This window comes from Cricetulus griseus, chromosome 6, assembly GCF_003668045.3.
Source record: "Cricetulus griseus strain 17A/GY chromosome 6, alternate assembly CriGri-PICRH-1.0, whole genome shotgun sequence".
NCBI classification, from domain to species: Eukaryota; Metazoa; Chordata; class Mammalia; order Rodentia; family Cricetidae; genus Cricetulus; species Cricetulus griseus.
The window spans coordinates 135577483-135649149 of NC_048599.1; the positions used below are offsets into that span (position 1 = coordinate 135577483).

Below are 71667 nucleotides of genomic sequence, written 5' to 3' on the forward strand. Positions count from 1 at the left end.
ACACCAAACCAATAGCCAACATCAAACTAAATAGAGAGAAACTCAAAGTGTTTCCTCTAAAATCAGGAACAAGACAAGGCTGTCCACTCTCTCCATATCTCAATATTGTACTTGAAGTTCTGGCTAGAGCAATAAGACAAGAAAAAGGGATCAAAGGGATACAAATTGGAAAGGATGAAGTCAAACTTTCACTATTTGCAGATGACATGATAGTCTACATTAGTGACCCGAAAAACTCTACCAGGGAACTCCTACAGCTGATAAACACCTTCAGCAAGGTAGCAGGATACAAAATTAACTCAAAAAAATCAGTAGCCCTACTATATACAGATGATAAATCCAATGAGAAAGAAATCAGGGAAACATCACCTTTCACAATATCCACAAGCAACATAAAATATCTTGGGATAACACTAACCAAAAAAGTGAAAGACCTGTACAATAAGAACTTTGAGACTTTAAAGAAAGAAACTAAAGAGGATACCAGAAAATGGAAAGCTCTCCCATGCTCTTGGAAAGGTAGAATTAACATAGTAAAAATGGCAGTCCTGCCAAAAGCAATCTACAGATTCAATGCAATCCGCGTCAAAATCCCAACACAGTTTTTCACAGACATTGAAAGAACAATACTCAACTTTATATGGAAAAATAAAATAAAAAAACAGGATAGCCAAAACAACTCTTTACAATAAAAGATCTTATGGAGGCATCACCATTCCTGACTTCAAGCTCTACTATAGAGCCATAGTTCTGAAAACAGCTTGGTATTTACACAAAAACAGACAGATAGACCAATGGAATCTAATTGAAAACCCTGATATTGACCCACGCACCTACGAATACCTTATTTTTGACAAAGGTGCTAAATCTATACAATGGAAAAAAGATAGCATCTTCAACAAATGGTGCTGGTACAATTGGATTCGGACATGCAGAAAATTGCAGATAGATCCATACCTGTCACCATGCACAAAACTTAAGTGCAAATGGATCAAAGATCTCAGCATAAATCCAGCCACACTGAATCTTCTAGAAGAGAAAGTGGGAATTACCCTTGAACAAATTGGCACAGGAGACCGTTTCCTGAACATTACACCAGTAGCACAGACATTGAGGTCTGCAATTAATAAATGGGACCTCCTGAAACTGAGAAGCTTCTGCAAGGCAAAGGAAACAGTCAGTAGGACAAAACGACCACCCACAGAATGGGAAAAGATCTTCACCGATCCCACATCTGACAGAGGACTGATTTCCAAAATATATAAGGAGCTCAAGAAGCTAGCCACCAAAACACCAAACAATGAAATTAAAAAGTGGGGTGCAGAACTAAATAGAGAATTCTCAACAGAGGAATCTGAAATGGCTGAAAGACACTTAAGAAAGTGCTCAAAATCATTGGCCATCAGAGAAATGCTACTCAAAACAACTCTGAGATACTACCTTACACCTGTCAGAATGGCTAAAATAAAAAATACCAATGACAATCTATGCTGGAGAGGATGTGGAGAAAAAGGAACACTCCTCCATTGCTGGTGGGAGTGCGAACTTGTAAGACCACTCTGGAAATCAGTATGGCGGTTGCTCAGAAAAATGGGAATCAGTCTACCTCAAGATCCAGCCATTCCTCTCTTGGGTATATACCCAAATAGTGCATGTTCATACAACAAGGACATATGTTCAACCATGTTCATAGCAGCATTGTTTGTAATAGCCAGAACCTGGAAGCAACCTAGATGCCCCTCAACTGAAGAATGGATTGATAAAATGTGGTACATTTATACAATGGAGCACTACTCAGCAGAAAAAAGCAATGAAAACTTGAAATTCGCAGGCAAATGGATGGAACCAGAAGAAACCATCCTGAGTGAGGTAACCCAGTCACAAAAAGACAAACATGGTATGTACTCACTCATATATGAATTTTAGACATAGAGCAAAGGATTACCAGCCTATAATCCTCTTCACCAAAGAAACTAGGAAACACGAAGGACTCTAATTGATAAATGGTCCCCAGGAATGGAAGTGGCATGAACTCCTGAACTAATTGGGAGCATGAGGGTAGGGGGTGGGAGCTGCTACAATAAGAGCAAGAGAAGAGGAATAGAGGAGAGGAAATGGAGGGGCAGAAATATTGAGTTGAGGGAAGAATAGAGGAGAGAGAGCAGGATGAGAGATACCATATCAGAGGGAGCCACTATAGGTCCGAGAAGAGATCTGGAACCAGGGAGATCTCCAGAGACCTACAAGGATGACACGATCTGACAATCCAGGCAATGGTGGAGAGGATAACCTAAAAGCCCTTCCCCTAAAATGAGATTGATGACTTCTCTTTATGCCATCCTAGAGCCCTCATCCAGTGGCTGATGGAAGCAGAGATAGACATCCACAGAAATACACTGAGCTGAAATCTGGAATTTATTTGAAGAGAGGGAGGAATGAAGAGCGAAGGGGTCTGTACCAGGTTGGAGAAACCCACAGGAACAATTGATCTGAACAAGGGAGAGCACATCGACCCCAGATGCTGTTGGGGAGGCCAGTACAAGACTGATCCAGACCACTGAACGTGGATGTCAATAAGGAGGCCTCTGCACTCCAGGGAGCCTCTGGTGGTGGATTAGTATTTTTCCCTGGTGCAAGAAGGGACTTTGAGAGCCCATCCCACGTGAAGGGTTACACTCTGGCCCTGGACACATGGGGAAGGGCCCTGGCCCAGCACAGGAAGATTTGGTGGACTTTGCAAAGCCCCTGTTGAGGGCCCTACCCTGCCTGGGGAGTGGTGGGTGGATGGGGTGGGGGGTAGGCTGGGGGTGAGGGAGAAGGGATGGGGGTGAGGGAGAAGGGACTTACATGTGAAACAAGCTTGCTCCCTAACTAGAACTAATAAATAAATTTTAAAAAAGAAGAAACACAAAAAAATAAATAAAATAAAATGTATTTTCCAAATAACAAAGGAAATCAGATCTGAGGAAAGGAAAAGGTAGATATAGATAGATTCTATGGCAAACATATTGGAGGAAAGAATAGATTGACAGGAATAAGAAAGCCTATGAAACAGGTTAAATGGATTTGCACTCAGGTTGCTGAATGAGAGAAATTCACGGGGAAACTGGAATATTAGGGTGAACCTCTTTTCTAAACACCCTTGAATAGCCCACCATTCAGCAGTCTTAGGCTTGAATATGGTCACCATGCCCCCAGTGTAAGAAGGCAAAATAGCATCAGCATTTTTGTAGTATTAGACTATTTCAGAGACTGCAAGAAAAAGTTATAAGGACCTGTGATTCAGAGGTTAGAACAGGAGAAATGACACCATGCTGCATTCTTTGTCCATATGTTTTTTTTCTTGTGCACAAGTGCACATACATTAATTCTCGACATGCTACAGACAGACAAGGAATTCATTCTTCTGCAAATCTTGCAACATGACTTTATGAAATTGCTTTCAGAGATTGACCAAGCAGAAATACATTATCCTTGAGCCTCCTTCTCTGGTCTCTAGCTTAAATTCAAGAGACAAATACTGTACACGGTCAAATAGGATATCTGGACACTTCCTGAGTCTGGTGCTGCTTCATTCTTTTTTCCTCCTTCACCATGGCACCACCCTCACCTCCTGTATCAGACATCAAAGATAGTTCAGGGGGATGAGTTGTCTCTCTCCCACTCATATCCAGTGCCTACAGACCTTCTGGACTGTTTATAAGCACAGTCCAGGACTAGATTATGTTTTCAGTACCACTGGCCATTCTTTCTATGCATTGCTGTGCTTACAGAACTCAGGATCTTTGTAGCCTGCCCTACTGTGCTTTGACCTTCATTGTTGAAAACCTGTCCTGGTCAAACTTGGAGCCATCCTGCTCTTAATCCTTGCTCTGCCCAAGAAAAATATTGTCTCAGTGAATTCTTTGGACTCTTCCTCCTATGTCACTCAGATGTTGTGCATGTACCCAAAGGTATGTGATGGAGGGCATGTACTTGGACAAAATACAAACTCTCGGGCTATATCCAGAACAGTCTGTGAGGCAGGCAGTGAACTACTGCGGGGGTGTGGGCTCTCCAGGAATTTTCAGTTCTGTTCTGTCTGCGCCCACCTCTTCCTGAGTGGACTTCCTTCTGTGGCCACAGTTCCCTGGGGTCACAAGTATCATATGAAAAAGAGGAGGATGAAATGAAATGAGATGTTACTAAGCAACCTTTCTGTGCTTTCCAGCTCCATGTTACTTGAAGGGATTGTATCCACTTAGACATTACTTGGAGTTAAATGCTGCCCCTGCCCAACACTGCAATGTAAGATCTTGCTGGCAAACTTTAGTGTTGATGTAAGATGCAAAGCATAATTTATTTCAGCAACATTTCTTGGAGAATTGTTATGCCGCAGTCAAGAATATTGCAAAGCCAAACAGAAGAAATCTTCCATAAGAAAGTAAAATTGCTACGACTTCAAAGAAGAAAAGGGGTTGCCTTTGGTTGGGGAAATGAAGTATGACCTCCAAACATTTCAGATTTAGGATGTTAAGAAGACATATCAGGCATTGCAAGACAAAGCAAACAAGAAAGGAGCCAGGCCAGCTCTCATAAGAAGCACAGTGTAGGAGTCTCTTCCATATTTCCCGGCTCTGGGTATCCTACACCAGGCCGTAGCTGATGACCTGGTGCAGCCATGCAGGGCTCAGGGCTTGGTGCACAGATGAGAGAAGTTGCTGCTGAGCCAGCGCCCCCTCCCTCCTACCGGCATCCCTGCAGTTAGCACTGAGGAGCCACAGGCACTGCGGCCATCCCCCAAGGCCCAGCCAGAGCTCTGTCCTGCTGCAAGGAACTCAGAGAAGAGCATTAGAGAGAATGGCTGTACCTCCGGGGATGGTGGCAGCCACCAGCACCAGCAGGACCATGGAGTAGCTTGTAGGGAGGATCCTCAGTCCCAACCTTGAGTCAACCGACCCAACCTGCAGCATAGAGCCTCTACTACTGTATTGCTGCATGAGGGCAGCAGGCACAATGGTCATACCACGTGAGCCAGCAGCAGCCTGGAGCGCTAGTGAATCCTAACCTTATAATGATATTTGCATATAAAACTGTTTGAACAAAAAAATACATATATGTATGTATTGGTGTGACACACTCACTGCAGTTTGGAATGCCACTTCAACAAACAATGATGCAAAGAAGGGGGAAGAATGGAAGAACAGAGCAGCGTGTGTGTGTGTGTGTGTGTGTGTGTGTGTGTGTGTGTGTGTGTGTGTGTGTGTGTGTGTGTGAAAGACAGACAGAACTAGAGATGCAGAAGTGACAGGTGTTGGGAGCATGGTTGCTGTGGATCAGGGAGCATGGAATTGCCAAGCAGGACAGGCAGGATGGTGAGCTGCAGCCTGGAGCCCTCACAGACTCTTCCCCTGAACATACTGCCCAGCCCTGTGATCAACTCGGCTCTGAGCAATGGCAGGATATCAGAGATGGAGATGATTCATTTTCTGGATTGGGCCTTCTCAAGAAAACCTCCATGGTCCATGCTGCCACCAGAGGCCAGGTTTCTATGCATGGTCCATGCTACAGCACAGGCTGTGCTGTTGTTCGCGGTCTGGGCTGTCACAGTAGGCTGTATTGATGCCTGTGTTGCTACCCACGGCCATGTTAGTGTCTATAGTCCAAGATACCACCTGGTGCCATGTTGATGTCCATGGTTCCTGTTACTGTCAGAGGCCATGTCAGCCTCTGTGGCCTGTGCTACTGGGGGAGGCCATGTTGATGTCAGCGGTCTGTTCTGCTGCCAGAGGTCTTGTTACACTGTTCATGGTCCATGCTGCCACCAGGGGACCATGTTGATATTTGTGATTTGTGTTCCTGCTGGAGGCCATATTGATGTCCTTGGTCTGTGTTGCCACCTGAGGCCATATTAATGTCCCTCATCAGTGATGCCACTGGGGACCATTCTGACATCCATGGTTTGTGTTACTGCAGGGAGCCATGTTGATGTCAGTGATCCCTGCTATGTCAAGAGGCCTTGTTGAATCCATAGTGGGTGCTCCCACAAAAACCTTGTTGCTGTTCATGATCAGTGCTAGGATTGTGTTAATGTCTGTGGTACATGCTGCCTCTGGAGGCCAGAATGAGATCCATGGTCCATGTTGACGTTGGAGACTGTGTGGATGTCTGTGGTCCATGCAGACATGGAAAACCATGTGGAAGTCCATGATCCATGCTGCCACTGGCTGTTATAAACAAGGAAGCATCTGTTGCAGTGGTATTGATGACCACAGACTCATAATTAAGAGTAAAAGACATCAAAATCTTCTGCAACAACCTCTCTCCCCTCCCAAAGAAAACAGAAAGAGCCTATACAGGAAACCAATGAGGAGAGTCCTTTAAAATTATGATAAAGATGCTGAGGCATGTTTCTTCACAGTTATTGGCTTCTAGTGAAGGGATGGGAAAGGACTCAGTTATCTTTAAGGGGCTGGACACTGAGAGTTTGACCATGCTCCAGTAAGTATATGGGCAACACAAATGGTATTTGGTGTGTTGGGGGATGGGACACAATTGTGGGAGGATAGACTAAGTGGAAAGGGAATCGAGTGTGATTGGGATGCATTGTATGAAATTCCCAAATAATCAATAAAAAAAATATATTGTGGGGGGAAGAAGAAGAGATAACAGGCCAGGTGGTGGTGACACACACCTCTGATCCTAGTACTCAGGAGACAGATCTCTGTGAGTTCATGGCCAGCCTGATCTACAGAGCAAGTTCCAGGTCATCCAGGGCTACACAGAGAAACTCTGTCTTGAAAAAAAAATTGAAGACATAATAGTTGGGCTGTGAAAACATTGAAATCCAACACAGGTGTGGATAGTAGAAAAAAAGAGAGAATCTGCTTTTGCAGGGCAGATCCTGAGGTAAAGCTGTGCATGTGTGGTGATGAAAAGTTACTCCAGGGAACAAAAGTTGGAGCTGGGGAATTAAAGAAGGAAAATGAGGGAATCAACACAGGGAGGAATTCTTGAGTTCAGTGTTTGTGACTCCATCTTACTCCTGATGAGACCTTCTGAGGAGCAACGTAGAGCACATCACAGAATTGTGCTGGTGAGGGATAGAATAGAGTTGTTATTCCTGACCTGCTCCCACATACACAGGTCAAGGGTTTTTTTCATAGAACAGCTCTCTCTCAGATCTATGTTTGTGCATGTGTGAGCACGAAGCAGAGCCTGCAACTGTCCTTCCCCAGACATCCTAGAGAACAGGAAGAGATGACCAATGTGACTGAGATAGCAAGCTTCTGTGGTAGGTAGTTTGAATATAATTGGCCCCCCATAAGCTCATAGGGAGTAACACTATTAGGAGATGTGACTTTGTTGGAGTAGGTGTGGCTTTGTTGAAGGAAGTGTATCACAGGTGGGTAGTTCGGGTCTCCTTTGCTCAAGCTACACCTAATTAAGTTCACTTCCTGTTGCCTGTAGATCAAAGATAAAGAATTCCAAGTTCCTTCTCCATCACCAAGTCTGCCTGCACACTGCCAAGTACCACCACAATGATATTGGACTGAACCTCTGAACTCTAAGCCACCCCAATTAAATGTTTTCCTTTATAAGAATTGACATGATCATGGTGTCTATACACAGCAACAGAAATCCTAAGACACTGTCATATAAAACCTTCCTGAAGCCTGTTGCACAGAAATAACAGGACTAAGAGGTAAGATGTAAGATGTAAGGCAGGATTCAAGGACTATTCCAAACAGAATCACCGGTGGTGATGTTACAGGAGATAATGCCAAGACAAGTCTTGGAACATATTTCACCTGGCCAAGAACTTTGAGCTCAGCAATGGGTTTGCAGCATCACAAAACCTAATTTACTGCTTTGCATATTGGAGTCTGAAGGAAGAGAGATTATCATACTCATGTTTGTATTCAGGATTTCACAATCTATTGTAATCCGTGTGTCTTTTAGCTAAAGTAACCCTTTGTCTCAGTCACTATTCTACAGCACCTCTTATGAAAGAAAATATGTAATTGGGATTTCAGAAGTTAGTCCATTATCAGTCATCATGGCAGGGATTGAGGTGGTAGGCAGACAGATATGGTGCTGGAGACAAGGCTGAGAGTTATACATCCTGATCCATAGTCAGAGAGAAAGACTCTGGGCCTGGTATGGATTTTTGAAACCTCAAAGCCCACTCCCAGTGACATACTTCCTCCAAAAAGGCTACACCTCTTTGTAATACTTTCAAACAGTTCCACTCTCTGGTTATGAAGCATTCAAACATGAGTCTATAGGGGCCATTATTATTCAAACCACCACACCCTCACACAACAAACAACTGACTTAAAACTATCCCACAAACACTCCTATAATTTCAGAAAACACACGAAAAACTCAGAGCTGATTCTTCAATTTCCAATCACTTTATAAAGTTAAATAAAGATAGTACAACTAGTTTGAAATTCAAATTGATGTGAATGACTCTGAAATTTGGATTCATTTTTTTTTATTCACTTTGGTTAACAATCACCATAAGAAAAGTGTATGCTGTGTGTCAAATTATTAACTGATAATTTCTGAATCTATCATGATCATCAAGACACATAAAATGATCTTTTATGTTGCCTTATTCTTGACACTTACCTTTCATCATATTTACAATAAACATACATAAAGTTAAGAAGGAAGAATCTTGCATTGACTCTTTGGAATTGACTTTTCTGCACCAAGAGCTGCTGTGAGAACAGGGAAGGAGAGTTGTATGTAAGACGACTGTGACTTGACTGTACTTGGTAGTTGAACAGTTAGTGGGACAAGACCAAGAAAGGATAAACATAATTCTTGGGCTTCACACTAGAATGATGGCACTTCAGAAATGGATATCTGGAGAGGAGGTGACACAGTGGTCTTTTAAGATGGCTTTCTGTGTTTTCAAGTAAAAGACTCTCCAACTCTTTGATTCTTTGTCCTGGACTCAGCCACATATGGCCCATGCTGGATTTTAATCCTCAGGCTCTAAGTAGAAGTTGGTGTTATGAGCTTCACCCCTCTGCTGTGTGAGAATGATTGCCTGTCTTGCTGTGGAAGAGGTGGCTATGAACCAGCCAGGATAGGAGACCGACTGAAAGGCAGAAGTGGAGCCCTCTTTGCTGTGGTAGAAGAGAAAGGCTTTCTGTACTTTGTTGTCACTGTACATTTCCATGATGTCTACATTCTAGGATAAGAAAGAAGCTTGTTAACAGGGAGGACCAGGGGAGGGGGTGGTAGTAACTGAGCACAGTGAGTGCACATCATGGGAATGACCACTATGCCCAATAGGAGGGACATGGCTTAGGGTTACAGGCAAATGAAAAGGTAGAAAGCTATCAAAACAGGCACCCACTAGTTTCCAAATACCCTGGCTTTTTCCCAGAGTCCCGTGGTGCAAGGGGTTACTGATTCTTTGAGACATTGTGTTCCCTGAAAGAGAATGGGTTAGAAATAGAAGGCTTCTGGCAGGCATTCATCTACAGTTTTGTGCCAACCAGCCTGAGTACCCACCTCTGAATGAATTTATGCATTAAAATTTCCATCATTAGCCAGGGATGAGACTTTTAACTATGTATCTTTTCTTTTAGCACACAGATATGAATATGTACTATGAAAACTCCAGATTAGCAACCCTTTGCCTAAGTGTGACATATTAGCATCTCTGGGGATGTCTAGGAGGGAGCTACTCAGGACTAAGGATGGAGAAGCCACTGTTCCTTCACTTTTCAGAAACATTTCCATGATGAGTTTGATGTTCTGGTTTTCACATTTAAATCCTGTTCTCTGTGGCTTTAAAAAAATGCTGTATCTACTCAGTGGCATTGTAACTTATTTGGGGACCAGCTAGGTAAGGGTTCCTTCCTTATTCTGAAGAGTGAAAACTTACAGGGATATCATTTTTATTCTGTAACCTGATAAGTTACCTTAAATAAAAGTCTATCTGGTATACCTCCCTCACCAGCAGCAGTTACTCACCTTAAGCTGCAAAGTCGGTGTGCCCCCATTTTCAGCACAGAAGAGGCAGAGACTTTGACTCTCGATTCCCAGGATAACTAGATTACCTTTTTCAGTATCTTGGAATTCTGTGTCTCTACATGCTATCAAGCTAAGGCTGACTGGAAATACAAGGAAAATGTGGTGGGTATCAGGCTCCAAAAAATATATAGTCTTTTGATCCACTCTATGAACCCTCCAAATCATCATCATCATCATTTCCCCCAACAAAGCTCCCCACATTAGCCACATAATAGTAATTACTGGTTGCTCTACGAGACCAATTTCCTTTTTCTTCTTGATACCAAAGCCTCAATTGCCACCTGTGCACATTGTTTCTTAAAAATAAAAAAATTAAAATATATTTTACTACCTACTACCATTGAAGCTAAATATAGTCATGCACTTACTGTGGCCCATGATATATGAGTGGAAACATCCTGTAGTGTTTCTAAAATTGTTCCTTAAGAGACTAGACTTACCTGGAAATACTTCATTTGTCACATCTTGTTACCTACATCAAACACTTAAGTGATAGCTTAGGTAAACTTAAGGCTGGTGAAGCAGAAAGGTACAATCCTTGGCCCCTGGTGGCATCATGGAACCCAGCCTGTCCTGGCCCACTGGTTTTACATATGGAAGAAATAAACCACTATCTTATTTAAGTTTTCATTGTGTGAGTTTTCAATCAGTCTTGAGTAAATTTAATTATCTAATAATTTAGGAAGAAATTCCCAAGAGTCTGGACATTCTGTATCTATTTTATGGCAGAGGACAGGAAACAAATCCATTCAACAGCTATTTATTAACTACTCACCTAAGTCAAAGCACTATGTGGACATTGGAGATTTAACTTAGGGCAAGAAATGAAATACTCCACTCTAAGTCTCATATATTGAAGGCTTGGACATTACCTGGAGGCACTATTGAGACATAATCAGATCATGAGAGTCCTGACTTCATCAATGGATTAATCCATGAAGGAGTTCACAATTGAATTAGTTCAAAATTGGATGCAGGAACTAATTGGTCACTGGTGATGTTCCTTTAAAGCAAGAAGGTCAGAACCTCCCCCTGCAACTTCCTGTCTACCATGAGGAGGGCAGCTCTTTTCCACCATACCATGTGTTTGTCTTGACACAGACCTAAAAAGGGAATGCGGCCAGCAGAAGGCTCTGAAAACTCTGAACTTACTAGCCCAAATCAACCTCTAAGTACTAGCTATGGTGACGGTGAGGATAAGCTGCCATACTAATGAAAAGCTGACCAACACAAATGGTCTAGTAAGAGAATTGCGAATGAAGAGGAAGTTTTAGTATTGAGACAGGGATATGATATGAGAGGTCTCTCTGTGGTGGACAAGGTTAAGAGGGAAATTATATAAAACATGGAAGTTTTAAAGAAGTGAGACAAGACTGACGTGGATTTCCTTTTGATGGGAAGAAGGAATGTTTTATCACTATTAGAAAAGAAGATGCCAAGAGAAAAGAGTGGGTAAGTTTGACAGTGGCAAGATGGGAGAGTTTGAATCTATGGCTATGAGTAGATGCTAGTCAGAATTTAAAGGAATGCCATTCTAAAAAGAAACTTAGTGACTGTGGGACACAAGTCTTTCCTATTTGAAGACACTTTAGTGAGGGGTATTGTTGGCCCCTTTCACTTTCATTTCTATGTATATGTTTTCCTTTGTAACAGGAGGACAATCTTTTTCTCCTTGCCTTTCCTCTGAACATCAGATTGGTGAGCAGGTAAAGAATGGCAGAAGACTTATGCAGGCTCATGTCCACTCGCAGTAAACCTAATGGCTCTTCAAGAGTAACAGTACCCTCCCATGTCACTTACCAGGCTTGACATTGTTCCTAGCAGGCACTGCTGTTAAAGAATTTCCTGTTAGGACCCACACCATCTGTTGGGAGTCATGGATTTTGTAGGTTCTGGGATATAGCTGTCCTGCCAGATAACAGAAAAACACAAGACACAGCTGTGGGTATAACTGGCTTTAAGGTTTGGGCCCCATTCTATTAACATTGAAATGTGAATTTCTGTGATAGATACTATTTTGAGAAAAAATGGCCATGAAAACAAAGGAAGAGAAATGGGGCAAGACTGATTTATAGATCAAGGCACAGGAAAGAACTGAATACATGCTTGGTTGCAAGAGACGTTCGGCGTCTGCCAATTCTTCTGGGGTTATCTTTACCTGATTTATAAAGTCTCTGTATATCAACAACAACCAAAACTACTAAAACCATTCATCAGTATGTGTATAATTTCTTTCTTTATCATCTTAATCTAAATGAACAAGCAATCCTTTTTTAACATAATCCTTTATTGATTCTTTGAAATTTCACATCATGCACCCCAATCCCACTCTCCTCCCAGCCCCTTCATATTTGCCCCTCACCCCTCCAGCATGTCCCCCGAAGTTAATTCAAAACAAAACAAAAACTCACTTCACTCTGCCATCTTTCCAACACCTTTATTCATCCTAGTGGCATTGGGAGCTGCAGTGTCTCTCACTTTTGTCTAATCAGCCCCACCCACAAAATGTTCATTACAATCAGTCATTGGTCTGGTTCAAGACTTCCAACTTCTGGCACACCATCATCACTGGGGCCTCATTGAAACTCCTCTCAAACATCCTGTTGTTGCCCCAGTCATGGAGTTCCTGTGGTTATCGTTCCATGGGGCTAGTCCCACACGGATGCCCAGGGTCTAGATCACATCTTGTGGCCATGTTGGTGTCTGAGAACCATGTCCCAATTAGTGTCAGGCCTATCTGGGTGGTCTGCATAGTTATATGGGACTATGGTGTCATCTAGACCCAGGTTACTTCAGTGGGTCATGTCTGGGTCCATGGCCCAACAGCAGCCAGGGTCTGGCCTGATTTTCCATGGCTTGTGTTAATCACAGGGGGTCATAGGAACTATGTGTTTGGAGATCCAAGGGCAGTGCTAAGCCAGCTCTACCCTCTCAGTGGCCCTGGGATAGCTGAACCTTCCCCTTGCTGGACACTGTAACAGGAGAGTTGACCCCACCCACCATGGAAGAGATGATTCCTCCCCATCCCCACAGACAAGGGAGTGTTTGCCCCAATAGCATGGGCCTTGAAGAGCTGGCCCTGCCCCACACCTGAGGGTGTGGGGTCCCAGTGGTCAGGCACAACCAGCTCAGCTATCACCCAGACCCACAACCTGGGCCTTATGTTGGCCCACCCTAACATCTGCCCCACCTATGACTTGCTGGAGTGAGTGAAGGAACAAAGCAACTCTAAATATAACTATTAAGACAAGAACTAAGAGCCTTGAGGTTTCAGTATGTAGGTTTCTGAGTATTTCAGCCAGAGTAAATAGATTTCTGGTTAAGAAAGTGAAACAGGCCCCTTCAACTCTGTTGTGAAACATTGTTTATGATTTAATAAAGCTTGCCTGGTGATCAAAATGCAAAGCTAGCCACACTAGCCATAGAGGCTAGGCAGTGGTGGTACACACCTTTAATTCCAGGACTCAGGGATCAGAGACAAATGGATCTCTGTGAGTCCAAAACCACCCAGGGCTACATGAGAGTGAATCAGTCTAAAAGAGAAACAGAGCTCATGCCTTTAAATCCTAGCACTAGAGAGATATATAAGGAAGAAGCAAAGGGTCTCATGTGAAATTTAGTGTCCAGTCACAGGGAAAGCGAGATCTCTATTTCTGCCTTAGTAGAGGTAAGAACTACCAGTTGACTGCTTTGCTTTTCTGATCTTCAGCTTGAATCCAATCTCTGTATTTTTATTATTCATACTACCAAATTGGTACCCAACATAAAGGTATGAATTCATGAAAAAGCTACTTGCCTGTGGCTTTGAAGCCACCGGTCCCAGGCCAGAGCTGCACATGGAGCTCCCACTGGAGTTCCTGCCTGGCTGACTAGGTTTTGTTTTGTTTTCTCCCCAAGTCTCTGAGTGGGTCTAGGATTTATCTGTTGCAGCCTCCCTGCAGGAAACTCTGCAGGCTTGTGGGCTCCAACACTGCAGGAGTTAGCTGCTTTCACACATTCCCCAGTGTAGGTGCACGGTTCTTTGGTTTCTTTTCTCCTAGTGGGTTGTGTGCTTTCCCTGGACCCCCTGGTCCCCCATCTTAGGATGCTGCCAAACAAGGTAGCTGCTCTGAAACCTGCTCAGGCTTCTACTGTTCTATGCAACAGCAGACAGCTTTATACTTCACCATCATCTGAATCATCACCGACAGCAGATTAGGTGAGACAAATGTGAATTCTTAAAGAAAGGGATTAGCCAAAAAAAGTTTTTTCCCACATTAAAAAGTGGGGTGTTAGTGGTGCACACCTTTAATTCCAGCACTTGGGAGGCAGAGGCAGGTGGATCTCTGTGAGTTCAAGACTAGCCTGGTCTACTAGAGCTAGTTCCAGGACAGCTTCCAAAGCCAAAGAGAAACCCTGTCTCGAAAACCCAAAAAAAAAAAAAAAAAAAAAACTGGGAAACACTATTACAATTGGAGAGAATTAGAGGTCTCTTGTATGATTACACAGTGGATGGTTTAAAATTGGAACAAGTAAATGAAGGGATAATCAACTTAACTGGGATTGACATGCTGTTAATTATCATTTTGACAATCTTGGTTGTCAGTTTGATAATTTTTGGTTTATCTCTAAAAAAGCTGGTTAATATGAGTGCCAACAGTGCAGGCCTTAGAAAAAACTTATTAAAGCATGTCATAGAGATATTCAAACCCAGACAGAGAAACTTAAAGGAGAACCAATCTCAGCATTGCATTTTAAGGTTAGAGTGGAACAGTCTAAAGTCTTTAGAAAGCCAACCTTAATATATCCAGTAACCTCATAGGAAGTGCCAAATGATAGAGGTTCTTTAAGAGTTAATTGGATGCCTGTGACAATGATAGATTTAGGGAAATTCAAGGAAGCAGCAATCTCATATGCCATGCATTCACCATTTGTGGAGCAGATGTTAAACATGTGGTCAGTTTGTATTAGCATTATCTAAACTGGATAGATTTGGTTAAAGCTGTTAAAGAGCCTGGTCCAAAATTGCAATGAACTACCTGGTTCAGAGAAGAGGCTAAGACTATTGCACAATGGGCTAAAGCTGGAGGCATGGATATCTCCCAATATAAACTTCTTGGAGAAGGAAATGATGCTACTTTAGAAAAGCAATGTCTATATGATGACCACACTTTGGCTTTATTCCATGCAGCAGCTTTCAATGCTTAGAACAGAATTGGGGAAGTAGGAAAGAATAAAGAATCATTTATTAAAGTTATACAGGGCCCAAAGAAAACTTCACGGATTTCTTACAAATATTGGCTTCAGCAGTAAATAGAATGCTACCAGATTCAGAAGCTAGACAAATAATAACTGAATCTCTTGCTTTTGAAAATGCTAATGCACAATGCAAAAGAGTAATTAGGCTTTTAAAAGCAAGGTCAGCACCTTAGGGGGAATGGGTCCAAGATGCAACTAATGTTGAAGCTCATGACCATGATGATGCATGGATAGGAAAGGTGATTTCAAAAGGTTTGAAGAAAAATTGAAATGTCAAGTGTTTTAATTGTGGCAAACAAGGTCACTTTAAAAGATCTGATAAACAGGGCATTCCTAGAAACTGTTTTTTCTAAGCATAATCCAAACAAAACACCCCCCCTTCTGGATTATGCAGAAGGTGTAGCAAACGTAGGCATTAAACTAATAAATGTAGATCAACAAGAAATATTCAAGGTAATCCTTTGCCATTGGGAAACTCTTTGAGGGGCCTCCCACAGGCCCCTATGCCAAATCTGGTTCAGTTGTTTCCTGTCACCATGGAAACTCCTTCCCAGAGCAATTAAAGAACTTAAGCCTATTGAGAAAAAAAAAACATACTGCTCTGGATAATAGAAGAGCTTAGAAGCTAAAACAAAAATTTCAGGAGAAATCACAAATCAAAATTGATAAAGATTAGATTAGGAAACTCCCCAAAGTTAGAGTTGGGGAAATGTTTTGTTTTCGTCTTTTCAGGAAAAACAAAAAGCAAACATCTTGAAGAATTTAAAGACCTTTGGGCAAATAAGCATCCAAAGTAGAAGGGAGAACAGCCCAGAAAAAAATTACTAAGAAAAGAAAGAATCTGATCTAATGCAATTTCTGAAGTCTCAAAAAAGAAGATGGAACCCCACAATGATGATTCCACTAGGACTGTGACAATGCCACCCAACTTAAAGATCAGCCTCAGACTACAAACTTCTCAGGACAATTTCAAGGTGACCAGCTGATGACTCAGCTCCACAGACACTGCTTAGAACAATTTCGAGGAGGCTAGCTGAGACCATCCAGCCTCACATAATACTCCTGCCAGGACTTGAGACAAGCCCTGCACGTTCCCATTACCAGGAGACTGGACAACAAATGATACAGCTACCTCTCCCAGGACTTGACAATTAACCCAAATTTTTCTTTTCAGGATCCCCTAAAGATGATGTGGCCCCCAGATAGCAGGAAGTAACTTTAATACCCACATTTCCAAAAGGTGAGGTATGTGGTTTTCAGTTATTCAATAGGTCATGAATATTTGTCATTGGTGGGATTGGTTACAAGTTGTTATTGGTAATGGTCAGGAAAAACAGCTAAACACAGGAGATTAGATTCAAAGTTTTTGTTTTGAAAAGAGGGGGATACAGATATAATAGGACAAAAGGATAGATGATTGAATCTACTCTGAAAAGAAAAAAAGGAGGAAATAGATATAAGATAAAAAGATAGATTATTGAATCTACTTCGAAAAAGCAACTACTAGTTTTAAATATTTTATATTGGATTGGAATTAATTTTGTTAAAACACACTGTACATATGTTTCCAATCTTGTTCAAGGTATTGTACCTATACATCCCATTTAACAATGTAATGCAAATTTCTAGTCCTTGAACATTATTATTATAAGCTATATAGAATAATAAGGAAATACAGGTTAGTAATTAGTCGCCTATTATAATTGAACTTGCAGTCATATTAGGCATGTTTTCAAAGTCAAACAGAGATACATTTTAGATAGACAGGTAGTCTTCAAAAACTTGTGAGATCCATAGAATACGGCATTTAAAATGTTTTAATAACATAGGTTCTTTTTTTACTTCTACTTCACAAAAGCTGATGGAGATCAAAGAAACTCCACATGGAGTTTACTTTCCTTGGGCAAGAAGTGTCCTTGCCTCAACTGCTGACAGTGTGCTGTCCAAATAGGACAAACAGGACACAAAAGAGAGTGACTGCCAAAACTTGTCAAGACAAGGCAGGACAGTCCTTCAAAAATCCTGCTTCACAGAAAAGTCTGTCAAATATGCTAGGCCTATGGACCAAAGATGGATGCCCCAACATTGCAGAGGAACCCTGTGTGACTGTCCAGGCAGTCAGCTGTTTCTGTCATTTCTCACACTTTTTGGAAGTCACTTGCTCTCATTTCCTGCTTTCTCAGTTAATACTATTTCTTTCTCAGGTCTCTGGGGAGTTGAAGACTAGATGGTTATAGTTTTCTTTGCTTACCAGACTCAGAAAAGAAACTCCCTAAAGAGGTATAAAGTGTAAAAGTTTGAGAGACATTAAAAGATAATTTGATAATGCAAATTAGAATATAAAGTTAAATTAGGTACAAGACTTTGGACTTACCAAAATAAAATAGATAACAGAGGATTTTCTTTATCAAATGTAAATGGACTAGACATTGTTAATGTACTTATTGTCTATATATTGTATATAGTTATTATACTTATTATATATAGTTTTCTTGTGCTAGTTGTAGCCTTCTTCTTTGTATTAAACAAAATAGGGAATTGTGGTGATATATTGTTTATGATTTAATAAAGCTTGCTTTGGGGTCAGAAAACAAAGCTAGTTACACTAACTAGCCATAGAAGCCAGGCAGTGGTGGTACACACCTTTAATCCCAGGACTCAAGAGACAGAGACAGACGGATCTCTGTGAGTCCAAGACCACCCAGGGCTACATGAGAATGAATCAGTCTTAAAGAATAACAGAGCTCATGTTTTTAATCCCAGCACTAGAGAGGTATATAAGGAAGAAGCAAAGGGTCTCATGTCAGATTCAGTTTCCAGTCACAGGGAAGACAGGATCTCCATTTCAGCCTTGGTAGAGGAAGAACTACTGGCTGACTACTTTTTCTGATATTTGGCTTGAACCCCAATACCTGTCTCTGGGTATTTTATTATTTGTGCTACACAGCCCTATTGTCTTTGGTGAGAGTAAATGGAGATGATCCAAACAGGTTTGTGGTTCGCACTTACTTTCTTTGCAGTCTTCAGAGCTCTCTTGAGAAGGAAAAAATTTACTAGATTGTGGAGAAGAAGCCATCGTTGCCCAGCCCTGAGAAAGAAAGGGAAAAGAAAAATAATCTTCTCTCCAATGCTCCTAGAATTTTATGAAAAGTATTTAGTAAGAGCTTCCCTAAGCCCTCACCCCATGTTCACATTGAAGTGTCTTAATGACTAATCTATTGTATTTATGTATGTGAGTATTTTGCTTATCTGTATGTATGTGCACCAAGTGTGTGCCTGGTGCCTGTGGAAGTCAGAAAAGGAAGTTTGATCATCTGGAACTGGAATTATAGACAGTTGTGAGCTGCCCAGTGTGGGTGGACCCTGGTTCCCTGCAAGAGCAGCAAGTGCTCTTAAGCACTGAGCCATTTTTTTAGCATCTAGAGTAATGTTTTAAAATGTACCTATACAGAGCATATTTCAAGGCCAGCAAGCCCCATGTGGAAGCTCCCAGCCCTTTAGTGACTGGTGTGGTCCTAGGTCTCCAGGAGATGATGGTTTTATAACATCATCCACCACCACATCTGGATGATGAGGAAGTTCCATCACCCCAGGTGCTTTCTTGTGCATTGAATCACTAGGCTTAGAGAAAAGCAGGGTATGCTCTCCACATCTGTTTTAGCTAATAAATCACTACACTTAATGCTTTTAAGCTGAGAATTTATGAGCATCCGTCAGCAGACCCACCCCTCTGACTTCTGTATTCCTTTACTCTTCATCCAGGGAGGCAGCCACCTGTCCAGGACCCTCAGCGCCTCACTTCAAAGTTGTCTTTAAGCAGGAAATAAACAAATTGCAAGCAGCATTTTTATTATAAGCAATTTTAATTTCTCCAATACCTTGTACCTTGGGTCAAGGTCTCCAGAAGCACACAGAACTAGACAGAAAGCAGTGAAAGTTTCCCTTAGAAAGTTCTAAATAGCAGAAATTACCTTTGTCCGAAGACGTTCTTGTCTCTAGAATCAAAGCTTTGGCTGCAGCTGTATCAGCAGGCACTGAGAGCCAGTCTAGGACTCTGGGGCTTTTAATTAGCAAGGCAACAGCTCTATCTCCTGACCCTGGGTGTGCCCACTTTAGCAAGAAGCCTGCGCTGGCAAGGAGGGCCTGTGAGACCTTGGAGGGGAGGCAGGGAGGTAATACAGGTGTAACTGGTCTGGGCTCATGGAGAAACAAAAGCAAAGCACACACCAGAAAACATTAATGAGGAAACAGGCTAGAAGTTGAGTCACATGGAGAATATGGGTTCTGGACTGCCTTGAAGCACAGGTGTGGTTGTCTTGACTCAGTGAACAGCAGGACACCAAAGTGCAATTTGCATGGCAAATGTAAATCTGTAAATGTAGCTATGTAAATGTAAGCATGGCAAATCTCAGTCCTGATCTCAGGAGTTTCACATATTAGTTGGCCACAGCCCATGAGAGCGTCTTCTGTTTCTGATGAGGTTGTGAGGGTCCTTTCCTGAGTAATCTTTTAATCCTCACGATAGTCCTTCACAGGACGTTGAACTTAGTCACAGAAGAAAACCAGCCTGGAGAAATGACAAACAAGTCACATAGCCAGTTGCACTGCCCAGCTAAGTATGAAGGCTTCTCTTGGGTGCTGTGTAATGTCTTGATCTTCTGCATACTGTATTAGAAACACCAAGAGGCCTTGGGCTTCACTCTTCGTCCAGGGAGGCAGATGAAGATGCTATGAAAAACTTCCAGGTTTGTGAGATCCTATCTTTGCAAGCCAGGTTAGATGCAGCCTGGACATTGATAACAGAAGGAAATCTTTACTCCTAGAATAATATTGTGGATCAGTGCTAAACACTTAGAACCCTATTCATTCTGTTCCAAAATTTTCTCTCTGATGTTCCACTTTGAGAACTCCCAAATGTGAGTCAGGGTTGTATTCTCTGAAATCCACCATTAAATCTTCCCCTTGGAATCTTTCCATAGTCCCTAACTACTGTCCCTGTCTGGCCCTCAGTGTAACCACTTAACCAAGAACCTGGACTGGTACAAAAGACCTGTGAAGAAGGGAAGCAATACAGGTGTGACTGGTGTGGGCTTCTGAAGAAACAGAAGCAGAGAAAACATCAGGAAACTGCTTTTCCCTGAATTTAAATGCCCACCCAGCCATGACCATGATAAGATAGAAATATGGTCACATCGCTTCCCTGCTCAAAACTCTCAAACGTCATAGTAGGAGTCTCAGAGCTCTTAAGTGTCACATCATTGTAGGATGCTCAGAGCTGTTACCATGATCACCCCCAACCCACAGGACCCACCCTTCTTTCTTTCCTTGCTGCTTCTGCTGCTACCCTAAGATCTCCCTGGCTTCAGTTCATACTGGACGATGCTAATGCTACCCTAAGATTTCCCTGGCTTCAGTTCACACTAGACTGATGCTAATTCTCCCAGATTGCTCCTATTTAGACTATTAGGTGTTTGCATTTAGGCCTTGTTTTCTTTGAAAACAGCCTCACCATTACAGGGTTTTTAAAATAACAGGTCATTGTTTTCTTTCTAGGATGATGGAGGCTAGTCTGTTTATTTCTTGCCAGAGTCTGAAATTCAATTATTTTCCAGATAGTTTTGTATCACTATGATTATTTGGGGGTAACAATTTGTTGTGACCTACAGCTAAGGCATTTGGAAAGAATTCGATCCTTATGAGCTTGCTGTTAAGATTTGACAGGTGGATGTGCAAGCATTTGGTTGAGGCCTAATTGTTTTGTATTTCTCAAATAAGTCCATCTAAATAACGTACCCTGTACTTTCTGAATTATGAAGTTTCCCAGGCATTTGCTTTCTAATCTTTTAGAATATTTTTATCTCTAACCTTAAGGACAGAAGAAATTGGATCAAACCATTACACAAAATCCTTATAACACATTTTTAAATGATATGAAATAATTTAAACTTAGCCTCATTAATTAAAGACACTTGAGGCCAAGGATAACCAATAAAAAATGTAAAGATATAAATAACAAGTGAATTGGTAAATTGAACATAAAACAATGTTTACACAAGAAGATGGTAAGGAAGGAATAAACAGAAAATAGCAAGATGGTAGCTATTAATCCAGCTACATCAATATGCAAATTAAATGTAGATGTTGTAAACACACCAAATCAAAGACTGAGTTTTTCAGATAACATAGGAATGCAAGAACTAGCCTGGCAGTAATGGCATAAACCTTTAATCCCAGCACATGGGAGGCAGAGGCAGGCAGATCTCTGAGTTCAAGGCCAGTCTGACTTACAGAGCAAGTTCCAGGACAGCCAGGGCTACACAGAGAAACCCTGTCTCAAAAAAACAAAAAACAAAAAACAAAAAAATTCAAGATCTAGTTACACATAGTGGCTCATGTACATTATGCCACCATTTGGGAGATTGAGGCAGGGTGCTGCTTTAGGTTTGAGGCTAGTCTGCAAAGATAGATAATAAGTTCCAGGCAAGACTAGTATAGAAGGCCCTGTCTTTAAGAAAAATTGCATATCTGTAAGAAACCTAATTAAAAATCTAAAATATAGCTGGGTGGTGGCAGTGCATGCCTTTAATCCCACTACCTGGGAGACAGAGGCAGGTGGATATCTGTGAGGTCAAGGCCAGCCTGGTCTAAAAAGTGATTTCCAAGACAGCCAGAGCTGCACAGAGAAATCCTGTCTCAAAACAAACAAACAACCCCTCCAAAAAAAAAAAAAAAACCTGAACTGTAAAGCCATAGATGAAAGTGAAATGATTGTGATACCACATAAATGCCAAAAGGAAGTTGTAGTAGCTATATCAATGCTAAGAAAAACAGATTAACAAGGAATGAAGAGAAACAGTTCACGGTGCTTAAATGTGGCAAATCTCCCAAACACAGAATAATTTGGAATGTTTATTTGCCTAATAACACAGCTTCAAATAATATGATTCAAGAACCAGTGGGGATAAAAGAACAAACAGACATCCCTCCTATTTCTTCTGTGAATTGAACACTCCTTTCTCCATAGATAATAGACAAGGAAACAGGTAGTAAGGAATGCTGATGAGGTAAGACACAGACCTGAGCAATGCTTTTTGCTGACTGAACCAACGTGTTATTTATACAACATTTCACCTGACAACAATAAGAAGCATCCCAGACCTGGGGACAAGGAATGAGGGCAACACAGAGGGAGGGGGGATAAGGAGAGCTAAATCACACTGAAGATATTTGAAAAAATCCATAGGGAGTCCTATTATTTCATGGTTACACAAATTATTACATATAATGGAGGCTGTGTGCGTGTGTGTGTGTGTGTGTGTGTGTGTGTGTGTGTGTGTGTGTATACATATATACTTTAATTGGGGTTATATTACTTAGGGTGACTTACTTCCCCCCCCAAACCATAAACTACCTAACAAAACCCCCAATGCCAGGCATGGGAAGCCTTCTTTTAAGTTGTTAGTCAGAAGAATCTTATAGACTCCCAAAACAGGCTCTTGCCATTGCTTGGTGCTTTCCAGAGAAAGAAGAAAAGACCCTATTGCCAAAGATACCTTTCATTTCAGCAATAGGACTTGGAGGAATCTATCTAGATCTGGCCTGGGACCCTCCTCCTTAAGAGTTGGCTCTCAGTATTGGAAGAAGTAATGTAAGCTACTAAGGGAGAAAAGTAGTCAATAGTCCTCTCTAGCTAGAATGCCCATGAACCACAATGACTGACATGGCAAGATATTCCAAAGGTACAGTAGCAGTGCTTATATCTTGGCAGTAACCAACCACCACCAAATTGGACGTAAGACCTGCTCAATTCATGCCTGATGCTGTAAATTTAGCCACCTGTCTATGATTGGTTGACGCCATCGACCCCAGAATTCCTAACTGTATTCTAAATATCTACCCTTGTATCCACAGACAAGTGCCTCACCCCTCACCAAGGAAGCCTCTTTTTGCACCAGATGGTGTTGAGAGCCAAAGATCTCAGGGCTTGGCATGAGATTCTAGGCCATGCTTGGCTGGCCACATAGTTATATATTAACCTTTACATAGCAGCTCCTTAGAACCTCAGCTCAAGAAATCAGTCATCCCCCCTACTTCCACCGACAGGCTCAGTCACCTAGACAACCCTTCCTGGACCTCTTACTCATAAACTCTTTACCCTGCCAAACATCCTCTCTTTGTGGTTTCCTAATATCCTACCTATACTAACACCTGAAGCACAAACAACCCATGCTACTTCTCCCCATATCCTGCTCTGCCAACTATATAAGGTAGCCTGAGAAAAATAAAGTTTGCCACTTGATCAGAATCCTGTCTTGTGGTCATTCTTTCTGCATCTCTTGTCCTCATTCTCTATCCCTGACTCTCTTGCTCCAGGTTGACATCCTGTGGGTCGGGACCATCACAGGAAGCCATAACTTCTCAAAAGGCAGAGAATAACTGACTGTGGATGCCAGTCCTCAATTAACATATTTACAACATAACCCCTACACTTAGGGCTCAGGGGAACATCACAGAAGAGAGAGGCAGAAAGATTGTAAGGACCAGAGGACCAGGACATCTGCTGCAAGATTGTTTCTTTTTTTAAAAAAGTGAACATGAAGTGAGGGGCTAAGGAGAAGGGGTGGGTCTAGGAGGAATTCAGGGGGAAGAGTGATCATTTAATATGAGCAAGACATGTTGTATTAAATTCACAAAGAGTTGATTAAAATATATTATCAAAATAAAATTTTTAAGCCGGGTAGTGGTGGCACATGGATTTAATCCCAGAATTTGGAAGGCAGAGAAAGTTGATCTCTGAGTTGGAGGCCAGCCTGGTAGTCTACAGAGCTAGTTCCAGGACAGCCAAGGCTACACAAAGAATTCCTGTCTCAATAAAGAAATACTTAAACATCTTAAATTTAAATTAAAAAATTACCATAGGATCTAGCAATTCCATTTCTGGGTTTATATTAGAAAGAATAAAGAGCAGACACTTGAAAAGCCAAATCTTCACGTTTGTGGGCAGGATTATTTACAACAGCCACTAACTGATAGAAGAAGGACACAAACGAGGTGTATACATTGAGGTACATTAAGACTTACAAAGGAACGACAGGGTGATATTTGCTGCAATATGAAAGAAATTGAGAACGTGACATTAAGGAGACAAGCCAATTACAAAAGGACAAAGGGAGAGTCCACTTGCCTGAGGTACCCAGGGAGCCAAATTCAGAGAGGAAAGTTGTGGGGGACCGAATATTGGGCCCCAGGTTCTGGCTGTCAGCAGCGGTGGCGCCAGGAAACTCCAGCCCATTATTGTATTGTTAATTAACACCAGGCTGTAACTGTTTACCTGGCCTGAGGGTAATATGCCTCTTATTTTGTATCTGTATGTGCCTAAGCATCTGAATAGGCCCTCACCTGGGAGGAGGTGCGGGTGGTATGAGAGTTAGGACAGAAGGTTAGGAGCGGAGCAGGTGAGCGGAGAGAGAGAAAAAAGGAGAAATGGTTGCCTCGTGGTACTAGCAGGATGGTTAAGGGACACCAGAAAAGATGGTTAATAAACAAATGGCTCTAGTTCCAAAACATGGAACTGAGAGCTCTCTAAAGATGACAAGATGCCTGTGTTTGGTCTTTATCGTCGTTGCGTTCCTAGAAGCTTCCAAGTTCACACCCCCACTCAGGTAGAACCTCATGGCTGTCGTGGGTTAAAGCTGAGACAAGCCGGGCCACGACAGAAAGTAGAGCAGTGACTGTCAGGAGCTGAGGGTGAAGAGAGGAGTGTGGACATTTGTTGAGTGAGTGTCAGCTTGGCGAGAAAAATTCTGGACTCAGATAATGGTGATGGCTGCAGAACAATATGGATGAAAATGTGATACTTTTGTACATATAAAATGGTTAAAATAGCAACTCCAGTGTAGTATATGTTTTATGACAACTTAAAATTAATCCTGATGAGTTATCTATGGCCATACTGAGCATGTTTCTGACAGTAGCACCTGGAAACATGAGCTGCTGTGGCTCTTCGTTGGAACAGAATAAATGTAATGTATATAATTATAAAGGGTATTAGTATTATTTTGAAATGCATGAAGAAGTCAAAGGCTCAGACACCTTACAATCCAAAAGCAAAGAGCAAGTGAGCAAATGAGTGAGCAGGAGATGGAGAACGTTAGTCACCGCGTGGTCTCGCCAGCCTAGATGACCACCAATGGATGAATAGAGAATGAAAACAGTGGAATTTTATTAAGCTGTAAAGAAAAATGACATTTATAGAAAAATGGAATGATCTGGGAAGTATAATATTAAGTGAGGTGATCCAAACTCAGACAAGGGAGAAAAATCTATTAAAACACTTTGCTCAAAATGCCATAATAATATCTAATGACTTGCATGATAATTAAAATTTGTTTTATTAAAAAAAAAAGTCATGGAGGAGGACATAGGATGTGATGCTCCCATATGTCCCCCTCAGGACCATGCCTTGCTGACAAAGTCAAGGGAAGCGGCAGCACCCTCAGGCATGCACCCCATGTATGGGTGTATGGGTATTCCCTGCCTGGGTGAGCTGCTCAGATCTTTGCAGAAAGACTCAATCATGTGGCTGTTGGGATGTGAGCTAAATTCAGCCTATCTAGTTTATCCTGGATGACAGCGCCTCCTCCTGTTCAGTATGAGACTGGCAGCTCAACATGCTTTTAGGTCCAGCCCACAGAGCCAGATCCACACTTTTCCTGACCTAGTAGCTTTTGTCTTTCACCTATGGCTTATTTCAATTTAATATTAAGTTCCTTCCAGGAATGGACAAACTTTACAACCCACGGGAGGGTCCATGAGGTCTGGAGACTGCTAGATATGTATTACAAGGGAAGTACCTGGACCTGCTCCTTAGGGTCTGACCAGGATCTCGGGTGGGGACCTTAGGGTGGCCCTTTCCCTCGGTGACTCAATCAGGAGAAACTGTCTATGGGTGTTACAGGCATGGGAGCCTCACCCACCCCATGGGTTGTCCACGCACGTTATGCCCAATCCTAGCCGGTAGAACTGGCTGTTCCCCTCACCACCTCTTCCCTCCATCCACCTCCACCTACATCCCCTACTTGGATGGAACCAGCCGAAGTGCTGTGACACCACCCATCATCTTCCCTCCGTTTCATGGTCACCCTGTCTTTCTCAAGTCTCCTCTCCAAAGTTGTTCCCTCACCCCCGTCGCCTCACAGGATGATTTTGTGGTGTAGTTCAGTGGGAGAGTCGGGGGTGGTAAGACATGCACTTGTACTCACATCTCCATGCTCCATGCCTCAGCAACATCTCATCCATGCCCTCATTCCTCAGAGCCGACCCAATGAGGAGCCTCCCTACCCACAAGGTAGCATGCTGCTGCGCTGCCAAGCTTTCTTCGTCTAAGCTAGCTGTGTTGTTTTGTTGTTTCTGAAACCCCACTAATTCTGAATAGTCAGTCCCTTGGTCCTTCGGGCAGTCAGACTCCTGCCAGTGATATGCCTTGGCTCCTAGTTCTGCTTTTTATCCATCTACACTCTCTTTAAATCTAGAATCCACAAAGCTTTTCTACATTAAGGAATATAGACTAGATGGCATGGACTTGAACTCCACAGGACCAGGTCTACATCCTACTAAATTTATGACCATAGGTGAAACTAAATGGGAATAAAAACAGTTCTTGCTTTCAATGACCAATGGCATTAGGAGAAAAGACAAGAGCTGGCTGTCCTTTAACACTGTGCCTAACACAGTAAATATGTAGCAAAAGTTAACCCTTCTTGGGCTGGAGAGATGGCTCAGAGGTTAAGAGCATTGACTGTTCTTCAAGAGGTCCTGAGTTCAATTCCCAGCAACCACATGGTGGCTCACAACCATCCATTATGAGATCTGGTGCCCTCTTCTAGTGTGCAGGTATAAATGGAAGCACAATGTTGTATAAATAATAAATAAATAAAATCTTAAAAAAAAAGTTAACCCTTCTTGTCAGAGCTTTGAAAACCCAATAGCAAATCCTGCGGTCATTTAACAGGGTGAGTTGGGTAGAGAAACTGCCCAAGCACACACAAGATGGCATTTAGTTTTGAAACCTGCCTCAGATTTAGGTCAAAGTAAGCTAGGCCTCTGCTTTGTTCTCTTTAATACGTAGGGTGAGTGCAGAAGAGGTGGGGGAAACTTAGGGGACAGGAAACTTGTGACCAGGATCTGCCACCTGCTGATCCAGTTCTTCACAGGCCCTGCCTCATTCAGACCTCTCAGGATCTCAGTGAAAAGGAAATCACCATTCTCTTTATACAAAGAAACAAAAGTAAGTCAGGACGATGTGTTGTATCAGAGAGATGAAACAAATCTCCCAAGAGTCTGATGGAAATAGTGAAGGCCACACTGGTGGTGATGACAAGGCTGGTGGAGAGAAGGGTGTGGTGGTGCTGCTGCTGTTCATATAGCAATAATGGTATAGCTGCCATTCAGGTTCCTGTTATGTGCCAGACTCTAAACACATGTATTAACTCACTCAGTCAGTAATAATATTATTATCAATTTAATGTACTTCTCACTTCACATATGAAAATTCTAAAATATATAAAGATTAGGTAACTTGGCCACTGTTCCAGGAAGTGACAGTTTAGACCTGATCTGAGGTAGCCTATACATGGCCATGCAGTAAAATTTTTTTGCAGATCACACAGCATCACTCACAAATATTTACATCTGCCTTCATAGTGTAAATGCAGCCACAGGCAATATTGCAGCAAATAAACTTCGCTGTATCATAGTAAAACGATATTTATAAAACAAGTAGTGGGGCTTATTTTGGCCCCAAAACCAAATTTTCCTAATCCATGCTCTTCTAAATTTGGTGGTGGGGGCAGTGCACATAAATAATTGAAATGTTTGCTGAGATGGGGAGAAACCCACTGACTATTGTGAAGAATGAAAAAATAACAGTAACACAAACTTCCAGTCATCATGACAAGGTGTACTAGTTTTCAATTATATTTAATAAATGAGCCCCAAAACTAAAGCAAGAAATATGTGACTCTGGAATCAGATGTTTCCTTCACCATGCTCTCACGAGGTTGCAGACCAGGCATCCGATGGGTCTGATTCCAGATTCACCAACATCCATACTCAGGCCAGGGCAAGGCCTTGCCGTTCCCATGAGTCGGAGGCTTTGGGTCCTTGTCATGGCTATGCTTATGTCAACAATACACCTTCACTCAGGACATCAACTCTCCAGAGTGTGGGCCTCTCTGTGAGGTCACTTGTGTGTATTTGTCATGTGGTAACTGACTTCCCCCATGTGAATAATCCAGGAACAAGCCAGGAGGAAGCTGGGGTGCCTCTTCTGTCCTGCTTTCAGAAGTGGCACACTGTCATTTCCCACCACAGAACATATTTACTGGAAACAAGTCACCAGGTTTAGCCTACTCTCAAGAGAAGGCAAATGAGGTATCATCTCACATAGGATTGCTTTCCCTTGTTAATTTTAGTTGGCATACAAAATAATAGCTTTCCATGTGGCAGTTCCATGCATGTATGTTGTTCTACTTTTCTCATGCTCACTTTTTTATATTGCCCCTTCCCCTATGACAAATGCCCTCTGAAATTTCTGAGAATCCGGGGACATAGTTTGAATCTACAAAATCCACTTTTTTATTGCCTTGATTTATATGGGAAAGAGGATTATTTAACTCAACCTCAAAGCCTAGAAAGTCGAGCTCTGCACTTGCATCTGGTGAAGCCCCCCTTGCTGGTGAAGAATCTTCAGGAATCCAAGATGGTGGGTGAGGGCACTGCTCAGTGAAGGAGGCATACACAAGAGAGAGGGTCAGCTTGTATACAGACCCACACCCTAGATAATCCAACAACTCATGAACCTGTAATCCTCAACTAGATTAACTCATTCCCGGTCCTCAGGATTTAATAGCTTCTCAAATGTCCCAACTATTCCCACTTCTTGATATTCACAATGAGGGCCAAATTTCAACATGAGTTGCTCTTCATGTGCATTCATTAGTTATGTAAAGCAATGGGTTTCATCATGGCATTTCCATACATGCGTATAATGTGTTTTGGTCATAATCATTCTTTCTATAACCCTTTATGATCTCTTCTCTCTCTTTTCTGTTTCCAAATCTCTAATAACCCCTTTTGCCTTCTTGTTCTTTTCTTCTAGCTAGATTTCACAAATGAGAAAAATCATGCATAAGTTGTTTTTATGAGATTGGCTTGTTCCATTTACCATGAGCCCCAGTTCCAATTTTTTCCTGAAGTAACACAATTTTATTATTGTTTATGGCAGAACAAGACTCCATAGTGTGTATAAACCACATTTTCTTCACCCATTCATTCACTGATGAGTACCTAGGCTGATTCTATAGCTTGGATATTGTGAGTGGTGTGGAGATGAACACCAGTGTATGTCTCAATTGAGATACTGAACCGTAGGCATACATTGGAACCTAATCCATAGTCATCAACAACTCAAACCAAGGGATAGGTTCTAGAGAGGGCTAATGGTTAGTGAAGTTTGTTTCATGTTGTGCCAGAAGGAGCTCCAAACCCCATACTGACATCATTTCTTTTTACATGTGGAGACTTGGTTAACAATGGTTGTGCCTCCTTCCATTTATTCATCCTAGTGTGGATCCTTACATCAGCAGTTTCCCAGCAGCAACCCTGGCAGAGACATCCATGCTTGTGCATCCTGCAAGCTTGCCACATTGCTGCAGGTCACACATAGGCATTATTCTCTCTCAGGGCCTCATGACACTGTTCACTGGACACTTGGGCACAATTCACTGGAGCAAGGAGTCAGGGAAGGTGGCCTGGGTAGATGGTATTCTGGGTTTTTTTTAATTTTTAACTTTATATTTTTTTAGAATTTCATACATTTGTATTGTATTTACATCATGTCTCCTCCTACTACTCCTCCCCGTAACTGCTCAAATATACCTTCTAGTCTCTTTCAAATTCAAGACTGTTTCTTCTATAATTATTATTGTTTTACACACACACACACACACACACACACACACACACACACACACACACGATACACATGCACAAGATACTTAGTCTGTTCAGTGTTGCTTGTATGTACATGCACTTAGAGCTGACCATTTGGGACCGAATAACCTAGTAGGGAGCTCATCCATAGAAAAACTAAATTCTCCATCTCTCAGCAGGCATGACTGCCTAAATAGTTCTTCATCTAGGAATAGGGCCTTGGGAATTTCCTCATCCACAATTACATGTCATCTGGTGTCTTCGTTATGTAGGTTTTGTTTAGGCAACTATGTCAAACAGATTTCTTGGATGCAGTATCCCTGTCATGTCTAGAGGACACTACCTTGTAACAGATGTCCTGGTTCTCTGGCTTTTTTGGGTGAAGCAATATTGTTTTCTCTGACAGATAAGAACAAATCTTGCTTAAAACTCTGCTTAGCCTATAGGTTGTTACTTCCCAGAAGTCTGTTTTGTTTTTAGATATCACAGTATAGTTCAACTTGGTCAACTAATAGTTCATCTGACAATTTTGCATTAGACAGCTTCTACATAAAATTTGCTTTTCTGAGTGATGTTTGTCACAATGACAATCAATAGTTATTAGCAGTATTCAAAACTTCTAATATTTTTGATCCTTAGCTCTAATTCTGTCACAATTTGTGGGTGTATTAAAAACACATTAATTATTTTATAAATACCAAGTATTTAAAACAAAGTATAGAATCATAGAGATTTATCATAACATAGTGTTCAATAGCAAAATCAAGAAAGCAAACAAACCCAATCATAGAAGGACTGATGACAAGTACATGATTATACATGAATGATGCTTCAGCTATACAAATATATAATATATATACAGCTATTCATATTTATAATGTCATTATCATATTTGATGTAGAAAGATATTCTAATATGTTCCTACATGAAAATGAAGGTTGAAAAGGTATAGTTTCTATGGCGTTGTCATATGGAAAGCTGCCTGTGGTTAAATGTGTACAAAGGAAAAACTGTTGACATTTGTTTTTTTGTTAATGCATCCAAAGACAAGTAAGCATGCGTATTTTTTTCTTTTTTGCTTGTCTGGACTTTCTGGTTTTTCTACAACTGTTGCCTAAACATTCCTTAGCAGATCTCCGCCTCCAACAGCTCCATAGGTCTGGCAAAAGCAGGAAGGAGGGACTGGAGGAAGGGAGGGAGAAAGGGGGAGAAGAAAGGAGGTCGCTCTGGCTTCCTGGATCTACTACCTGAAGCCGCTGTTCCTGGAGAGCTGGGAAGTCCTTAAGAATCCTGGAAAGAAGATTGTCTCAGAAGCTTCCCTCGCTGAGAGAGAAGGTGCAGCAGCAGGTGCCTTGGGAGTTTGGGATGGTGTGAAGTCATTCTGGGAAACCCTGCTCCTCCCTACTGAGTTTCAGGGCTCCTCCCTGGATCATTAGTGCACTTCATGTACTTAAAGGACCAGGGCATCTTGGAGGAGCGGACAGACAACCACAGGCTCCTGCCTGGAGGAAGGAGAGATCTGAGAGGCCCTGTGTGGGCTCTTTCCTGGCTTCCACACCGGGAACCGCCTGCTCTGTGCAGGCTGCTCACAGCTGACAGATTCTGGAACCTGCTCTTTCGGGCCTCTAACTTCCCAGGCCAGTCTTTGCCTAAAATTTCCTGCTGTTTCTTTCAAAATAGGGTCTGCATACTGTGGTGTTCATGATGGTCCTGAGTGGGGCACTGTGCTTCCGGTGAGTATTCGGTCAGCTAATTTGGGGGTGGTCTCAGAAAAGTGAGTTCCAGGTAGACAAGAAGGGTCCTTCTCCCAGCTGGGCTCTCACAGGTAGCTGGGAAGATGGGACCAATACTGCCCTTGGAGCTCTTCTGGCCTTCTTCAGCCTGGGGAAGGACTGAGCAGGATTCTCACAGAGCTCTGATTCTAAGTGTGTGGGATGGGGGATGGGACTATTAACTAGGCAGTCTAGACTTGCAGCCTGTCATCATTGGTGAGGAGAGTCCGGTGTCCCTTACAGAGCTCCACTATTGCCTCCCCTGGCAAGAATTGCCATCAGCACCGCCACTGTACTAATTCCTCCATGATCCTTTCTGGGGGTAGGAGTAGCACAAAAGCTTGTCCATCTGTCACTCCCTAGTAGTCACTCAGCCAGGTACCCTACTACAGATTTTACAGAGACAGATGAGAATAGTCCTTACTCTCATTGGACTTATTTTATTACTTGTCAGCCCTCTGTATCTGTGGTTTCTTCAATCACAGATTCAACAAGCTGAACTGCAAATATTAAGGAAAAACTTGCATATGTGGTGAACATATACAGACTTCCTAGTTACTACTCCCTTAAATAACAACATAACTATTTATGTACTATTTGCATGTTGTTAGGTGTTACAGTAACGTAGAGATGCTTAAAGAGTTCATACAACAGCCATTTTATATAACAGTCTTAGCACCCATGGGTTTGGGTGTCTGTAGCGGTCCCAGATCCAATCAGTTTGCTACACAAGGGGTTGGAGGATTTCTCAAAGTGTGTTCTCTGAAGCTCAGTCCCATGAGACAGTTCATGCAATCGTGTTCTCTGACTGGGTGAGGGTGTAGAATGCCCCTTCCTCATCATGTTTGGGGCTGGGGAGATGGTTCAGTGGATAAAGTTTACGCTGGGAAAATGTGACTTCCAGAGTTCATATTCCCAGAATCTGCATAAAACCTTGTGGCTGTCTGAAGGCAGCCCCTAATCTCAGCACCTGGGATGGAGAAACAGGGAATCCCTGGGGAAAGCTAGCTATTTGGTCCCTGGTCAAATTGGCAAGCTCCAGGTTCAGCAAGAGACCCTGCTTCAGTAACAAAGTGGTACAAGATTAAGAAAGACACCCAAGGTGGAGTTGTGGCCCCCATGAACATGCTCAAACTTGTGGGTATGCACACACCACATGCAAATACACACACAAAAAAAAATGTTTGGCCAGACATCAAAACAATTTTTACACTGCAAAGTTTTCCCCATATGACATTGGGAGAGGTCCACTTAAGTCTACTTAAGGTCTACTTACAAATATTTCACCTTACAGGGTGTCCAAAAAACTGGGTGAAAAGTAATTTTGAGAAGTAAAACAGGACTTTAAAGAAAGTTTTCAGGATGGAATATATGGCTCAGTGGAAACAAATGTGCTTTGAAATATTCAGTAAGAGTGGGAGGAGCTGAAGGTAGAGTCAAGCAGAACTATGAGTTCGAGGCCAGCCTGGTCTACATAGTGAGTCAGGGCTATACAGTAAGATCCTGTCTTAAACAGCAAAACCAAAACAAAACAAAAAACAAAGCAGCAGATTAATTAGAAAGAGTTCTGGGTGTTATTTAACCCAGTGTCATGGATTAGCAATGAAGAGAGTCGCACTCAGGGCAAGTGTTTTGTTTGTTGCAGCTCTTCTCAAAACCTTCCCGTGCAGTTAGCTCAGGTACAACCCTCTTCTGCTCACAGGGATCCCACGGGACTAAAAATTTCCAAACAACTTGAGGCTCATCAATACAGGTTTCATAAAGGAAGCCTATGTGTCAAGGACATCAGAGAATGTTGGAGAAGTGGTCTCCTGGCTTTGAAGAACCCAGGGCTCCAATCATAGACTCTTCTAACCAAACAGATTTTCTGAGATATAAAATGTTTAATATGGGGGGAGAGCAGACCTCAGACACAGATGGGTGGCAGAGGGGTCATCTTGCAGAGCTACAACTGAAAGTTGGTGGCTGTGTCTGACTCAGTGGAAATAGGAGAAGACAAGATATCTGAGTTTTGGGAGACCTTCTGCAGCCAGGGCAAGGCAGGGTGCTCATCCCTACCCTTACAGAGTCTTGTCCCTTCCTGGTGTTTCAGAATGAAGGATTCAGCCTTGAAGGTACTTTATCTGCACAATAACCAGCTGCTGGCTGGAGGGCTGCATGCCGGGAAGGTCATTAAAGGTTGGTATCTAGGAGTCCCAGGCCTCTGTATTCTCTGGGGGTATGTGTTTAGAAGCCTTTAAATGGTTCTGTAAACCAGTGGCAGGCTTGCAGACCCAAGAACCATGTCAGATAGGGCACCATAAAACAGGCTTCAAGCAAGTAAGGAGCCCAGGGAAGCCTCTGTGTAGAGGTCAGATATTTTCCAGGACAAATGACTTATGTTTCCATCACAGACTATTTTGGGTATTCTATCTCCTCAGGAGACAGACTGTGCAAAAGACTAACATAGATCTTCATTCCCAAGTGGGTGGGCTCTGATCCTCCATCCTGCTCTCTCGAGATCCTTAGTTACCCTCAATTCTGAGATCTGGATAGTGGGAGCCCCTCTGGCCTCTTGCTTACTCCTTGTGCCCTCATACTTTGATGGTCTTTTCCACACTAGGGCATACATGTTTACTTGGGCAACCTTATGCGGTACTAGATCCATGCAGACCCCTTTGTGCTGCATTGTGTGTACTTGTGTGCAAATGTAAACACTACATGAGGGTATAGCTATATGTGCATATATAAATATGCATATGTAGGCATATATAAGCTCATATATATAAACATGCTTACTGTTTAAGTATGTATGTGCATACCATATGCACATAAGCATTGTCTGTATGTATGCCTATGGTTATATACATGTTTTGAGTATGTGTAATATGTACAGGGATGCATACATATGTGATTATATCTATGTACATATGCATGTGTTGATGTAAGGTGTATGTTCATGTGTACATGGTGTGATGGGTGATGTACAGAGAAGAGAGAAATCCTCTTCTGTAGAAATCCCACAGGGGCTAAAGGCAGGACGCGAGACTGACAGGATAAGACAAGGTCCAGAAAAGAGGCCTGGGAGTCAAGGGAGTGATAAGTGGGATGATCTCTTAGAATTTAGAGAATCTCTCAAAGTTTGACCCTGAGCAAGAGGGATGGCGTAGGAGGTTGTACCTGGTATTCCTGTGCTTTGGTCTATGATCTGGGCCAGGTGACAGGAGATTAGCCTTACCCATTCGTTGAAAGGCAAGATGCCTCATACTGGTTCTAATCCGTTTAAGGCCTCTCTGGGGGAGAGTGAACAGAAAGACAAGCAAGTTCCTGCATCTTGCCTTTTTCCTCTAGGTGAGGAGATCAGCGTTGTCCCAAATCGGACACTAGATGCCAGTCTGTCCCCTGTCATCCTGGGTGTTCAGGGAGGAAGTCAGTGTCTGTCCTGTGGGACAGAGAAGGAGCCCGTTCTGAAACTTGAGGTGAGTCTTACTGCAGCATCTTCGCCTCCTGAGCCTGAGCCAGGAAGGGCAAGCATACTCTGCCGCCACAGCCTAGGTAGCTTTTGGACGCTGGCGAAGCACTGTTGAACAAGCGCTGTCTCCTCTCTGAGGACCGTTCCCTTGCCCATGTTTGCCCTCTCACTTGCCCCCTCCTGTGTCTCATCCATCATACCTTTTCTGCAGCCAGTGAACATCATGGAGCTTTACCTCGGGACCAAGGAATCCAAGAGCTTCACCTTCTACCGGCGGGATATGGGCCTCACCTCCAGCTTCGAGTCAGCTGCCTACCCAGGCTGGTTCCTCGGCACTGTGCCCGAAGCAGACCAGCCGGTCAGGCTCACCCAGATCCCTGAGGATGCCGCCTGGGATGCCCCCATCACGGACTTCTACTTTCAGCAGTGTGACTAGGGCCACATAGTCCCCCAAATTCCCTAGGGAGAGGCAGAGTAGGCAGTGTGGGTGGAGGTCAGGTAGTGATGGAGGGTGACTTACTCCTCTCCCTCCCCTCAGGACTCCCACCTCTAACTTAGGAGGCACACAGCCGTTCTCTCTCCCGGTTCCCAGTAAATCCTTGGGGGGGTATCTCGAGCTCAGTGTGTAGACTCCTTTCACACTGGATGGATGGTACTCCCTCTGGTGTGGGACTAACAAACCACACAGGGCAGACAAAGAACAACACAAAAGATTGTTGTGAGAGAGTGGTGGGGATTGTTCATGCACAGTGAGATCTAATCAGAACCTCTGCCGTTCTCTACCGGGCAGCAGAAGATGAACCAAGATCTTGGCTGACCGGGCCCCTTCCCTCAATACTGTTGCTCCTATCTGCTGCCTCTTTCGTCCCTGCCTTCTTTCTCCGATCCTGGACTGAGAGGGTGATGTTAGGATGAAGGACAGAAGATGGCCAAGCGCATTAGCCTGGTTTGAAACCAGGGGCGCAATAAAAATCCCTGATTCTGGTCTCTACTCATAAAGATGTTCATGAACATTAAGTGGGAAGAGCTTGCTACAAAGGGATGTATCTTGTATTTTCATCTTAATTAAAATATACTTATCTATGTTATATATTTTAAAGGGGGTCTGGAAGTGTTTATCTCAATTGTAGCAATGCCCAGGTAGGGGCAGTATAGGTGACTTTTTATTTGTGTTTATTAACTTTTCCATTATGGTGGGGGGTGTTATTCGCATAATAGTAGGGAAAGGAATCAATATGGAGGGAAGTGAAGCAGACATAACCTCTGCTGCTACCCTGAAGTAAAATCCAACTGAGCTCAGCTGCTCTGAGTGGCAGGAGCAGAGAGCAAGAGGCAAAGCCCAGAAAAGCTAGGAAGAATGTGAAGAGTTTGGGCTGGGAAAGAAAAGAAGGAATGATAGGGGAGGGAAGGGGAGAGGGGAGGTGGGGTGAGGAGGGGAGGGGAGGAGTGGGGAGGGGAGGGGAGGGAGAAAGCTACCCTGTGCTTTGACCTGGGGTGATTTGCAACCCCTAGGATTCTGAGTGACAACCAGCTTCCGAGGAGACCACCGTGCGGGTTAGAAAGTTCCCTCCTCAAATTTATGTCCTTCCCAAATCTACAATGATCTTACCAGGGCAGGGTCTTCGCAGTTAAAGTGCTGGGCTAACTCTCACTTGACTGGTGTCCTTCGAACTTGAGGACTTGACACAGGAGAACCACAGGGGACAGGCCCATGTGACATAAAGGCAAAGGTTGAAGTGATGTTGCTGCCAACAGCCAAAGAGGACCCAGACTGTGTGGACCACCAGAAGCGAGGAAGAGGGAAGGAGGGTTTCCTTCCTAGAGCCTCAGAGGGCCTGCCGACTTGCTGATACCTTGATTTCAGACTTCTGGTCCCCTGCCTTGTCACAGAACACATCTGTGCTGTTTAAGCTATTAAGTGTGTGGTAATTGGCTCTAGCAGCTGGAGGGAATAAATGGTGCTGCTAGTGGTCCCTCCTTCCTCATGTTCATTCCCTCCAACGCTCTACCAGAGTTATCTCTGGACTCTGGAATACAGCAGAGGTGATAGTGGCTACTGTAGTGGGCGGATTATAAAAGACACCTCCGTGGCTACTTTGGGGGCCCGATCTTTCTCTGTATACTGGTGGAATAAGTGCTATAAGCACATATTCTCTGTGCTATAAGCTGCCCTATAGAGAAATCATGTGGGAAAAATGAGTCTCCTATGGACAACAGCTGCACGCCCGGGCTCAGAAGCAGGGCTTTTCCAGCTGCCATTGTGAGCCAGCTGCTGGCTTGATTACAGTCTCATGAGAAACTGAAGCAGGGTTGCCCAACCAGACTCCTCCAGATTCCTGTCTCATAGAAACCCTGTGAGCTAACCAATGCATTCACTTCATCATGCTCAAAACTTCCTCCAGTATTTTCATTTTCCCTCTCGAAATGAACACCAGCCCTTTATTAACCCAAATAGCCTATTTAAAAGCTGATTATGCTTCACTTGTTAACTGTCAACCTGGTGCCATAAGGCTTGATTCATCTCTGATCATTTCTGCACTTCTTGCCCACACACCAGTCTTTGTCTCTAACACTCCTACCTAAAACATTGAGGACTAAGAAAGCAAAAGAAGAGGTCCATATCCAAGCCCCAACTATTTAGCTGTAGCTTGCTTGTCAGGCCAGCTTGACAGGTTTAGAGTTGGCAGGATAGTAGAAGTACCAGCAAGGAGGTGGCCAGGATAGAAGAGGCAACCTCCACTTGTTCTAGAATCTTCACAGTCCAGATACACCTAAGGTTTCCTGGGCAATGGGCAGCACCACACAGGCCTCTCAGGGATGCTGAGGACATGGACCTAGGGTACCAGACTGTATTTCTGCATCCCCCATTTACAATATCTGTGACTCAGACAGTGTCATGGTGTATTTTCCATTTGGGGATATTGTACCCATCCTGTCTTCCTACAAAAGTCACTCACTTTTTAATACCCTGCTAAGATATCGACTCCTGTAAGAAGATTTGAAGAGATGAGCTCCCTGGCCATTTGCTATGATGATACTTTGTGCTTATCTACCCTTAAAAAGCTGGCTCACGGTCTGTGGAACCTAGATGACCTTAAGGCTGGAGCTGTATCAGTATGTTTTTGAGCACCTAGATTAATACTTGGCAAACTTTTGGAACATGGTGAGTATAGAATGTGGAAACTCACAATTCTGGAACATCCTCTCATTTTCCTCCACCCATCTACACCCTTAAAAAACAGTAGTTCAAATCCCACCTCATTCTCAAAGGTCAGAGTTGTTGCTTCATCCTTTGTAGGATGGAAAATTCAAAAAGACTTTAACCTAGGTAGACTGACACATCCAAAGCCAGGGGGAAAGAAACAGAAATACATTTGTTTTGTCGTTGTTGTAATAGGAACAGTAAAAGGAGGCATGTGTAGCCTGAGAAAGTCTGACACCATGTGTTTTTAGATTTCTGTGATTTTAGTAGAAGCCACAGGTGCAGGCCTATATTTTCAGAGAGGAAATGCCCATGGCAGGTGGGGCTTATGTCAATTGCAGATATTGAAGAGCAGAGATGGTTCAAGATCAGGACATAGGAGAGAAGTAAAGGAGCTGATGGCATTTATCCTGAAAAAGGCAAAATCCAGCCTACCTCATGCTTAAAGCACCCAAAGGTCTATAGGCAGAAGGATACACTTCTTATAATTCCAGAGAGATGCAACAGGACCACTGAGTACAAATTATTAGAGGACATTTTTGCCTGAATGACTCCCCAATCTTAACCTTAAAGATCTTGAACACCATTTGTGCTTCTCCCAGAGGCTATCTAGTCCCGGACCTTGGAGTTATTGGGGGAAAGCCTGGCCAACTATTTCTTGAGATGTCACAGCATTTGGGCACTTGGAGGGAGATTCTGATGTCATGTCTAAAGAGTTTCTCTAATACTATTATCTCTCATATGCCCTTGGCTTACAGCTGAGTACGGCTTTTGTGGCTTAGCTCCCCAGCTAAACTGTAAAGTTCCTTAGCAACAGACACAGTACACTGTGTCTTTGACACAGCAGTGTAAGTGCTTGGTATGCATTACTGATTGCCTGACATGACCCCTCAGGAGGGTGCAAACTTATAAAGACCAAGGAAGAATAAAAATTGGCAATAAAATCAAAAAATGGGTAACCTAAACCAAGCGCTTAAATCATTTTCAGAGGTTGAGGAGTCTTTAAAACTGTTAAAAGTTAGTTAGTTAGTTAGTTAGTTAGTTAGTTAGTTAGTTAGTTAGTTAGTTTACATCCGGGCCACAGTTTCTACTCCATCCTACCTACCACCCCTTCTGTTCCCATCCCCAATCCATTCCTCTTCCATTTCTGTTCAGATAAGGGCAGGTCTCCCATGGATATCAATAATACATGGCATATCAAGTTGCAATAAGACTAAGCACCTCCCCATGTATTAAAGCTGAGCAAGGTGACCCAGTATGAGGAATTGGGTTCCAAAAAGCCACAAAAGAGTCAGAGACAGTCCTTGTTCTCACTGTTAGGAGTATCACAAAAGGACCAAGCTACACAACCATAGAACATAGGCAGTGTGCCTAGATCAGTCCCATGCAGGCTCCCTGGTTGTTGGTTCAGTCTCTGTGAGCCCTGTGAGCTCAGGTTAGTTTATTCTGTGGGTTTCCTTGTGATGTCCTTGACTCCTCTGATTTCTGAAATCCTTCTTCCCTCTCTTCAGCAGGAGTCCTGGAGCTCTGTCTAATGTTGGGCTGTAGGTCTGCATCTGTTTCCACCAGTTGCTGGATGAAGCTTCCCTGATGACAATTTGGGTAGTCACCAATCTATGAGTATAGGAGAGTATTGTTAGGCATCATTATTACACTGACATTATAGTTTTCCTCCAGTCATATTTGGTTCTATCCTAGGTCTCTGGGTCATCCAGTGTTTAGTCCTGGTGCTCCAGGCAGTGTCAGGGGTGGGCTTACTCTCCTGGCATGGGTTTTGGGGTAGACCAGCCATTGGTTGGCCACTCCCTCAATCTCTAGGCCACCCTTACCCCAGCACATCCCATAGACAGGACAGACTATGAGTTGAAGGTTGTGTGGCTGGGTTGGCTTCCCATTCCTTCCACTTGAAGTCTTTCCTGGCCACAGGAGATGGCCAGCCAGTTCAGGCTACACATTTGCTACAAATTCCTAAGCAGGACACCAATAGCACAAACACCTAGCTCAACAATTAATAAATGGGACCTCATAAAACCAAAAAGTTTCCTTAAGGCAAAAGACACCATCAACAGGACAAAATGGTAGCCTACAGAATAAGAAAAGATCTTCACCAACCCCACATCTGACAGAGGACTCATCTCCAAAATATATAAGAACTCAAGAAACCAGACATCAAAAAACCAAATAATCCAAATTAAAAATGGGGTGCATATCTAAACAGAGAATTCTCAACAGAGGAATCTCAAATGGCTGAGAAACACTTGAAATGTTCAACATCCTTAGCCATTAGGGAAAAACAAATCATAATGAGTCTAAGATTCTATCTCGCACCTGTCCAAATGGCTAAAATAAAAAACACAAGAGACAGCTCATGCTGGAGAGGATGTGGAGTCAGAGGAACACTCCTCCACTGCTGGTGGGAGTGCAAACTTATACAGCCACTTTGAAAATCAATATAATGGTTTCTCAGAAAGCTGAGAATCTATCTACCTCAAGGCCCAGCTATACCACAGTATCTACAGTATCTTCCATTACCTCATATAAAATAAACGTTTCTTGGCATATATAACATTGGCAAATTGTTAGTTTAAAACAGCACAATAGTAACAGCAACAAAAAAAAAAAAAAAGCAAAACTTGTGTCTCATCCCCATACATCTTTTCTCATTTCTTATTCTGTGCTCATCCGGTAGTCCTCATCAAGTCCTTTGAGGAAATTTGTAAATGACCCAAAAAGGAGAATTACAATAAGGCAGTTAATCTCCAGAAAACATTCTAATTCTTTACCCCTAGTGGAGGATACGTAAAGGATGGACAAATGGATTAATGTACAGATGGGTGAATGAATATGTAGATGGTTGGATGGATAGATAGTTAAGATAGATATGAGGGGATAGATGAGGGAGTGGATGGACAGACGGACAGAGTTATGTAATTTCAACTAGAGAACTGAGTCAATTGACCCTATACTGTTCGCATTCTCATACTACCTGATAGTCCAGGACGCATGGCTCCTATACAGTCTCCATGCAAATCTAAGGCCAATATCTTCTACAGCTGTTTCCTTAGATTCTCTGTCTCAGTAAGTTTGTATCAACTAATTAAATCTGAAAAGCAAAGGGTTCCTTCTCATTTTCTCAAACAGCCACCACACTCATGATGTAATCAGTCCCTGCTTCATCATGGCTCTCTGGATGCATCTGGTTTCCAGCAGCAGTAGTATTTCTATTTTTGGTCCTTCAGCCTTTTCCAAGTCTCAGATGGAACCCAATGGAACATCAAAGATGTTTGACCCCAGCATTGTTTATCTAGCTGCAAAACCACTAATAACACAGTCAATGACAGTAGCTACAGAAACAGGAGGTCACTGTCTAGCCGCTGTTAAAGCTTTATGGGTGACTCTCTCCCCTTCCCACAAACACTCATTAATCTCCCCACCTCCTTATTATTTGTACTGTGTTGAAGATGTTATGAAATCTCTGGGCTCTTCTTCCCTGATCTGGAGCCAATTACAGATTGTTGTGGGCCTGACCCACCCTGACCAGACATTATAAACACAGTGTTGATTCCCTGAAGAAATCAGTTGGAGGTTCCAGTCATCAGAGTTCCAGACACCAGGATTTGCAGGTCAGTGGTGACAGATAGTCTCTCTCTCTCTCTCTCTCTCTCTCTCTCTCTCTCTCTCTCTCTCTCCCCACACACACACACACACACACACACACACACACACACATATTTATGTCGTTGTCTAGGCTCTCTAAGGAGCAAGGGAGCAAGGAATGATTTTATAGAGTGTTGTGTGATGCTCTATAGGTCTAGGAGCACTTGGTAGAATTTAAGGAGACATATAGAATGGATCAAAACAAGGCTATTTTGTATTTAGAACCACAGAGTTTTGAAAATCATCTCACAAAAAAATCAACTAGGCCACTGGTATTCTGTGTTTTGTCTGTGACACACAGACAATCCTTGGAGATATCCTGAGACTCACTTCAGTAGACAGTAGGAATGCCACCAAGGTGCTAGTGTCTCCATCACCTTCTCTGAAGCAGTCTCCATCACCCCTTCATCTATCAGATATACAACTGGTTTCTTTAAAACAACAACAAAAAAGAATAGAAAAGAAAGAGAGAGCGACATCTCCTTGTAAAACTTAACCGTTTTTGAAAAATAATCATCTTACCCAACGTCTCATTCCTATGGGAATAGGTTGGAGGCTCAGAAACAAAAAGAATCAAGATGAACTGGTATCACAATTACTTCTGGAATCCAGCCTTGCTGTCAAAGCCTGATCCATGTGTTTCTGTGTTCTAGTATTAAGTTCCTGTGTGTGCCAATCACATGGTTGGATAGAGCTTCCAACGAGCTATATACATCATGCTTCATGATTGCAGGATCTTATCAGCTTTCATAAGGCAAACAATTATCTTAATGCACACTAATAAGCAATATAGCAAAGTTTAATAGGAGCTCAGAGTAGTGTTACAATAGTAAAGGGGAGAATCATTAAATTTTGAGTCATGGAACCATAATTTGACCTAGAAAGAACCTTGACAACCACGTAATCTAATGTCATGAACCTGAGGATTGGCCGTGAGGGGACATGGCCCTGTGTGTTTGAGCTCTCATTCTTGGCTGTTATGTGATTGGACAGACAAGATAATGAGCCCGTGTATACTGAAGCCAGGCCCAGTGACCTTAATATGAGTGATGTGAATAGAGTTGGGGGGGTGGCTTTTGAACAGGCAAACCAATGGTAGCTAGGAGTATGTCCTTGAAGAGGATGAGGAAGGAGTCCTGGAGAGAGAAATGATATACTATTGCACACACAAACTAGGGCCAGATGGTGGCAAAATCGATGGCCATTGTAGATTCTAGAACTGGGCAGCAATATGGTCAAAGATGAACTTAAAAGATGAATCCTTTATGCTTTCCATAGGTTGGGTTGAAGGTCCAGCAACCAGGGATGCTAGCTTGTTTACTGTAGTGACTAAAAACAGAAACAAAGTTACATTTTAAAGAAATAGTTCCTGAAGAAAGAAGGAGATGTGTATTTTCAGTGCTTCTCAGCCTTTGAAGTTCATCAATGAGAGAAATATTAGGGAAATGAGAGAAGTAAAATTGAGGTAGATCAGTACATTGGGAGAAGATAATTAACTTAACCTCATACTTATTCGGTGTGCATGACAGTACACCCAAAGAGGAGGGTGTACTATGGTCTGCTGAAGTTCAGCCTGGGTCCGGGAGGCATTAGGCCAAAGTAGTCACTGCAGCTGGAGGAAGTGATAGATTGCAATTCCATCGCAGGTGGAAACACAAGTATGCAGTGTTACGATAAGTCTTTCCACCAAAGTCTCCAGAACCCTGCCAACAAGTGGGCGCTTTCCGCCAAGCCACCTGAGTTCCGCCCAAGTTCCACCTGCCACGTTAGGGCCCCAAATAATACACAGAGACTTATATTGTTTACAATGCTGCTGGCCAAATTGACTAGGATTTCTATCTGCTAGCTCAGTCTTAATTATTAGCCATAATCATAAGATTTATCTGATGGAGGACGCAGGCAGAATGTGTCCTGTCTTCCTGATGGTCACATGGTGACCGCAGAGCAGAGAGCAGGAGGAAGAGGAAGAGAAAGAGAGCGATTTCCTGCTTATATTCTGAGTCTGCCTGCTATGTCACTTCCTGCCTGGATCTCTTACTACATTTCCCAGAATCCTCCTTAACTCCTAGTCCTACCTAACTTGCTGCCTCATTGGCCAAACAGTGCTTTATTCAACAATCAATAAGATAAACATACACAGAAGGACATTCCCCATCAATGTAGGATGTTTGCTTGTGACTCTCAGCCTTAGGGATGACCCTAAGGGAATCTACAATGTGCCTTCAACAAATAGAAGGGGAAATGTGAAAAAAATCAACTAATGTCAAAGATTCCCAGGAGACAGTGAGAAATAGAAAAAAAATTCTTAAAATGACTTTGGTTTAGGCTCTATGAAAGTTTGTGTTGTTCTTGGGGACAACAGTTTTCATATAGACAATATACAAGAGAATGAGGAGAATCTGTTGGTGGCACTTGATCCAGGACAGGAGAGTTAGAGAAGTCTGAGTCAGCCAAGATCCATGGCCAGGAATAAATTAGAGAAAGAAAAGGGAGACACAGACACAAACTGAGTGGATGGTTATTTGGGGGTTAACAAGGAAGGAAAAGCTTTGGGAGTCACGTGGTATGTGGGACATTGGGAAGAGCATCAGGACCCCAGGCTTCCTGTGTGACCACAAGCTAGCACAAGCAAGTAACTTCATACACTAGCCAGAACCTAGGCAGAGAGACCCTACAAGGGAGTCTATAGGAAACTTTGAATGTCTGGGCTGTGCCAAGAGGGGTGAGTTCTAGAGCCCCAAGGATCAAGTTTGACTAGACCAACACTGAATTTCTGTTGCCTGTTTGAGCTGACATTAACCAAAAGTTGAAGTCCTCAGCCTGGGTGTGCAGCTTCATGCAGACTCCTATTTCAGCAGCCACCCTTGGACCTCAGTCCAGCTTCCTGGCTGCTCATCTGCCACAACCAAAGGAGCCTCGGTGGTCTGGCTCAGAGGGAACATGTCACCAAACAGACTTGCCTTGAGACTGTGCAGCTATTAGTCTACCTGAGTTAGAGGAATGATTCACCTTTCTTTACTACTCCAGGTGTGGTCGGGGGACCAGCAGCATTATCAAGACCTGGTTAAACGTTTAAAATGCAGTCTCAGGATTCACCCCAGACCTAGAGAAAAAGATTCATTATTTTAACAAGAACACAAGATATAGAAATATGCATTAGAGAGTGAGGACTGGGGAGATAACTTAGTGGGTAAAGCACTTGCCACGAAAGCATGAGGCTCTGAGTTCAGATCCCCAGAACTCACACAAAGCCAGATGCAACAGAGCACATCTATAATCCCAGTGGTCCTGTGACTAAGTGGGAGGTGAATCAGGAGATTCTCTAGAGGCTATGGGATAGCTAGCCTGGCATGCACAGCAGTAAACACAAGAGCCTGTCTGAAACAGGGTGAAAGGCAAGGACCAATAACTGAGGTTGTCCCATGACCTTCACATGTACCCCATGGCATGTGTGTACTTGCACCCACACACACAAACACATTACACACACGCACACATACAAAACCCACATAGTGAGGACAACTGACCTAACATATCATTTCCCAAGCCTGGCTTGGAGAAAAGACTTACCAAGTGATTCAGATGTGCAGACATGTTTTGGTGCCTATAACTTTAAACACTTCACGCTTTTAAAGAATAATGCTTACATTACAAAAGAAATCAAATCTACTACAGAAAAACACTGAGGAATGTTAACAATGATTGACAATCCTGTCAGCCGCGAATGAGAGCTGTGAGAGCACCAGCAGTCCTTGTTCCCATGTATGTACCTCTCTACAGCTATGAATTTAATTGGGATTCTAATGTGCACATTATTTATAACCTACATTTTTCAATTCATATATTTGGAAATCTTGTGTCATAAATGTCATCATTAATGGGCATACACTTCTTATTTACTGGATTTGCCATTCCCTTTCAGCCAACTGCCTACTATTAGACATTGAGAGCATTTCCAACTTTCCAACCTTGTAAAAATATTTAATTGAACTATTTTATAGCTAAACATTTGAGCAATCCATTACCTCTCCCTGGAACAGGGCAACAACATAGGCAATCACAGAATACACAGAATGCTTGGGGTCTGGTCCATAGCATTGGTGATCGTCAGCATCTTCACCCTCATCAATGCCCTGTTATCCCTCACTCTCAACAGGTCTTAAACTTTAGCCCAATTATTTTCCAAGGTGACAGAATCGTGTAACCAATAATAAAAGCTACTTGGGCTACATCCCCATTTCTTATAATGCCAGACCACAGATCTCAGTGACACCAAAGAGGTCTGAAATTCTGCCATCAAGCATAGGCCTTGCTTCCTTATCTGCCTCCTCAGTATCGCTTCTTCCATCTCCAAGTCCCATTTCTTCCCACATTTCTATCTCATCTTCTACTTTCTCACATAGTTATTTCTTTTTTGTCCGCCTTCCTGCTCAGCATGAATCGGGTGTAGTCTTTAGGCCCAATCATCCCTGCATTTACTCTTGGGAGCTGCTCCCTTGCTTGGGTCTGTTCTGAGTTTCTTGTGTGCTGTTCTGGATTGGACTTTTCTGAGTGACCATTTTAGGAAGGCGCTCTGGGATGGGATACTCCTCCAGAAAGAACACAGCCCTGGGAAGCTTCGTGGCTTGGGGTTTATATTGGTCACTCTCGTCATGTCAGGGTGCTCATCTTCAAAAGCATGAATCTCTATGTGTCAATCCTCTTCTGATTTTCATCTGAAGAGAGAGGGCGGGGGCGTTTGGACCAACTGCTCACATGTCAGCAGCTCCGTTCCCAGGAATGATGCTTCCTAACCTTCAAACCCTGCCTGTTCTCCCCAGCTAAAGTGATCTTCCCTGCTGGGTAAGGGGGATAGAGCAGGGACCATCAGGCCAGGCTGGGAAATGGGACTGGATCTGCCCTGGGGTTATCCCCAGTCTGTGGAGCACCCACCTCTCAGCCTGGGAAGTGAGATGGTAGCTGTTTAGGTGAAACTGCTCTCTAGCTTCTGAGAGCTAGCATCTTCAGACAGAGCTAGCATCTGTGACTCCGTAACTCTGAGCCCCAGCATGACTGCCCCCAAACACACACCACTGTTCTCCTGACAGCCTTTTTCTTCTTTTCCCCAGTAAAGACCAGACACTCCTAACTGCAGGAATGTGCTCCCTTCCCATGGCAAGATACTACATGTAAGTAATTTTGGAGGTTTCTCAATCAAAGGGTCAGGGGATCACATGAGTAGCGAAAAAGCCAAGTCAAAGGAATGAAACTCCCTCTAGCCACAAAAAAACTCAAGAATTGGATAATTACTCTTCATCTTTGTCAATAACGACAGCCCTGTCTCCTGGTGGCAGACAAAAAAATATGTCAGGAGAGTACTACGAAGCCCGTTTTACAGATTTGGAAATTGAGGCTCCAAGAGATTGTCTAATTTTCTTCATGCTATATAACTACCCAAAAGCAGGGAGTGGGGTCAGACTCCATGTTCTCTGAACTGACATATCTTGCCCTTAGAAAGCTTTAATAATCTTGAGTCCCAATGGCAGCATCTTTATGGTGATCTTAACTGATCTAAAAAAAAAAAAAAATTCACTATAGCCCTGACTAGCCTGGAACTTGCTGTGTACATAATTCGGGTGGCCTCAAACTCACAGAGCTCTGCTCACCTTTGCCTCCCAAGTGCTGATATTAAAGTATTTACCGCCACACTGCTTCCCTGGCAATAACTTAGTGGTGTCTAAATAGAATGCTTCCAGCAGGTGAACTGTTAAGCCCCAGTTCCCCAAATCTGAGAAGAATGTCATGTGGCAAGATCTTAGCAGACCTTTGTTCTTAATGTCAAGTAATCTTACTTTAAAAACAAGAGATGAGCTGTTCTTAAACAGCCCTTACTAGCTGTTGCAGAGTCAGGCTCTTAGAGGAGGTGGCACTGGTCTGAGAGAAATTGATGGGCATCTCTGAAACCAGCTGGGCAACTAGGCTAATAACAGGCATGGTTTTGATGCTTCACATGCATGACAGTTTCTCCCCAGCTTCTCTGGTGCATACTTCCCTCCCAGGAAGGCCATTAGAGACACCACCATCCCCAATGACTAATCAGGCCCTGAGCTAGTTCTGGTTTGGCCTCCTGTATCTGGTTCACCCAGAGTGTGTACCTCAACCTGGCCAAAGTGGGTTCAGAGTCTGGTGACCCACTTTATTTTCAGGTTTCTCTCCCTTTTTTAAGGTTACAAAGCAAATCACACTTAATACAGCCTCAATCTCTTCATTAATGAGTGGTTCCAGTTCTGGGATAGGGCTCACTGTGTCCCCAGGATACCTGAGTCTCAAGGCAACTACTCAGACAGCTGGAAAAACATCCTCTACCTCTCCTCGAGAAGGCACTGGCTGCTGTGAGCCTATGACAATCCTGAGCCTAGGAAACCTGCTCTTGCTTTGGGATGGAACTGTTTCTGCCCTTATTGGAGTAGTGTTCCTCTCCTCTCTGGAAATAGAGGAGTCACCAAAGGCTCAGTGTGGTGGTCCAGAGTACAGGGATTGAAAGACACAATGATCCCTGAAGGCAGCAGGCCACTAACGTTGTCCTCCTATTTCAGAATCAAAGACGCACATCAAAAGGTTTTGTACACACGGAATGGGCAGCTGCTGGTGGGAGATCCTGATGCAGACAATTGCAGTGCTGGTGAGCCTCAGGGGGCCCAATCTCCATCTGTTACAGGCCTTTGATTCTTTTCTTCTCTCATGTCTTCAGAGACATGAGAATGTTGTGCCCATGATAACGAGAAGAGGTGAGGGACACCCTCAGCCTGCCCTGGTGAGTTCCACTCACCCAGCAGTCTCCATGCAGAAACAGGCCAGGTGTGCCCAGCCCCAGCTGCTCCTGGCTGAGCCATATCTTGCTAAAAAGCCTTCCATCTGGGGTCCTCTCACTTCTTGTGTTTCCTTCTGTCTTACCTCCCAGAAAAGATCTGTATCCTTCCTAACCGAGGCCTGGACCGCTCCAAGGTGCCCATCTTCCTGGGGATCCAGGGAGGAAGTTGCTGCCTGGCATGTGTTGAGACAAGAGAGGGGCCTTCCCTGAAGCTGGAGGTGAGAGACCCCTCCTCATCCTGGAGGACAGAGTCAGTCTTGCCCAGGTTGTCAGGTTGCAAAGGAATCTTTGTACCTCTGTGTCCCCTCACTTGTCCCCCATCTCTCTTTGCTTCCAGCAAGGGGATCCTCGCCTTTTGGGATCTACAGAAGGGACATCCCTGAGTCACTCTTTCCTCTTGAAGCCTTTGGCCAAGCTTCCAAAGCATTAAGGGATGACATCCTAATCAGAACACCCATCTCATCTCATAGTTGGCTCTCTTTTCCCCACAGGATGTGAGCATCGAGGACCTATACAAGGGCGGTGAACAAACCACCCGTTTTACCTTTTTCCAGAGAAGCCTGGGCTCTGCCTTCAGGCTCGAGGCTGCTGCTTGTCCTGGCTGGTTCCTCTGTGGCCCAGTTGAGCCCCAGCAGCCAGTGCAGCTTACCAAAGAGAGTGAACCCTCTACCCTTACTGAGTTCTACTTTGAACAGAGTCGATAGGGTGGCATGAGACTGAGGCCCAGCCTAGTGTCCCCAAACTGAGTCCATCTTGCTCAAAGTCTGTGGAAGGCAGAATGGCAGTCCACCAAAGATGTCTGTGTCTTGATCCCTAGAATCTATAACAATGTTACATTAAATGGCAAAAGGGACTCTTCCTCCATGGTCCGTTTGGGCTCAGTGAAATCATATGAGGCCTCATGAGACAGAAGGAGTTGGAGAGAAACTGGAGCAAACCTTGCTACTAAATTTGAGGATGCAGACAGAGACCAGATGATGATGAATGCTAGTGATTTCTACAAACTGAAAAAGGCAGGAGCTCTCCTGACACCGATTTTGGATTTTTCTGGCCTCCAGAATTGTAAAATAATATACTTCCATTGTTTTAAGCCACTGAGTTTGTGATAGTTTATTGAAGCAGGCATAGTAAGACCTGTGTTTCACATGCAGTTCAAGGGGCATAGCTACCCTGGTGATTTCTTGGACAGTCACCCACACATTTTCTTGGATGTTGAGTCTGGGGTCCAGTGGCATCCCTGTGTTGAGGGAACATCACAACCAGAATATCAGGCTGCATTCTTCCGAGAGTTTATAGTTGCACCCTTTGCCCAAGAGCCCCAGCAATTTTTCATTTCATAGAAAGACTGCATACCTGCTCTAACATGACACTATCCTGTCCCCTTTGTCCCTGCTCTAACATGACACTATCTAGCCTCTACTACCCCGGTTTGGTGAAGGGTGAGCTACTGGCACTCTTTTGTGTCACCAGTATCTAGAGCAGTGCTGGAGCACAAAAGGTACTGGGTACAAAACCTTGACAGGATGGCAATCTCCACAGAGTTACAGTCCAAGGTGGATCGATGATGGGAGCTGCCCAGGAGGAGCCGGGCCACACAAAGGAACATCTAACCCTGGACTCAAAGGGAAAAGTTTTCCTGTCAGAGACCATGGGGTCGAGCATGCTAAGTAGAATCAACAACTCAGAAAGGTGTGATGGAGGAGAAGGTGAGCCCCAGGCATGTCTGGGGTAGGGTGTGTCATCCTTGTGGCTGGAACCCAAGGCTTGCGGTTGAGGAGTTGCTGAAAAGTAAAACAGGAAGATGGGTGGAGTCCAGTTGCAAATGACTCGCAAAGGAGTTTAGGCCTTATCTGGGAGGGCCAGAGGAATTATCTGGTATTCCAAGAAGAGCCCCTGTGATCATCCCTGAATTGACCTAGATGCTACCAGAGCCTCCATTCAGCCCCACCCCCTCACCCCACAGTCAGGTACCTCCAGAGGTCAATTTCTGTGCGCTGGTTCCATGGGTAGCCTGCCCCTGCCTCATCTTCTCACAGTGGCATTTCTCCTTTGCTTATGAGCTAGAAGATAAACTTAGGCACATGAGCTTAGGCCTGTTAGAGTTTATCGGAGTGATTCATGAGTGAGGCAGCACCAACGACAAGGTTTAGGGCTTTACCGAGGGGGGCTCATTGGAGGATGGGGGAATAGTTTTAGAAGGCATTCAGGAAACAAGAGGAAGAAAAATTTGATTGCTTAAAGTGGAAAGTCCCAGCTTAAATGTTAGTCAGTAGTTTCTAATTGTCTTCTAATTAGAGGTTAGTTGGCAGTTTCTGGTTAGTTAATCTAAGTTTCATTTTCTTAGGCTATGACCATTCTCTGGGCTGCATGTCTGTGTGATAAAGTAGGAACTCAAGACTTAGAATAGCCCCCCAGTTAATTATTTTAACAATGATGACTCCTTTTTGTTGGTGTCCTCTCGAGATCTGCACCTATTTGCCACCCAGGCTCATCAGGCCTCCTCATACCAGCAGAATAACATTCTCTGCACAGACAAAAATATTTTCAGTATCTGACATTCACTTACATTAGTTTACATTAGTGCTGGGGAGAGGACACAAAGCCCCTGAAGGTGTGGCCTCTGCCCTCTGAGGACACACGGTGTAATGGAAGGAGGCCCGACATTATAGAAAGCAGATCACCTTTCTTCAGGTTGGGCAGGCCTGGGGTTGAGAGCTTGGCTTAGTGGCAGATCACTTGCCTGACATGTCTAGGGCTAGGGAAAAACACACTGGGGTGCAGTGACACGGCTTAGATGGAAAAGGTATCCATTTGCTCATGAGCCTGATGATCTGAGTTGACTTCTGGAGCCCATATGGTGAAAGGAGAGAACCAGCTTCCAGAGTTGTCTTCTGACCTCCACATGTGGGCCATGTGCATCCCCTACTGCCACCCCAATACACCAAGATAAGTAAATAAATTAGAAAAATCAAGGAAAATACATGTTCTGCAGAGCTCTGATAGAATTAGTGAGTGGCAGGATGTTATGGCATTGGGGTACCAAAAATCAAAAGTGGAAGAAGCTACTTCAGAAAGATACAATTCAGGAACTCTGGGGATACTTTTCTGTCATAGCCCAAGACTCTTACTAAATCCCTTCTCCTCCCTACCACACCAATGTCCCAACCAGGCCACAGAAGTTATAATTATGCAAATGTGTGGGAGAGGCACACTTAAGATCTTATCCACTATTCTACATCTCAGAATGGTGGGTGTGGGGACAGGACAAGCGACTGGTGCATAGTGTCAAGATCTCTTAGGTAGCACTCAGGAACTTGGTGGGTGGGCAAGCAAATGTGTGTGGTCATGTGTATACTGTGTGCGTTGTGTGTGCACACACACACAACAGTGCCCTGGTGTGCACGCTGTGTATATCTGCCATAGAATTAATGTGGGCAGCAGTTCATTTAGGAAGCTTGTTCCAAGAGGTTCTAGAACAACTCTACCCTAGAGGGCAATATTTTCAGAGTCTCCTAAATCTTTCAAACCAAGATTCAAATTTTACATTGACTGATATTTCTCTTTGGACCAGGTTTTTAAGATACCAACTTGAGCATCACTGTAGACCCAATTAACAACTGCACAAAACACACATACAACATGTTAGTTCAAGTGAAGTCAATCCAAATTTAAGAAAGAAAAAGTAAGTAAAGGAAAGCAAATAAAACTTTAATGGGCATCAAGTTATCCTGAGTATCAATCAGCAAAAATAAAAAAGTTGATGCATTGGCATTTGGATTATTTGACCACGTTTTAAGTTGGGTTTCACATTTACATAACTAAATAGTCTCCTGTGATTTTATCTGAACAAAGAGTCTACCTCCTAGAGAAACTCCAGTCTCATCTCTACCTACCAAGCAAGGTGGGATCCTTGGAGTCTTATTTCCAAGATGGGGAATTTGCAATGTACCATTTGGACTGCAGGTGGCGACAGAGTTCAGCTTTGCTTTTTGAGGCTGTGAACCCTGGTGAGCAATTTCACCAAATTTTAATTTGAATGCTTCGAAATGTCAGTCTGCCGGTCTCTGCCTCACTTTCAAATAGGAAGTGTAGCTCTGTCTCATTGTCTCTGTCCATTAAAAAGTTTGACAGTCTACCCGTGACAAGAAACCATTGTCCCAAAAGAAGAGAGAGAGAGAGAGAGAGAGAGAGAGAGAGAGAGAGAGAGAGAGAGAGATTAAAATAAAATAAACATTAGCTCTTAGTATCTTTTTTTGACACAGGTGTCCTCCGACAACAGATACGCCTTCTTCCCACATTACCTTATCCACATAGAAGGCTGCAGACTCAAGTGTCTCCTAGCTATTTATTTTCCAAAGTGGTTTTAGAGATCCTTGCGCTGAAGGGATCATGCATGCACGGGGGTAAAAATGGGTTACCTGTGATCTTTCTTGTATGGTCTTTTCCTTTCCACCCTGCTTCAACCTCAGTGGCTGTCGCACTATTCTCCAAAGACAAGTACACCAGATGCTATGCTGCTACAGATGTGTATCTGAGTCCAGAGGGCACCTGCTTAGACTTCCAAGCTTTCATGTCATGGAATGAAGAGATGGACTAGGGATACCCAGACATTAAGGAAGCAGTTTATTAAGCTTATTATTGTGTATTAATAAGCAGTTTGTTCTTCACTCCTGAAAAAGGAAGTGGCCTGGACCAGCACTCAAACTCAGAAATCCCTGGCCACAGCACCCTAATCCTTTATGTGTCATTTAATAGCACCCGGTTTTCCCACACTAAGAATTCAAAGGACTTTTTGAACACATTCAGTTTTGTTCCATTTAGTCCATTCAGGAGAGTTCAGGCTTTTGCTGTCAACTGACTTCTTTGACACATTCATCTTGATGCCTCTCTAGATCCTGACCCAACCCCACCCTGAAAGCACAGCCCAGAAATCTTTCAGGGATACTTGAATAATGAAAATCAGTCTTCTATAATTTTGTCTATGTTAATGAGGGACACAGACTCCTCAGAGCAGCTGTTGAACTCTCTCCATTCCTTATCCATTGAGTGGAGAGGAGGGTTTGGACTACCTGTAGTAGAAGTTGCATCGTAAAGAACTAGTTTAAAACTATCATATCCTGGAAGACACAGATTTTACAAGATTAATGGTACGGGGCCTAAGTAACAGTAACAAAGTTATGTCATTGTTGTCCCCTGAGAGGACAAGATCCAGGAAAGCCACCTCCATGCTTATTCCAGAAGAGCCATCCTTGGTTAGGTTATTCCTGGGAGCATGGTCCCTTTGACTATTGATAAAATACAGTAATGATTGAGAGTGTGGAAAAATCCAAAACTACAGTTTTTAAAAGGAATCTAATGTTAGAATAGATTAAAAAGAAGCTAGTGTGGGATTGCAGCAGAGTACCAATGGTATCAAGAGATAAATACATAAATAAAGCTAAAACACAAAGTTTACAGATACTTGCTTATAAAAAGCCCATGTCTTTATATTTAAGAAGCTAAGATATCCTTTTTGTTTGAAGAGAAATTTGAAGTCTTTCAGCCTTTTAGCTGTATGTGCAAGTGGCCTCGTCTTTAAGGTGTTCCTGAGGCTGTAGAGACACAAAAAGACAAAGAATTCAGAGAGTAACTATTGAGTTCTTTTAGTCTGGGTAGAGTGGGCCTTTCTACCCTGAGGAGGTGTCAGGAAACATCAGAAGACACTTATATTCTTGACGAGAGTCATCTATCAGAACCACTTAACTACTATAGTTGATGAGCATCGTAGATATTCACTTGCTACAAATTGGTGAAGTAAGCTATAGGTCCCAGCGAGGTGAGTCCTTCCTCCCACTGCCATATTTTGTTATGGTGCCTTGTGTGGGGCAATTCCCAAGGCTGGGACTGACTCTTTGGCTTTTGGGGCATTTCCACTAACACTGATTACTATAAAAGTTTCCTAGTCACCAATTAAGTTAGAGAACAAAGCCTTGATATAGGGAAAGAAATCACATTTTTGTGATTTTATTAGGGAACCATAAGTATCATTGATCTTTGAAGGGAGCCCAGCCTCCTTTCAAACAATAAAACATCTTCCTTTGCAGAAAGTGACATGTTTCCCAGTTCCCTGCTAAGGGCAGCTCCTTCCCAGCACCCTGCTTTCCCATAGCTATGGCAAGTATTGTCCCTGTATAGTTTTTCTCCACCCTAGGGCTTGCTTAAGGTGCTTTTCTGTCTATGGAAATATTTTATTCCCTGGGGCAAAGCTATCAATTGAGCCGGTAACTTGCTTCCTCTGGGTCTTAACTGTCTTTATTTCTGTTGTTGGAAATCCAAATGTCATGTTTGTTTATTTATTAATTTATTTCAGCACTATTTTCTTTTAATTTGTGTGTATGTCCATATATATATATATATATATATATATATATATATATATATATATATATATATATATGGGCATGAGTATTTCAGTTCAGCTGCCTGCAGAAGCCAGAAGAGGGCTTCAGATCTCCAGGGCTAGAGTTACAGGCAACTGTGAACTGTACATTGTAGGTAATGGAACTGAACTTGGCTTCTCTGCAAGAGCAGAATACATTTTTAGCCTCTTAGTCATCTCTCCAGCACCCCCAAAATCAAGTTCAAAAGTTAACTTGCATTATCTGGATCCTAATATCTCTTGCTGTGATTTTCTCTCAAGTATCAGGGACTTCTTCAGACTTCTTGAGGACATTGGACTGAGGCAATGATCAACCAGATAACATCTTGCTCAATTACATATAGTTTTTTTCTCCTCTGCTCTACAATTTTAGTTATGCTGTGAATTAAAAGACGAAAAGAAATTGAGGCTAATTTGTAGAGAAAGTATATAAACATTAGGAATGCAAAAGATAGATTTTTAAAAATAAAGTTTTTTGTTACTTTTACTTAGATCTGTCTTTTTTTAAGTTAGAATGTTGATCTCATTACTTCCTAAATAACATTAAATAATCTTTAATGCCCTGGATTTGCAAAGACATGGCTCTTAATATAAAGTAAAAGACTTTATATCTCAAGGACATTTAGCCTAACCTGATCAGTAACAAAATTCTAAGCAGACTGAGCAGGTATCAACAGTTTGTTGTTACTGTTTTTAATGTTTTCATTACATTCATTTACTTAGTATTTCTCTCTCTTTCTTTCTCTCTCTCTGTGCATGAGTGTGCATGCCTCTGTGTGTGTGTGTGTGTGTGTGTGTGTGTGTGTGTGTGTGTGTGTGTAGGTCAGAGGACAACTTGTGAAACTTGATTCTCTCACTCCACAGTATAGATCCTAGGGATGAAACTCAGGTTGTCAAATTTGGCAACAAGTGCCTTCACCTGCTGAGCCATCTCACTGGTCCCAACAACTTGGTTTTTAAATGACCAGGTTGGTTTTTTGTTTTAAATTGAACAAGAATTTTGCAAAGCTATTTGTTTGCTTTTTGTTGTTGTTAAAAGAAGAGAACACAGGAATATAGGCAATAGTTTTTATATAGCAATGTCGAAACTGTACATTAAATTTTATCTTAAAATATGAGCTACTAGTCATTTTTTTTTTAGGATGTGGTAACTTTTATTTTTACTGGGTACTGAGTAAACTTACCGAAATCTGAATTTCATTGCTTGTTGGGATTACATCACCTGAATTTTGATTATGAAAAGGTAATTTAACATAAAGGTCTTTGACAAGTATATGCAAATAACCATCATTTTACATATATTATAGTCTTCATAAAAATCTTACATTTGTCACTTGCATATTAAGAATATTTCTGAAAAAGAAATCATAGAAACTAATCTAACAGGAATATTTTAATGTACATCATTTGAAGATGTTTCAATTAATATAGAGTATTTATGTCTTTTTATTTTTTACTTTTTTAAAGATTTATTTATTTATTTATCATGTATACAGTGCGTGCCAGAAGAGGGCACCAGATCACATTACAGATGGCTGTGAGCCACCATGTGGTTGCTGAGAATTGAACTCAGAACCTCTGGAAGAACAGTCAGTGCTCTTAACCCCTGAGCCATCTCTCCAGCCCCCTTTTTATTTTTTGCTATCCTTGACTATTCACCTTAAATTTTTCCCCAGAACCTGATGAAAGGAAATCCTTACAAAAATCTGTATCCAATGTTAAATTTCATAGCTTAATAACTCCATTGAATGTTGGCTTATTATAAACAAGTAGCATTTTAAAGTGTTGTGAAACATTTAATAAATCCGAAAACACCATTCAGTAGAATTAAAGATGAGTGTCTAAGTTTATAAAGCAGCATGTATTTATAAGGCCTTTTAAGATAGCCCCAAAACACACACACATGCACACTTTCTTAAACATAATTCTTTATTGATTCTTTGGGAATTTCACAGCATGTACCCCAATCCCACTTCCCTCCCAGTCCATCCATATCCACCCCTCACCCCTACAACATGCTCTCTAAATTAATTAAAAACAAAGAAAGCAAGCAAACAAGCAAACAAACAAAAACCACCTCAATTCTTTGTCTTTCCAGCACCTCTTCAATCATCCTAGTAGCATCAGGAGCCAGCGGCAGGGTGTCAGGAAGTATACCCTTTTGTCAATCAGCCAATTGTATACCCAATCATCCCCACCTGCAAAACATCCATTGCAATGCGTCATTGGTCTGGCTCAAGGCTTCTGGCCTCTGGCATACCATCTTCACTGGATCCTCACCAAAACTCCTCTAGGATATCCTGCTGTTGTCCTGAGTCATGGAGCTATCATTCCCCAGGACCAGTCTCTTCATGAACTCCAGCAGGTCATTTTTTTTTTAAGTCTGAAATAAAAACCATGTGTTTTGTTTCTCCATTATTTCGGGGAATTCTGGGATCAGACAGGCCTGTGTTTCACATTGTTTTAACACAAAATGACATATAAACAATTACATGAGTACACAGGACACAATTACATTAACAATGTGAACGGAGGTTGGGTTGGAAATCTGTAAGGCTTCAGTCAGCTTTTGTGTCTGTTTCCCTGGTCCTTTCCTTTTCTAGGAGCAGGGCCAGTCTTCTGGATCCTGACATAATGGCTATGGCCATGGGGTTAGGGCACACATGATATGGCAATGTGTCCAATGGCCTGGGTCTTCACATTTGAAGCAGACCTGCTCTCTGTCCTTTGAGGCTTTTCAGGAGGACCACTTGATAGATGGGCCTGGCAAATGGCACCTGCAGAGGTGAGCACAATCATTGGGCTCCTTTCTCTGCTCCTTTGCCTCTCTTCAATACCAGTTCTGAACAGGGAGAAGTTGATGTTCATCTAACACTGGAGTCTGTGTAGTCAGAGATCCTATCTGTGGTTTCTGGAGCTCTCTATAGCTGTCAGGGGCTGACTGGCTAATAATATGGTGGCTCAAAAGAACTATTTCTTTGGGGTGTTAAGGGACAGATTGGTGGGTTTCCTAAAAGCTTCAATTTGCCTGTTGAAAATGGGACTAGGAGGACCCAAGTGGGGACTCACAGATTGCCCTGGGAAGGGGAAATAGAAGACATATCCTGGGTGGACTGGGGGATGGGGATGGGAACTTGAGGGCTTGGGTTGAGGGAGTGGAGGGATGAGTTCTGTAAGAGATGACTGGAAGGGGGTGCATTTCGGGGTCAGGTAGAAACATGATGCAAGGGAAACTCCCACAAATCTAGAAGGATGACCCTAGCTAAGAATGCTAACAATAATGGATACATAGCCTGAACTGGTCATCTCCTGTGATCAGATTGGTGACTAACTCAGTCACACCCAAGAACCTTCATCCAGTAACTGATGGAAACAGATACAGAGACCCACAACTAACCATTAGACCAAGCTCAGGAAAACCTGCAGAAGAGCAGGAAGAAGGATTGTAGAAGCCAGAGGGGTCAAGGACATTACAAGAAAACCCACAGAAACAACTAACCTGGCTCATAGGAGCTCAGAGTCTGAACCAACAACCAGGAAACCTACCTGGGACCGACCTAAGCCCTCTACATATATGTGACAATTGCATAGTGTATTCTACTTATGGGATTCCTAACAATGGGAGCAGGGGCTGTCCCTAATGCTTTGGTTGTCTTTTGAGATCCTATTCCTCTTACTGGGTTGCCTTGCCCAGCCTAAATACAAGAGGAGGTGCTTAGTCCTACAGCAACTTACTATGCCATGCTTTGTTGATAGTCATGGGAAGCCTGTCCCTTTCTGCACAGAAACATGGAAGGAGTGGGGGTGGGGTGGGGTGGAGTGGGGCAGAGATGGGCAGGGTATGGGAGGAGAGGACTCACAGATCTCCCTGGGAAGGGGAAATAGAAGACATCCTGGGTGGAGGAGAAACTTCAGTTGGGATGTAAAATAAATAAATAAATTATTAATTTTTTTTAAAAAAAAAGGAAAGAAAATGGGGCAAGGCTTCACTGCACTGAGTGACCCCCCTGTTGTTGTCATGGTCAACATGTTTGTCAATATAGCTTTTTCATTCCTTCACTAATGCTTTCTGTCATCCTCTTGTGTCTCTGGGTGCCTGCTGGGTCGTTACAACCCCAAGCATTGGGTTTCTGGTGAAGAACATGCACACTAGACAATAACTTTAAGCAAATAGCTCATCTGCATGCTGCTTTTAAGAGTCTTCCTCCCAGATCTTCTGTTTCCCCCAGGGACACAGCAAATAGTCAGAACTAAGCATAGGCAATAGAATTGGTATCCTAGCCCTGGGGCAGGAGTGGGTCTCAGGGAAATTTTCTAGGGTAGAAGGTACAATTGTGGAATAGCTGCTGCAGTATATGAACCAGAACTCTGTGGGAATCTGTGTTTCCTGGCATCATCCCATGGAGCCATTGGGAGTGAAAGGAAGAAAGAAAGAAATGAGGAAAGAAGAGAGGAAGAGAATCAATGCTAGTGACACAGAAAGTCTCAGGCTCTGTGGCGGTCATGTGTTTCTGTGGTGATATGGATCTCCAGCTGCTGTGTGAATGCCATTGTTTTATTAGCACCATCAAGGCTGCCCCCATATGTGGCCACTATCTTAGTTGCCCTTGTGATTGCCATCTTGACTGGCCATATAGCTGCTTTCCTATTTGATTGCCCACACGGCTGTCTGTGTATGTGGTATGCATGAGCCCAGTTATTCGTAGAACATAGGTCCCCAGGGGCATCACAGCTGTGTTCATCTCCAGGCTTGGTCGGGGGTAGTGTGGCCCTGTTTGTGGGCCCCCCAGTTTAAATGTGAATCTGCCTGGGCAGCTGCTTCATAGTCTTAGGTGTGAGCTTGGCTCGGTCAGTCAACCCACATACTTCTTTGCCTGGCAGAAGCCCCACCAACATTCCAAAAGGTCTGATGGGATCACCCCAGATTTGAGGTTCCATTAGGCAAAGAAAAGCAGGGAGAGGGAAGATTTGAACCTGGTGCCCCCAGGAGCAGCATGAATTCAAAAGCCCAGGCCATGAATGTCCTGACCCTTTGCAGGCCGTTTCTGTAGCTTCCGTCTTCTTCCTATTCAGAGATCTCGGGGTTTTTCTTGACATGCCCTCTGTTTAATAACGAGGTGTAGGGAGGAGTTTCCAGTCTCCCTCTGCCAAGTGTTTTCTTTTATTTCTCAATCTTGATGCCTCCCTCTTCCCTCCCTCCATCCACCTACCTCAATGCTACCCTCAGTCTTCAGTTTGGAAGAATTCATTATTCCCTGATTATCTTCATGCCTCACATCTTTGGTGAAAGAAAGCCACTCTAGTTACTTCACTTAAAATTGTAATGTCCCCAGCGCCAAAATCTCAGAGCTCCGAAATCACCTACATTATAGCAGCAAACCATCTTCTATTATATTCTAACACATTCTGGTTTATTTTTTATCTTTCTCCTTACCCATAATAGAAGATTCACTAGGCAGAGTTTTGAGTCTACTTAGCATGTACAAGTGTTTGTAACACATGGCAGCGACGTTTTTGAAGGAATAAACACACAGGCAATTTGGGAAAACACTTGGCTAGTCAGGGCACCAGTCCCATAATAACCAATAGGAGAACCAAAAACAGACTCCCAACTAGGGAGTCTGGCCCTCCAGAGAACTGAACTGTGATGCGTGTTCCAATCCTCAGAAAGGACTGTGTCAGCTGGTGGGAGTAGTAAAAAGAGCCTGGTCTCCGGAAAGATGGGTACAGAGTGTGGTCTGAACATCCAGCTGTGTCTGAACATCCAGCTGTGTCTGAAAATTTGATATGCACCACAACTCAATTATCTATTGCTGTGTAATGAAACAACCCAGAATTTAGCAAGTTAGCCCAGCAGTTTGTCACTTGGTCTTACCTGTGGGCTATGTGGGACACTCCCAGTGAGGCGGAGGGTCTGGGCTAGATGGTCCAAGGCAGTTTCAACCATGTGATTGACAGTTGGTGTGACTGCTGCTTGTTGGCCTTGGATCTCCCCTGGGTATCCTCATGTCCTTCAACAGGCTGCAGTGACTCCCTCGTGTGACCATCTAAGTGCTACCTTTCTAAGGAACAAAGGTGATTGTTATGGCTTCCCTTGAGGTCTGAACTCCAGAGCTTACATAGCCATGTGCCTGTCACGTCCTGTTCAAACACGTCACCGGGCCAGGCTCAAGGCAAGTGGGTGGGGATATGGATTCAACCTCCCAAAGGGAAGAGCTGCAAGGAATTTGTTCTCCAAGTCACTGTGAGCAAATGGAAGAGGAGAGGGTTAAGCCCAGGCTGACCATCCCTGAAACTGCACTGCTGAGCACCTTGTTATATAATGCCTTTAAAAGAAGCTCAGCCGCAGGTTGTGTGGCAGGAAGCCCTTTGTCCTTTTCCTGAGTGAAGGTATGAGTCAGCCCCCACGGAAGTCAAATCCCAATCAGAATATATGACACAGTGTGTGTATGTTTCCATGACCGAAAGGGAATAATTAAATAGGAAGTTGACAATCAAAACATAACTGCCCTCTGTAGAACCATGTGCCACAATTGTGACCCAACATGGCGTGTTCTCCTCAGCTCATTAGTCACAGAAGATCATGGAAAATCATCTTCATTTGGAGAAGCTGCACATTGGTCACGACTTCCCCACACACTTCCTCAAGAGAGGCAAACAGGGGACCTGATAGAGAAATTCAAGGACATGTGATTCCTTCCCAACATGACAGGCAAGGAAAGCAAAGATCTGGAGTCCACTTGGGGAAGGAGGTGCTTTTTTCCAGGCTGGCTAGTATGGGGACAGGAGTGCAGCTTTTTGGTGACAGTTCAAGGTTATACCGCTTCCTTCCCTGTTTTGGAGGCCAGGCCCTTCTCCTTACTGTATTTCCTTGTCACAGCTCTGTAGTCCCCTATAGAGAGGCCTCCCCAGGCCTAGGCAATCACATCACCTAGAACACAGATCATCTTGCTCTGAAGAGATCCTGACAACCAAACACAGATGCTTCGGTGCTTATCCGCATGAAGTACTGCAGGGTTCTCCTTTATCGACATGTTTGCTATGTGGCACTGGAGTGTGAGTTCCAAAGGCAGGAGCTTTGACACCTCTTATTTAGATATACTTATAAATCAACATGAAGCTCTTGGGACCTTCCTGGGTGTGCACAAACTTCAATATATAACTCATAGCCACTACTTACATTCTGAAATTGTAGACTTGAATGTTTATTATGACAACAGGCTATAGATTGATGTGTGCTAAAATGACAAGATTATCTAATGGCTTTCTAGTCGATGGGAATAAAAGTAAGAAGGAATTTGCTCATCACTCTAAAAACCTCACATGGGCAGAGCAGAATGTCACCAGAGCATGAAACTCATGAAGGTGCACTGAAAGCCTGATCTTTATCAAGGAAATGTGATGTCCCCACAGATGACTTTAATAGGGCACCAAGACAGTGAGGATTGCATCCTGAATAATTATTCCACCTAGCCATCCTCAAGAAGAGGCCATTGGCAGTTCTGTAAGAAACCTCACAGAATGGCTTCCTGCCCCGAAGTTCATCACCTCCAGTCAGACCTCCAGTATGGTTAGTGTCCGGCAATTGCTGAGAGAAGTTATTTAGTTTAAAACATATTTAGGATAAAGAACTGATCAATTTTGGTGAATTATTGAAAGTAGTTGGAGTTTATAGTTTTGCTGTTTATTATAATATGTCTAATGGCTGCTGATTTTATCTCCTGGCATAAGGTATGATGGAGGAGAAGGGATCAACTGTATTTCTGAAGGGCTTAGTTTTAAGAAATATCTAACCCTGCAGGTGGAAGTGTTCAGTGGGCAGTGACATATACATATTTAGAGAGAGATTTGGAATAAATATAAATACTTTGGAGTTTCTATGTGATAACTGAGCTGGTAGAGTGAGAGATTAGTTAAGAGAAAAGAAACAGAGAGAGAAGAAGAGCCATAGATGATAAGCCTGGAAGGACAGTCAGAAAAATACTCTGCTCTAGGAGGTGGAAGCAAATAGAATCAGGAGACAGGCCTTATGGAAGTCTGAACTTCAGTGGGTTTTTCAGAGCAAGACCCATCAATAAAGAGCACTGGCATAGATCAAACCCGATCACGTTCATTGGACCTTGGAGCTGAGACTGAAGTAGTTCCAAGAGTAAAGATGGAGGTCAGGCATCTTTGGAGGGAGTGAGAGTGGGAACATGGGCATCATGGCTATGAGTCTTTTATAAATTTGGCTGTGAAAAGGAAGAAAGAGAAAGGGTGGAGTTGGAGGCAGATCCAGAGCTAAGGCAAAATGTTTTCAAGGTGCAACAGTTTAAAACATGAGCTTCTGGAGGGACAATCAGAGAAAACAGGTGGCACTGTGTTCTGGGTCAGCAGCTACGTGTGTGAGCTTAAGCGCCGCCAGTCTGAATTAACAATCCTACTCTACACTTTTTGCTGGGTACAAATCAGATGGAGTAGACGTACTAAGGTAATTTTGAAAATGATCAATATTACAGAATCACATGTTCTTACTGTTCCCTGATGCATCTGAGGAAAAAAAAATGTTACTGACCTTCAGAATTAATAAGAAATCTGTGCAATATTTATACCCCTTAAAGATTTAAAAGTGCCTTTTCACTACTATTTCCAAGACAACCGTTTCAGTTTTCTCAATTACTAAGAACAAACCACCCAAATCCTAGAGGCTCAAAACAAAAAGAAGACAACGTTAATTTCGTTTATGAAGACAAAAGCAGCCAGAGTTCACGGCTTTGCTCTACCAAGCATATTCTGAGTGGGCTCAAAGAGTAGGCCCAGGAGTCACCTGAGTTTCCTCCTCACAGGTCTGGAAGTTGATGGTGGCTGTCTGAAGGGTTCGCAGTGACACAGCCAAAACACCTTTAGGTGCCTTTTTCACACCACTTCACCTACCCACATCCCCACAATATGGGGACTGGCTTCCAGAAGCAGATGTCTGGAAAAAGAGCAGACAACTGCTGTGTACCACTTCACGACCTCACTTCAGAAGTCATTCAGTGTAACTTCCCTCTCATCCTATTTGCTAACTCCAGCTGACATTCAAGGGGAGGGAAGTTAGGCCCCACCTCTTACTGATAAAGGTCTCAAGATTCGTGGGTCTGTTTTAAAACCTCAAGAACACATTTTCAGTTAAAACAACAGATTAAAATGACCTGTTTCCTTTTGAGGAGAGGTGATCATTTCTGTGGGATAAAGCACCAAGTTCTTTAGCCTCTAGTTATAATAAGCCCCCTTTGCTTGCAGGACACATTTCTTTTAGCCAAGCTCAGAACTGGTGACGGTAATGTGCATTCATTACACTCTTCGTAATGTGCAGAGAGAAAGTGCTAGCTTGTGGCTGTTCTCAGTTCAGTGGCTCTCAAATGGAGTCTCTGAACAAGTTTATGTTGCAGAACCTCATCTCTCTTACTGAAGCTGTGAGGGAGAAGAGATATTCCCTGAGCTGTTGAAACTTTTTCTTTCCTTGTTAACTTTGAATGCTACCACTATAAGCAGTATTGTTTGTATGGCAAGCAAACAAGCAGGCCTTTGGACTTTGAAATAAGGACTAACTAGGATCTTATTTAGTAATAGTGGGATAAATAGCATAGAACAGTTTTCTTCTACCTTGCATAAATTTTAGCAAGTAGGAACAAAAACATTACAGGCTTTAGGAAGAGGCTGAGTAATCTCAAATATGCCAAGCACCCCAAGGTGCTTACTGAATGATGTTGAGTACTTTCGGGAGGTTATATAGGACACAAAGCCAAAGAGTAGACTTGCCTTGGAGAATAGCTTTCTGGTCCCATTGGATGAGACAAAGTAAAGGGGACAAACTCCATCAGATTCAGTAGAGACAGGTGAAAACTAAGAATGTCTTAAGTCTTTTGCTATTTTATGTAATTTTCCCTTTAACTGAAGCAAGATTTGGTGCAGTAGGACATTAAAGAGGAGATGCTTTTAAGTGTTTTCTGTGGAGATGGAAGAGCCAGTCAGCTAGAGAACTGTAGAAAGGTTGCTAAAGCAATCACAAAGGCCAGGAAGTTTGAGTATATCACCAGTGTACATGATGCTGATCTGCCATGTTTTCCTGAGGTGCCCAGAGACTTCTTAACAAAATCCAAGAGGGTAGTCCCTGGACATTAAACCTGTCTGCCTACTGTACAGTGAGAGGGCAGAGAAGCCAAGTTGTGGGGAATATGGACAGAACAATGATCCAAGGAAGTGGCTGGAAGGAAATGAAGACTTCCAAAGAGGAGGTGGGTAGGTCAAGGAACAACAGGCCTCTAGGTGGTTGAAATTCATGGTTAGTGGTGCTAATGGGGGAAAAGGAAATGTAGGGGGAGCATGCCATAAGACTCTTAGAGTTCATTTAGTCAGAGGACAGCATGCTTACATGTGCCTGCTGTAGAGGTGAAAGGGTCAAGAATGATGGTGAGCCAGGTGGTGATGGCACACACTTTTAACCCCAGCACTCAGGAGGCAGAAACAGGTGAATCTCTGTGAGTTCAAGGCCAGCTTGGTCTACAAAGTAAGTTCCAGGACAGCTAGGACTACACAAAGAAACCCTGTCTCGAAAATAAATTAAAAAAAAAAAAAAAAGAATGATGATGACCACGGCATGATGATGAGCAGTTCATAATACCCTGGCAGTGAATGTCAGGAAAGGAATGAAGGTGGAAATCCCCAAAGGTGAGAAAGTCGAGGGGCCTGGAAGTCTCTGTGTTGGGCACTGAGATGGACAAGGACCTGTGGGGCTTACGACACTTGGTTCAAAGTGCCAAATGTCTGATAAACAAAGGGGAAGACCAGGAAGCTAGTAGCTAAATGATGTGATGACAGATACAGCTCACAAGACGGGAGCTTTGTTTGCTTGGTTGGTTGTGAATTTTATGAACATCAGACAAGCCATAATCTGCCAATGATGGCAGAGAGACAACAAAATGCTTGCCCATCTTCCTGGGCCTGGCATATCCAGAGCTCAGGGATACCAGGTCTTCCTTCTCTTTCTGAGAGAGACAAACAGTCCTGGACAAAAAGGCAGATTTCATCTAAGGCAAGAATGGAGGAACATTTGGAAGAGAAAATGGAGAGCAAGATTCACTCATTTAAAATGACTATGGTGTGCAAGCTCTGAGAATGATAGGTTTCAGACATGTGTGTGAATATGATATGATAAAGGAACTCATACTCCATTGCTCAGAACAGGCCAAAAAATACCTGAGCAAATACATAATATAATTTTGGAGCGTGATATGTCGTATGAAGAAACAAATAGGGCTATTAAATGGAGGCTGAAGAAAGTGTTCAGGAAGTGAAACTTTTTTTTTTTTGTCACAAATTGTGTTCTCCAAAGGGAAGGGAGAGTGTCCTGGGAATTGTGTAAATAGTAAGCCCAGATAGATCGTATTGAATTAATGCCGGCTAGAACAAATAGCTTTGCAGAGTAGCAGATGGAGGAAAACACATTAAAGTTTACTAATCGTTGCTGTGGGACCGATGATTTTGCAGAGTCATTAGCAGGATTCTCAGAACTCTTCCTCCATTGTGGCCCCCTGAGAGAAGCTGTGGTCAGCTGTGTCTGCCCTACTTGCTGAGCCTGAAGACCAATGTCAGACGGTTGCAATACCTGCCCACAGGCCCATAGGTCACAGAAGCACTGGGGACCAGGAGCAGACATTCACTGTGCGGGGGTGGGAGGCTGCATGCAAGGCAGTTTGCACACTGTGCAGGAAGTAATGGTGCTCTTGGGAGTTGAGCAAAGGGAAGTGGCTAGTACTTCAGACATGACACCCAGTGAAGCTTGGAAGAGACCTTTTTAGGGCAAAAGAAAAGGAAGTTTTGCCTCACCAGGCACTAAGCGACATAAGAAACTTTCTTAATAGGTCTCTAAACAAGGGCAAAGGAAGATCTGAAACAGGCTTGGCACATAGAGCCAGCCCTGACTGGTGGTGAGAAGTAGGGATATTTGAGATGCTACTACTCTAGGTGCCCCCCCCCATCAGTGGCCCCAGAGCCTGTAATCCTTGGTGCTCTGATTGGCCAGAAGGTTGGAAATGCCACCTGGGGTTCGATGCTTGCTCCCTTACCTGATTGCCTATACTAAAACCCGAAGTCTGTCTTTTCTAAGGGTCTCTGATTCCCTGCCTTTCCTTGAGATCATGAAAAAGATCTAGCTTATACCTCTCCTTTTAAAATAAATGACCAAATGAATCCATTATTGATTGATTTCATTTCTACCTGCTGAGCACTTATATTCAAGATACTATTGTAATATATATATATATATGGACTTGAATATACAAAAGTGTAACTTTAAGCTGCCAGGAAGTACAGATGCTTTGAGTGACATTGTCAAATAATGTGACATTCGTTGGTGTGCCCTTCACTCCATGTTCTCTCTTCTGCTTCAAGGCTTCAAATATGACGTGTAGGTCTTTGTCATTAGGGAAATGCCTTCTAGCATCGAGGTCTATGTGTACAGATGATAACTGAACATCTCCATTTGGTGTCTCTAACCTGCATCTCAAACACTATACAATTGAAAATCAGTTCACCTTCTTCCCACTTCCTTCAGGAATATCCTGCTCCTCTCCGATGAATCTTCTTTCTCAGACGTGATTACTGTTTTCTAATACCCCAGGTATCTAGGCTGCAAAATAAGAGTACCCTTGCTCTATACTCTCCCTCCACATTCAATAGTACCTCTGGCCTCAAACAGTTACTGAGTCCTATCAAATCTATGCCCTCACCATAATATTTCTAACAGATTCTCTATCCTAGTAGCCAGCATCATTGTCTAGATCTTGTCTCCTAATCTGTGGGTCATTGAAGCAAGTTCCTTACTGCAACGTGTGGCCTTGTTCCAAACCTTAGGCCACAATTGCCTCCCACCTGGACAGATCAATGTCTTCTCTTTAGGGCATATACTTTTAGTACTAATTTATCCTTCAAGCTGTCTCTCAGTTGCCCTCACCTCTTCCTACACTCACACTGTATTTAAGAACAGCCATCATAAAACACTGGTAGGTCGCCCAGAACCCCACACTCTCTCACAAGTTCTATCCCACACTTGCTGGCTATGTAGGCTATTCATACTCAGATTTCTGAGCTCAGTCAAGAAGTCAAGCCCACTGGAACACCCTGTACAGCTCTACAGCCAACTTATAGTGCCCATTTCCTATACAGATGTAAGCCATGACTCACTCCCAGCATAAAATTTGCCAAACTAGACTGATTTTGAACCCATTCCAGTAATCTGTCATCAGCTTAAGGGCAAAAACTGAGTCCTGTGTATTATTGTAACCCCAGTGGGTCACTTTTCAGTAGATATTTAATATAAGTGTGATAAAAGAGTAAATGAAATAGAAGGAAGACAGGGAGGAAGAGAGGGGAAAGGAGGGAGGAAGAGAGGGGGAAGGAGGGAGGAAGAGAGGAAGAAGGGAGGGAGGGAGGGAGAGGGAGGAGGGAGGGAGGGAGGGATGAAAAAAAGGAGTGTATGGTGATGAAGAAAACCAACAATGGAGTAAATGTGTCAAGGAAAAAGTGATAAAGTTTGAGTCAAATGTTTTGGAAAAGGAGAGATTATTCAGGTGGTTAGAGCAAGGGAGTTTTTAGACAGAGGCTAGAATACCTGTTGATTCATAGACATAAGAAAAATGTTGAAATGTTGATTTATTTGTCAGGATTTCATGACAGGTACTGGAGAGTACACTAGATGTCTGAAAAGAAAATGTTTTCAGTTGTGTGAGTAGTTCAGTACTCAGAGAGTCTGTTGTAGAGAATAGCCACAAGAATCATTCTCAGAGGAGTCCTCTAGAACTTGCTTGTCCCTTCAGCATCAGGAAGATGCCATTGCTGGTCAGGCTCCCACTGCCTGACACTGGAGCCTGATTGACTCTAGAAAGACACAGCTTTAGTTTCCTCGGAAATCAAAACACTACCTCTAGAAGCATGTCATGGTAACTAAAATCTACATTAAGAAGATAAGTGCTCGCTTCAACAGCACTTATACTAAAATTGGAACGATACACAGAAGATTAGCATGGCCTCTGCACAAGGATGGCATAGAAATTACTGAAGTGTTCCATATTAAAAAAAAAAAAAAAGTGGGCCAGGCAGTGGTGGCACATGCCTTTAATCCCATCACTTGGGAAGCAGAGGCAGGCAGCAGGCAGATCTCTGTAAGTTCAAGGCCAGGCTGTTCTACAGAGTGAGTTCTAGGATAGGCTCCAAAGCTACAGAGAAACCCTGTCTTGAAAAAGGAAAGGAAAGGAAAGGAAAGGAAAGGAAAGGAAAGGAAAGGAAAGGAAAGGAAAGGAAAGGAAAGGAAAGGAAAGGAAAGGAAAAGAGAAGAAAAGGAACAACCCTCCACACATCCACGTTCTAAAGACACATTGGGTGTCTCATAATGTTTTTCTTTGGATTGAAATTATAGTCGGAACTCTAGCTGCAAGGGACTCTGAGAGAAATATGTGGTCTGGATGTGGCTTATCTCCCAAAGGTTTGCATGCTGGAACTCTGGGCCCCAGAGTTCATGTAAGGTCATGTAACCTTAAGAGGTAGGTTTCGGGGCCTCCCCTCTCAGGAATGGATTCAATGCTGTCTGGCTGGAATCAGTTTATCTCTTGGGGATGGATTCATAGGCATGAGGATGGGTTGCCTTAAGTGAACTGACACCACCCTGGACTCCAGGCTGCTTCCCACACATGCTCTCACGATGCTGAAGGGGTCTGCTGTGAATCCCTCACTGGAGAGAAGCAGAAGCCAGTGCCACACTGCTGCACCTCCAGAACTATGAGCAATACCAATGTATGTTCTTTACAGAGTACCCAGACCTAAATATTTTCATGGCAAATAAAACAAAAACAAAACATGCAAGGATAAGCCGGGTGTTGGTGGCGCACGCCTTTAATCCCAGCACTCAGGAGGCAGAGGCAGGTGGATTTCTGTGAGTTGGAGACCAGCCTGGTCTACAAGAGCAAGTGCCAGGATAGGCTCCAAAGCTACACAGAGAAACCCTGTCTCAAAAAAACCAAAAAAAAAAAAAAAAAAAGCAAGGATAATGGTTGGTTTTCAGACACTATAGGGACTAACTAAAAAACTGCTAAAAGACATTGGAAGGCATCAAGCTATTATTTTTTAAATATGCTTTCTTTCCCACATTTGCTGTGCTATAAGAGAAGAAATAAGCTGGATGTGAAAGTAGAGAGCCCAGACTGGTAGGCAGAGTCATTTCTCCCCTTGCCCAATTGTGCAAGGTTGGCTAGACATAGTTATGCTCACAGTAGAAAATTAAACCAATGCTTTTTGCATACCTCTTCAAGGAAGCCTGTGTGCTTTTTCTCTTGGTTTTTACTTTGCAGCTAAGCATCCAGCTTAGCATAAGTTATTTGGGTATAGTGTTCACGTGACTTCTGGTTCACAAAGACATTGATTTTCACTGTGTGGGGCAGCAAAAGATTCACCCTTCTATGACTCATTCTCCTCTGCAATTGAGTGATCCCAAAATGGTGATTTGAATATGAATGGCCCCCATAGGCTCATATATTCCAATGCTTAGTAACCAGGGAATGTCGCTGTTTGAGAAGGATTAGGACTATCCTTGTTGGAGGAACTATGTCAATGGGAGTGGGTTTTGAGGTTTCAAAAGCCCATGCTAGGTCCAGTGTCTCTCTCTCTCTCTCTCTCTCTCTCTCTCTCTCTCTCTCTCTCTCTCTCTCTCTCTCTCTCTCCCTCCCTCCCTCCCTCCCTCCCTCCCCTACAGATCAAGGGTGTAAAACTCTCAGCTGCTTCTCCAGCACCATGCCTGACTGCATGCAGCCATGCTCCCTGCCATGACAATGGACTAATCCTCTACATCTGTAAGCAAGCCCACAATTAAATGCTTTCTTCTGTAAGAGTTGCCTTGATCATGGTGTCTCTTCATAGCAATACGTTAAGTTTCAAACCAGGGACAAATAGCAGAGGTGCTTGCCTATTTAACATATCAAAGCTAGACTTGGCCACCAGGTTCTCCAAGCATCCCTCAGTCCCTACCTTTTACAGGAT

The 71667-nt window shown here is 43.1% G+C and overlaps 3 protein-coding genes and 1 non-coding gene across 4 annotated transcripts; 3 read left to right on the top strand and 1 right to left on the bottom strand.

The window, feature by feature from the left end:
* Positions 1-8974: 8974 nt before the first annotated feature.
* Positions 8975-18352, bottom strand: Il36b (interleukin 36 beta). Its single transcript, XM_027422725.2, has 4 exons — positions 18286-18352; positions 11839-11946; positions 9979-10118; positions 8975-9187 (listed from the first exon to the last, which is right to left on the bottom strand). The coding sequence occupies exons 1-4, from the start codon at positions 18350-18352 to the stop codon at positions 8975-8977; spliced, it is 528 nt and encodes a 175-aa protein (XP_027278526.1).
* A 13616-nt stretch (positions 18353-31968) lies between these two features.
* Positions 31969-35926, top strand: Il36rn (interleukin 36 receptor antagonist). Its single transcript, XM_027422741.2, has 4 exons — positions 31969-32000; positions 34132-34217; positions 35370-35497; positions 35702-35926. Exons 1-4 carry the CDS (start codon positions 31969-31971, stop codon positions 35924-35926), a joined length of 471 nt encoding a protein of 156 aa, XP_027278542.1.
* An 11559-nt stretch (positions 35927-47485) lies between these two features.
* On the top strand, positions 47486-49903 carry Il1f10 (interleukin 1 family member 10). Its single transcript, XM_035446335.1, has 4 exons — positions 47486-47517; positions 48925-49010; positions 49290-49417; positions 49691-49903. The coding sequence occupies exons 1-4, from the start codon at positions 47486-47488 to the stop codon at positions 49901-49903; spliced, it is 459 nt and encodes a 152-aa protein (XP_035302226.1).
* Positions 49904-69606: 19703 nt separating this feature from the next.
* LOC113831452 lies at positions 69607-69713 on the top strand. The gene has a single exon (XR_003486742.1). It is a non-coding gene; the product is annotated as a U6 spliceosomal RNA (small nuclear RNA).
* Positions 69714-71667: the final 1954 nt, after the last annotated feature.

Coding starts and splice junctions, on each gene's coding strand:
- Il36rn (XM_027422741.2), top strand. CDS start 31,969: ATGATGGTCCTGAGTGGGGCACTGTGCTTCCG. Junction 32,001..34,131: donor AGTGGGGCACTGTGCTTCCG/GTGAGTATTCGG, acceptor CTGGTGTTTCAG/AATGAAGGATTCAGCCTTGA. Junction 34,218..35,369: donor TGCCGGGAAGGTCATTAAAG/GTTGGTATCTAG, acceptor TTTTTCCTCTAG/GTGAGGAGATCAGCGTTGTC.
- Il36b (XM_027422725.2), bottom strand. CDS start 18,352: ATGGCTTCTTCTCCACAATCTAGTAAATTTTTTCCTTCTCAAGAGAGC. Junction 11,947..18,285: donor CTCTGAAGACTGCAAAGAAA/GTAAGTGCGAAC, acceptor GTTATCTGGCAG/GACAGCTATATCCCAGAACC. Junction 10,119..11,838: donor TAGGAACAATGTCAAGCCTG/GTAAGTGACATG, acceptor TTGTATTTCCAG/TCAGCCTTAGCTTGATAGCA.
- Il1f10 (XM_035446335.1), top strand. CDS start 47,486: ATGTGCTCCCTTCCCATGGCAAGATACTACAT. Junction 49,011..49,289: donor TGCAGACAATTGCAGTGCTG/GTGAGCCTCAGG, acceptor CTTACCTCCCAG/AAAAGATCTGTATCCTTCCT. Junction 49,418..49,690: donor GGCCTTCCCTGAAGCTGGAG/GTGAGAGACCCC, acceptor TTTTCCCCACAG/GATGTGAGCATCGAGGACCT.